The sequence below is a fragment of the Hyalella azteca genome, unplaced genomic scaffold (genome assembly GCF_000764305.2).
Source record: "Hyalella azteca isolate HAZT.00-mixed unplaced genomic scaffold, Hazt_2.0.2 contig4501, whole genome shotgun sequence".
Classification (NCBI taxonomy): domain Eukaryota; kingdom Metazoa; phylum Arthropoda; class Malacostraca; order Amphipoda; family Hyalellidae; genus Hyalella; species Hyalella azteca.
Window position 1 is genome coordinate 273,986 of NW_025934714.1, and position 72,089 is coordinate 346,074.

General features: G+C 38.0%; 2 protein-coding genes across 3 annotated transcripts in view; one reads left to right on the top strand and one right to left on the bottom strand.

The window, feature by feature from the left end:
• Positions 1–15,253: 15,253 nt before the first annotated feature.
• Positions 15,254–43,757, bottom strand: LOC108669368. The gene is made up of 2 exons (XM_018156683.1): positions 43,688–43,757; positions 15,254–15,741 (listed from the first exon to the last, which is right to left on the bottom strand). Exons 1-2 carry the CDS (start codon positions 43,755–43,757, stop codon positions 15,254–15,256), a joined length of 558 nt encoding a protein of 185 aa, XP_018012172.1.
• A 23,156-nt stretch (positions 43,758–66,913) lies between these two features.
• The window catches only part of LOC108669370 (glycoprotein 3-alpha-L-fucosyltransferase A), a 20,108-nt gene continuing 14,932 nt past the window's right edge, over positions 66,914–72,089 (top strand). Inside the window, exon 1 of one of the 2 annotated variants that reach the window (XM_047880038.1) lies at positions 66,914–67,077. The gene's annotated coding sequence lies outside the window, so the exon portion shown is untranslated. The remainder of the gene's footprint in view (positions 67,078–72,089) is intronic. The other variant, XM_047880039.1, reaches the window with a different exon arrangement.

The following is a 72,089-nucleotide window of genomic DNA, read 5'->3' on the forward strand; positions in this document are numbered from 1 at the left end:
CGCTGTGACGATGACGAGAGCAGCAGCAGATGACGAGGCCTCAAGTGAGCAGCAGCAGATGACGAGGCCTCAAGTGAGCAGCAGCAGATGACGAGGCCTCAAGTGAGCAGCAACAGATGACGAGGCCTCAAGTGAGCAGCAGCAGATGACGAGGCCTCAAGTGAGCAGCAACAGATGACGATGCTGGCATCAATTGGCCGTATCAAAACCAAATGAAACTTGAGTACCGTAGGGAGTATACAGAGTATCAGAGCGGCGAGTTGGTTATTATAAAGTTTGATATCTAACGAAATAAGCTTAGTTTTGTAAATTACAAGAACTAGTTCTGGGCAAAAATTAAATGTATTGGACCAGAGTTCTGAAGGTGTAATGAATAAATTGTTTTAGCAAACCCAATTCAAAAAGGTAAACTATGTGAACTTCAATTTGCAGAAATGAATTTACAGGGATAATTTCAGCGAAGAGTGGATGATTCTAGGAAGATAATTTGGTCGCGGAACGCAACTGGAAATAAAAGCGTTGACGACCCATCACGGGAGATGAGGTGGCAGCCGAACGCAGCAGCGCTGTCTTCACTAGCAGCCTGATGGCCTGCGCCCGTACCTGGCTAGTAATGGCGACGGGGTGTAACTAATGTAATCTGGCCCCGCATATATAACGTGAAATCGGTTCCCATGATGAGATCAAGCGTGTGGACGAGGGAACGTAACCTGGTGCAGATGTAATTTCAAATCCGTCTCCAGATTAGATTTGACATGCGGAAGAGACTACGTATTCTGTCGGAGTAGACGTCACGTCAAGACCGTACCCAGATGGAATTAGACGTATGGAAGGTGCTTGTACACACCGGGAAAATTTTAGCTGATAGTCTTAGCGGCTACTGTTATTCGATGACAAATTTATTATCCATTGGAAAGTAGCGGGAAGCGGGTGATTTAAGTCGAATGAGGTTGAGTTCTATGCTAGAATGAGTTTATTAGGGTTTAATCAGCCATAGTGAGTGGATCTTGTGACACTCCGTAATTAAGTTCACGAAACAAATTCGACGATGATCCAAGTTACATCCCAGTCCTACCCAGTCATCCACCACAACCCATGTTGATCGATTAAGTTTTCCACCTCCTCAACTGACTGAAATTTAACCAAGGACGCACTAGTCATATACAGAAGAGAAACATTATAGAAGAGGATGATGTTAACCTCTAATACTATCGGTCAAAACATATTTCGTGTACAAGCATCTTATGCAACCTGGTTTGGCAGATGCAGCTTAAATCAGGCCACAAATTCGATTAAGCGTTAAGAAAATACGCTTGTGCGGCGCAGACGCAGCCTGTATCAGCGCATGCATCACCAGACCGCACTGGATCTTATTTCCCAGCGGCCCACAACCTGGTTGCACCACAACCTGATTGCACCACAGCCTGGTTGCACCACAGCCTGGTTGCACCACAGCCTGATTGCACCACCACCTAGTTGCACCACAGCCTGGTTGCACCATAGCCTACACAACAGCATACACCTTCAACCTAGTGTGCACCATAGCCTGCACCACAGCCCGCATCACAGTCTGCAGTATAGCGTTCACCTTAGCCTATATTACAGCCTGCATCACAGCCTACACCAAAGCATGCACCACAACCTGCATCACAGTCCGCACCACAGCTATCACCTCAGCCTATATTACAGCCTGCATCACAGCCTGCATCACATCTATATTCGCGACAGCTCGAGCTTATCAGTCGTCGAAGTTAGGCCAGAATTCGCACAAAAAATAAGTTGCTCGCTGCCTTCCCTGACATTTTCATATCCGTGCCAACAGAAAATCCAGCCTCGGCCGTTCAGCAGGCCTCGAAAACTTCCAAACAGAGTTTGGACGCCGGCCATCAGTCGCCCAGATTTGCAGCAAGACGCGAATGAAAGCAACAAGGATTTATTTGGATACGCTGAGAGTCGCGTTCAAAAACGCCTAGAATTTATCTTAATTTGGAGAGAAAAAACTTTTAACAAGGCGTGTGAAGCGGTCAAGTGTCCAATAACGAACTGGGAAGAAGAATTATTACCGTCAAGATGAGCGAATAGACGAAGAACAATATACTGAGGCATTGAAATATTGCCGCAGTATATCGTATTTTGTTATTGTTATATAAATATAATATACCTATACCGGTAATATATATAATAATGGACTGATTGCCTTCTGATGCCTTCACGAAAGCGCTGGAATTTCACCTCTCGAAATTTAACCAGTTTCTCTTTCGTTTAAATTTTTTCCGCTTCAGAACGAAGTTTTCGAGACTTGGAGGCGTAGGAAGTCCCTTAAAACTCCAAGCGTCTTGTTGCAAGATTTAGAAAAATAATAATCCTTAACAAGTATAATAAGGAAGCCTTCAGGTCATAAATCCGTAACACCACCGATTTTATAATGTGTACAATTGTACAAGCCAATTTGTGTGAATAAAGATCTAGCACCTGCCGTCAGATTTAATATCGTTGATGATTAGTTAGTGGAAAATTCAGGTGGAAAAAGATAGTATGTGAGACTAAGTGATTCACAGTAAATTACATTCTAAAAAACGTGCTTCTCTCAGTAGGAGATTCATGACGAATGAGCATAAATCATGATTTATTTCAATTGACGAATTTTTATAATTAGTACAAATGTGATGCTGATGCTTTGCACTGTGGGCGGCCCAGCAAGCGGAAATACATAGAAGGGAAACGTTCCAGTTAAGGTTGAAATTTATTGCTCTCTTGGCGAGCAGCCAAGACGTCCAAGCAAACCTGGATGAATTCGTCCTTAGCAGCCGATATGGCAGCATCCGTAGCATGGATACTGCATTAGGCCAGCCGCTCGCCACGCGAAAACATTCTGAAGGCGTTAGCAGATAATTGCGCTAAGTGGTTATAAAAAATTGCGGTGCGGTAATCAAAATTAGAGTAACCCTTAATTAATTTGTGAGGTTTGGAATCAACGCTTTTATTTTTAGTTATGATTAAATTTGTTCTCTAAAAAAAGGCGGGTAGCTGGACGATTTTCTTGAAAAAAATGCAGTAATAGAACCGGAAAATGCAAATTTCAATTAGATTGGAGAACCACCTAACATCAACATTTTAAAGGCAGCAGGCTTTATAACTAAGGAACAGTGGATATTTAGATTCATCAACAAATTTATTCCACATAACAGTGCTTTGAAAATCATATTTCAGGAACACAATAATTTCAAAATCTATTGTGTAATAGCGAAGACAACTTTAATCAAGACACTAGTTCGACGTTCGCAACAATAAAAGCAACAATATGCAAGATGAAACGTCATAAGTGCATAATCACTAAATGAAATTTCTGTTAATAGCTACAAAACTTTGCTAAACCATCTTTATTAAAGAGTGATTAACAAACTACGGCGAAAGCGAAAGATTAAGATATTGAAGTACGAACCTTTAATTAATTGATACTGGATTAATATTTTGGAGTCAGATAGAATTGGCAGTTCGGTTACAAAGACTCATTGATAGTATCAAAAATATTAATAGACCGGTAGCATATATAATAGACCCACGAGAACAAAACGATTACATCAACCCTAATGGAGACTAGAGGGCTGGGCGAAAACTTCGGTAACATCCGAGAAGAAAGTTTTGGGACTAAGATCGAGCATCCACCGCTCGTTAATATCACTTAAAATCTTGAGGTCAAATGTGCCTTCTGTTTCCTCTTTTTTCAGAGTGAGCCAAATTATAGGTTACATATATTGGGGCTTTCATTAAACCTTCTGGTGTCGTTCTCCACCGCGATGATGAAGCTAGCTCATTATTACATTTTCATCATTCTTGTTTTACGTCATTCAAGTTTGTAATCAGCGGCTCGATCGATGACATAAATGACATTTTAATGTAAATCTGCCACAACAATTCGAAGTCAATTGTTATCTGTTCATCATTTAAGGAGATGGTAACTGTTACTTTTAAGGAAAGAAAGACCAAACAATATGATCCTAACTATTTCAATGCATCTCTAATAAATCCTATTATAAAGGCATACGTGGTTTCAATCAACTCTTTTTGAACATTATGTGCATGGGTTTATCGGACCAATGGTGGTCTGCGTGACGCTTTAGTTACATCCATATGCTTAAAGAAAATCTACAGTAAAACCTATGAATAACGTCGCTGATTCGAAAAAAAAATTATAGACATGTTTGAGTTTGATTAAAATAATTTCAAAATTATGCACAGGCTAAATAGAAAATAATATAATTATAATCTTTGCAAATCAAAAGTTTCGGACGTTGAGGATCTAAAGTTTTCACACGATTTGGAAGTAAAATTAGAAGGAAAATGAAATTCTAAAAGCAATAGGTATACAATTATACCTCATAATTTCTATCCTATCATCACATGCAGTCATTTTTGTCATAATTTCAGTTCTTTAATACAGGATATTTTTACGACGTCGATCTAAAATAGTAGTGAAGGAAAAAATACCGTCCAATCCATCAGCAGACTAAGTCGCCCCATATCCAATCCGTCCTTTCATTTTTTCTAGGGAGCCCGTTTCTTTCTCTCACTTCAGAGTTCAGACTTTTTTCGAGTTTCAACCAAAAAAAGAGACAAACGCCGACACGGAATGGACGTCTTAATTCAATTCAAAGAATTTATTTGGAATTTTCTAATTTCAACTTTTATTCACAGAGGACCAAGATATTTTTTATGTATGAAAACTATTGATCTTTCTCAATAAAAGAGTCCATCAGACAAACTTTCTCAGTGCGAAACTTGGCATTGAAATTATAGCAATAAAAACTTTAATGGGGCTCGTCGATTAATTAAAAAACCTCACATTTTTTTTATAAGCCGGTTCTACGAAATATATTCATTTTCTAGACACAAATTGTCGGAAACAGACCCAATAATTTTTTGAGATACATAAACAACAATCTTTATTCAGTCCTCAAAAGAATTCATGCTGTTATGTCTGTTATAATCACACCAAGATAACATTTTTACCTCTCAACTTGATTGACAACCACAGCGACTGAAGAATCTACTATAAATTGCCTTCGAAAATAGAAAAACTCTTACATATTCAATAATAAGAATTTTTATCACGTTATTACTCCTAAATATCAACCAGTCAAATATAAAACTAGGATTAATATCTACTCACCACAATAAGAAGAATCTTTATCACGTTAATTATTACTCCTAAATATCAATTAGTCAAATATGAAACTAAGATTAATATCTACCTGATTATTTGAAGGTACTCACCAATATCAGTGGACCAGGCGGCAGTGCCTGGGCCACGTAAAGGTCTTGAGTGTCGGGACGTCTCTCTGAACTTTTTGAGAGCTCGTCGGTCGCGTCTTCTGTTGATCACGGGAGAATTGGAAGGCGAGCTCACGCCCGTTACTTCGGCCTCTTCTTCGATGACTCGACGCACATCTGGATGCACGGCGGCGCCTGAACCATCGAGCGAAAGTGTGCCCAAATCCACAGCAATGGCCTCCTCATCGAGAGGTTTTTCCAACGATTCTGAAATTCCGTAGTCGAGCACGCTCTTGTACTGGAGGATGTTTCCATATCGGGAGTCTTGGTCGTGTATGGAAGGTATAGTCGAAGTGTTGTTAGTCGAGTTCAAGCTTGACGAGCCAACAAACGGCAGAAAGTTCGATGCTCCCGGAAAGTCTTTGATCGACAGCGAAGGAAAGAAAGAGCCTGACTTCGACATGCTTGCGGATCTTAATAAACGAGTGGTAGTCTAAGTTCACTAAGTTTCTTGTCAGACTACATAAGTGGAATCACTTTCGAATTTTTAGAATAAAATATTTAGTCGTCAGAGTTCCAATGCACAATTTTAAGAATTTTAATGCAGAATATTTTCGACTGCTACTGACCTCACATTAAAAGGTTATAGGCTAGTTTCAAGACGTCGCTGGAAAACATTACATTACTACCACAAGAAAGGGACGCTACGTTCAGTGGATCATTTACTATCTCCATTTAAAAATCCGTACACAAAAGAATAACGAATGAGGCAACAAAAACACCCTATTCATTTCTGAATCAGAATCCTACGAGCAGCTACGGAATCTGTAATAAAACCTTCAAATGATTATAAAGATTTAAAATCAAAATATCTCAATATTTATTGGGAATTAAAAATTATTTTGCAATCTAACTCCTAATCTAACTGTTGTTAACCAGAATTGAGACTGTCACGGCCAGAATTCTAAGTTTACGTGAATATGGTAACAGGGGACTGGAAATGTCTCATTGAAAATGACCAACTGAAGCTCGCTTCAGTGGAGAATAACACTCGATCAAAGTCACTCGCCAAATAATCCAACATGTAATCTACACGTCAACACCACACGTCGCTGCACTCTGAGGGGCATCATTGATCATTTAAACTCGCAACAGAACGCACTTGCTCATCAAAAGATTTCAACTGGAAGACCACTTTCACTCACAAACTACCTTAACTACCTAATAATATGCTGTTATGTTTAAACTGATAAGCGGGTGTCTGTTTCAAATTACGGCGTCACAAATGATTCAAACAGATACGATATGAATTTGAATCAAATTTTGAGCATTAGTCAATATTGTGCTCTATGCAGCAAAAAAAGTTAAAATAATAAAAGAATAAATTTGTTAAGAGCCATTCGCTACATGCAAAGTGTCGGCATAAATGAACACGCCAAGGTTCCGAAAATACGATAGTCGAACAATTGAGGGCGATGAAATGAAGTCCACTTTAAAAAAACTACCAAGTTGTTCAGCTAAGGAAATATTTCAAAGTAATTTGCAGACAGTAATCCACAACGAATTTAATATCATACGAAGAATCCTATAGACCGATCATCGGACATACTGCGGCTGCCGAGAAAACGGCAAAAGATTCCAATAGAGTTCAGCCGGATATCCCGAAGGAAAACGGAGCCTTTCGGTCAATTTTCTAGCCGATGCCATGCCAATCACGATCAAAGGTTCAACAAAACACAGGCTTCAAATATTGACCGGAAATAAAGGAAGAGAAAATTCTTTCCGAGGATCAAAATGAAGAAATGAAAATGAATACTCGTTTCGAGAGTATGACTGGCGGATTCCAGTCTTGATTTGCTATGCACATCAGTTAAAAAACAAATGTTACGTTATGCAAAAAAAAAAAAATATCAATTACTGAACTTGGACTGCAATGTAATTATTAAAATTTTATTGTAATATATGAAACGTAAGAAAAGTCCCAAAACAAAAAAAAAATTATTTAAATTGGAATGGATCAGCTTCTGTCGTCAATTCATGATTGGAATTTCGTTACTCATTTGAACCACAATTTGCGATGGATCACGAGAAGGAAAAATCATTCTATCCTGAACTTATTTATCCATTCTATCAGAAGAAAATCACGGAAAACTAATGTGTTCCAGCTCGCAAATGAACAATTTGTCGTAGACAATCCACCCTAGATGTTGTCGGGTGATAGTGAATTGTAACGCATGAGACAGCAGCCTTGCAGGTGCACCTGAAAACAAGCAGGCCAAGTGTGTAGTGGCCGCAATAATGTTTTTTAAATCACCCACTTGAGACCCGATGTGGTCGAAATGACCTCCCGTAAGGTCATCGAGACTCTAGGAACCATGCAGCCTGGGTCGTAAAAAACGTACAATAAAATTTCCCGATACACAGCGCAAGTGGAAGAACGCCCAGAATTTCTGTCGGTATTACCGTCTTGGGTTCTAGAACTTCCAGCTCGAATTGGTTCGTTGAGGTCTCGAGAGGAGAGTCTGGAGCAAATAAAACCTCCATTTTGGTTTTCAGTTCGGTTTTCGTGCAGGATTTATTTTTCAATATTCGTGCTCTGCGGCAATTTTTTTCAATAATACGACGTCAGCAGGTTTCGCTTCAGATATCCAACTTAGAAAATAACACCGTAAAACATGCGCATAATTTCACGAGGTAATCGAGCTAAGGATATGATCGTGCAACATCGAACAAGTTACTATAGAAGTTTATTTATTTTTCTGTATACGCCAACTATGGACTTCAACGGGAATTCAAGATCTCAAATAAAGTCAAATTCTATGCTTCAATCTGAATACAATGGCTCATTAAAGCATTATAAAACGATTGCCTTGACAAAGAACTCGAGAACTACTGCATGACATGTTTTGTGGTCCGGCTCGATCGGGTGTGCTCAGTCTCTGTACTAGCACAGCATGAAAGGTCCTGTCCACTGCAGTTACATAATGCGAGTTGACTGCTTCATACATTGTAACAATACATTTATTAGTTTTTATATATTGATTCTGTTAATATCTTTTTTAGAATTAAATAACTCTCAATTGTGTTTAAAATTTGCGTCAGTTAATCATTTTTCAGCCAACTTTGCATTTGTCGTTCACGTAAAGCTTGAATTGTTCAAGTTCTCTATTAAATAGGCTAAATTACAATTCATCACGTATCCTTTCCGGTAAAAATTGGAAGCGTTTTCTCAAAACATGTATTCTGATACCAACGTCAAGTCTCTTGACAAGCTTAGATAAACCGCACGCACAATTATCATCAACAAATATTACTTCGCAAATCCAATTTTGTCACTTCTCTAAGCCAATTTATGTAGCTTCTCATGATACTGAGGATGTATTAAATAAAACGAATATATTCTAACGCTCCAATTGATCACGTATAAAGCACAATATTCAGCACCTACTGAACTTATCCAGGTAAAAAATTAATAACTTAAATGATTTTCACGTCGTATACAACATATCGCCTGCCACACACAGTCGCAGTTTTGACTCAATGACCCAGGGTAGCTCATTCGGCTTCCAGACGCCACTTTCTGCCATGATGCAGGGGGCGGGACTTCTTCCTTCTTACTCTAAAATTGATCTAAATTCATTCAGTGACCGAAATTAATTTCGATGTAAAAACTTACGTTAAATTTAAAATAAGACGTAAATATTCCCAGTATTAGGGTACAGGTAAGCTAAAACTAGCTGCAAATCATCCTTCTACACCAGCATAATTGTTAGAATGATATTCATTTTAGATGCAGAAAGAAATTTGATACCAAGTTCAACATCAGTAAGCTACAACTTAGGCCACAGGCAAGATTTTACCATTTCCAAGCTGATCTCGAGTCCCAAGGTTCACTTATAAAAAAAATTCATGCAAATCAGATGCAACCTGAAAGATGTATTTGGTAATAACTAGGACTATTATTCGTCTGTCAGGGACCACGCTGCGCTAGCCTCGTAAAGTCCAGACCCAATGAGCCGAACGCCATCCTGTAGCCCTGGAATCGTACTCACAAAGTTCACGTCCTAGGGGAAATATTTGGCTCATAATTCGTTTTTAGTTAAATCTTGAACAACTGTGTTCGACAGTGAATAACTTTTATCAGGTTTTGATATTGAAAAAATTTTATCAGATGAAACATATTTCCAAATCTGATTTCGAAATTGGTGAACAAAAATCTGGGTTGCAGATGGGTCCAAGTTGCAAAAAAGTTGCAGATGGGTCCAATCCATCTACAGTAGTTGATATGGATAGGCAAAAGAAATAAAATATTCTTTTCGCCCAAAGTTGTGAGCTTCAGTTAATGGAAAATAAATAAAATTTATTCCGAACATGAACCGACCAATGTTAATGTAAACTTCAGAGTTACTGATTTAAATGAAACTAATTAATTCTCAAAATGAATACCTCAATCTTGATCCCTCATCCTCGAATGTTCTTACTCCATTTCCATCTCGCACTTCTGACAAGTGGTTGGTATATGCAGGGGAGAACTCGAACGCATGTAGCCGCTGTTGACGAAGTATTAAATGTTAGTACATTTCAAAATACTGATGAGAGCATAGAGTTACCCCGGCCAGCGCAGCAGCTAGGAAGCCTAAGGCCCTTCTCGTCCATCAGGGTATTAGAGATACCCTGGTCTCTGCTCCACTGATATCTTAAATTAATGACGCAGCTGCCACGCCTCCAACTGCCCGTTCATCTCACGCCCGAGCTTTCTTGCCTTGGTTTTCAATTAGAATTTTATAATTCTTGAAGCCTATATATAATTAAGCTTGCATATTTTTATTTAAAATTTATGTCGACGAGTAGAATGAGATTCTTTCCCAGACAATCAATCTGAGGTTCAAACTGGACTAATAAGATCCAGCATATAAAAACTATACGGACCTTCACTCTTCGGCTAATAAGGAATGATTTCATTTTTCGTTGCGAGATCACGAAAGAACTCGGAAGACCGAGCTCCCCTCTTCGCAATCCAAAAATGTCCATTAACTATCCATTTCACCATAAACGCAATATCCGAAGTGACTGAATAGCGATCGGATATTTTCGCAGGATGGAATGAGAAGATCTCATTCTCGTCAATCCCAGGCTTGAAGTGATCCATCGAACCCGTGAAAAATATTTCTTTCGAAGCAGAGCAAAATTTCTGCTCGCTCTTGGTTCAGGGAAGCGACGGGAGCGTGATTGACGACGGAGACCGAAGCCTGCGTGGGCTTAAATGCTCTCAAATGACCGGCATATCCATCCTGAATCTTCTTCAAGATGGCCATAATTCTTCCACTAATTTACGAAGGATGTTACGTCAAATTTATGAGCGTCATAGAAAATTATATTCAGTCTCAAGATGTAGAAAATCTCGCAACAGAATAATCGTCAATCATCCCACAACTTTACCCGCCATGAAAATGCGACTTCAAACAATTAAGGAACTTGTATCTACTTCAGTCCAGCGTGGCATAAAAGAACATTATTGGTACAAAGCCCAACGAAACAGATGCGACGCGAGTGATACACAATATTGTTTGCTATTCGCAACAGCGCCCAACCCCAGAAATCTCACTACGAAATATGATTTTTCATTACCACATTTGAAATATTCGGGAAATTATAGGTAAGATGGTAGTAATAGTATACAAACAAAGCAGCATCAGTCAACAGGAAACTATTAATGTTAGCCAAACTTTAAGATAAAAAAAACTTCGTTTTAACTGAATATCCGCGGGATTATTATTAACCTACCACCTTCATTTTTTCACAGAGTCTTCACTGCATGCAGAACAACATCAACACAGAGAGCAGCAAACTGTAATTACAACAAGGAAATGAAGAGCAACGGCAGCGTGCGTGCGATCTGCGAGAGACGCGAGGCGGCGCTCACAGCCGATGCAGTGGAACAGAGCCCACATTAAAAAGAGTTGTTCGCACTGCACCAGTGATTTTAATTCGGTAAAGCGTGCCTCGCTCCAATAGATGCAAAAATTAGCTGGAAAGCAGTAGGCCAACAAGCCTCTAGATCCACTCAACGAAATTAGCTTCGGATTGCAAAGCCTGCTTGACCCAATGCTTGCCAGAATTAATATTTAGTCAAACGTGCAATTTAAATCAGACAAAGCGTTCGTATAAAAATATCGGGCAAAGGCGATTATTTGCATCTAAACAATTACATCATGGTTTGTCAAACTCAGCTTGATGAGACCCATCTGACTTATTCAAAATCATCTACCTGATGTCAGATGACTTCCAATTCGATTTGTTTTCACATAGGAACAGAAAACATGTTTCTGTGCAGGTGAACATGAGATGTAGGCGTACATTAAATAGTTTTTTGCACGCAGGCATAATCAATTGTTCAGTAGTGATGAGGGGTTGGTGTAAAGTATGACACTGACTATAATACACAAAAATACAAACAAAGAGAAATAAAAAAATTAATTTAACATAATCTGAAACCATTTTGATCAACAAAAAGTCACAAATCAATATAATTGTACGTTATCTGTGGATAAAATTTATAGAAATGATTCTGGAGAAATCAAAGATAAATCTGAAAAAGTCAAGACGTAAAATATTACACGTACAAGCATAATAAATCAGCCTTAAATATAAAGGAGGAACAAACTAAATAATGATATTCACTGTTGATCAGTCATTAATTCCTCTGAATTCATACAAAAAAAAACTTGGTACATTCAAACTTGTATAGACCAAGTCATTGATCCACCGCATTTATAAAATATCGTCCAATTGGCAGTAATTTAACAACAGTATCCTTGAACTGAAATAAGGTTTCTTCAACAACGGTTACTCTAATTCACTCTTCGCCGATATCCTGAGCCACTACATCGTAAAGATCAGCCACCAAATGACAGGAGACCCAACAACTGATGCAATAAATCCCTAACTCGTAAATTACGTTCAGTGACAAAATCAATATTCCACTGCATACAAAACTAATTAACGAATCCTCAAGAATCAGAAACAACGTCAAATTTACGAACGCCATCCACCGGATACGATTGATTATCTGCTACAAAAGCCCCACGATTGTTCCTAAGTAATGCACCAGGCTTTAACAGACATCAAAAAATGGAAGCGATTCTAATTCAGCGAAAAAATTCACACTTTAAAAACCAATCAACTGCATCTCAACGCACTCTATAAGTTCACAACTAGAACGACTAACTGTACACTGGATCACATCATTCAACACTTTAATTAGTCTACTTCCCGTAGCCATCCTGGAAGCACCTTGTCTACTCAGCTGCTCGTTTCTTACAACTAAAGATGCTCAGTGATGAGCGAAACACGTCGCCGGATTTCGCAAACCTATCATTTCGAGAAATTTTAGAACTTGTTGACTCTACTATTGTATCTATTATTATGCAGCTAGAGAAACTAAACTCTAAAAAAAGTTCTATATAAAAATGTTATTCTTTTCAACCAATCTTGTCAAAATCATGGGTTCTGTCTTAAATATCCCCAACATGTATATATGCATATATCTGCGAATATTGAAAACAAAAATCTCGAAAACTTTATTAATGCAATCTAGATATTAGCATGCAAGGTAATTTAGGGAATTGCCAATTGCAAAGAATCGTAATATTTCATGAAAACGTCCAAACGATAGAATTGCAAGGTAAATAATTTGAACATTGAGAATTAAATCAATTATTGCAGTGAAATCATAGTTAAAACAAGGCTTTTAATTTTCTGGTTCACGTGTTATAGTTACAGCAATGTGAATGACATCCAGCGCTATACAGGAGCCAATTACAGCCACTCAATCAACATGCGGTGGCTTTCTGGCGCGCCAATCAGCTCGCAAGCCACACGATAACTCCATTGGCCTGCGATCACAGAAATACTGCTTTGAATTTCGGCTTATAATACCCGTGTTGAGCAAATGCAATTACGCCAACCTTGCATTCATTATTTAAGTTCCTAATTGCCTGACGCGTCGCTCAAAGTCACTCTACGCGCGGTGTGTGCTTAGTGCTAAATAACTTATATTATGTTACGTGCAATAATTATGGAACATGGCACATACACAAAATATGGCCAAACATAAAATAAACATAAAGACGTGCTTTGTCGTATTTTCGAAAGTCTTGAGGCTCGCACATATACTTGATGTAAGCAATAAAAACTACCCGTGAAAATAAGAGTATCAGTAGAATCTTAATCGTTCAACTTCGTGAGATCTCATCGACAGAGTAAATCGAGTCTAATTTATTTAAAATTTTAAACTATAACTCAGAAAACTACTAAAAATCAGCCATATGGTTGCAGCTTCATAAAATATATTAAACTTGCATTATTTATTATTTATGCTGACCAAATAATCTTTAGCAAAGAAATTCTCTTCAAAACTGAAATTTGTCCCGATCCTTATTCTCACATGCCAAGCTCTCTCATTCCATAGGCCCACTGTCCTTTTAAACGGTCCCACACGGCCTCAAGTTCATAAAAATTTAGACTCGGGCCATGCAGGGCCGATGTTCTTCCGGCACAGTGTCGTCCAACAAACTCGAAGCATCAATTGATGAGCAAACTTCTCACGGAGTTCGGACTCGAACTTACCAAAGCTTTCAAGGACTGAGGGGGCGGCGAGGGTTCCTGTGATCAAGCTTTGGATTTGGCGAGCCGTACCCGCTAGAGCAAGAGCATCTGTAATTCAACCCACCAGCAGGTTGGTCTTCTAGTCAGGTCACGAGCATCAAAGATTTGGCTAATAATGCAATTTAAGGTTTCCTTAACAAGCGACTGGATTGCTCGCTAGAAAAAAAGCGGCATTGCTCTTAAGGCAAAAATATTCTTCTGGTATAACTTTCGTGCAAAAGTATCGCAAAAACATATATATTAAAATCACGTTATTTGTTTCTATTGATTTTTTAAATGTAAGTATTCTTTACTGGAGAAATGGGCTTCCATACACTCGAGAGAATTTCTCAAGGGAATAGAAGCGACTTGCTGGGGCCAGATACTCCATCGTAGTGAAGGCGGCTAAATTGATTTAGCCCCAACGCTGGACACGTCCTAAAACGACTCCACGCGTGACACAAGCTGTACCTGATGTCCAGTATGGTATTCCAGCTACCCCTCATCTCAACACCTCGTCGTCGATAGGAATTCTCAATCTACCTCAAGGCCTCGATATTGTCAAGGTAGGCGTTTGTTAGTTGCCTTCAGAACACGTCGTTGCGCAGCCAACAAAATAAGCTGAACATCCCAGGGAATATAGTATTAACGTGCATGACACACAATTTTAGTTTGCGTTTTTTGTACGTTTTGCAGTTAAACTCTTGCAAGGGAATTTATGGCTCGTACAATCGTAGCAATTAGCAAGCAAGTTAACCGAAAAGATTGGAAGATTGTTACATTGACCGGGTCTAAATACAGGCAACTAATTCGCCATTCATTATTTATGAATATAATGGAATCAAAAACTTAAAAATGTTTATAGTAACGAAGAGTACGTCTAATAGGAGGAGTATTAATTCTGCAAATTTAAATCAGGTTTTTAAAAACGTAATGCACTGCTAGCGAAGCCAGACTCGCTCATCGCATTTTACCTAGGAATATATCGGTACTACATCGGTTATAGAAAATATTGGTAAAAGTAGCAAAAATTTGACTTACGAGGCAGGCGTGCTTGCAGCAATTCTGTGTTGTATGCATTGTGCATTAAGGACAGCTGATCACTACAGCAACTTGACAAAACCATGATTATTAATAAGGATAGTGCAGCTTAGTTCTAGACGGTTCCCGGAAGGAAAAAGTGACTCCATTACAGAGAGGCAAGCTGAGCGGCTTAGCAGAAGCACTTTCTCGGATATACCGTTAATACTCTCCAGCGGGCAATATCGCATAGGGCCGGCACTGGCTGGGCCTTTGAAGGACAGCGGCCACAGGCTGGGTTTCTGCAGGACAGCGGTCACAGGCTGGGTCTCTGCAGGACAGCGGTCACAGGCTGGATCTCAGCAGGACAGCGGTCACAGGCTGGGCCTCTGCAGGACAGCGGACACAGGCTGGGTCTTTGAAGGGCAGCGGCCACAGGCTGGGTCTCTGCAGAACAGCGGTCACAGGCTGGGTCTCTGCAGGACAGCGGCCACAGGCTGGGTCTCTGCAGGACAGCGGTCACAGGCTGGGTCTCTGCAGGACAGCGGACACAGGCTGGGTCTTTGAAGGGCAGCGGCCACAGGCTGGGTCTCTGCAGAACAGCGGTCACAGGCTGGATCTCAGCAGGACAGCGGTCACAGGCTGGGTCTCTGCAGGGCAGCGGCCACAGGCTGGGTCTCTGCAGGACAGCGGTCACAGGCTGGGTCTCTGCAGGACAGCGGCCACAGGCTGGGTCATTGAAGGAACTGCAGGACAGCGGACACAGGCTGGGTCTTTGAAGGGCAGCGGCCACAGGCTGGGTCTCTGCAGAACAGCGGTCACAGGCTGGGTCTCTGCAGAACAGCGGTCACAGGCTGGGTCTCTGCAGGGCAGCAGTCACTGCATAGATTTTCGCTTTCCAATATTCAAAGCGTCATAAGTGTTGAGTAAATGTCACGACCTGTTGGTCTGAGGACCAATTTTACGATATGTCGAAGCCACAAGACGATGAGACGCCATCTTAAATCCATGAGCAAATGGCACGAGATCGTACATCGAAGAGCCGATTTTACGTGGTCGTAAAAGCCAGAAACACAGTAAACGTGGTGACCGACATGAAGCCCAACGGGGGAAGCTAACAAGGTCATCATTAATAGGGTTTAAGCAAATTTGCATTAGTTTGTCATCTGACATTATTTCGCCTAGGCGCAAAGTACGTAAAATAGGGCAAGTGAACAGTCAAAAATCAACCATTGTTGAACAAAATTTTTCTCCATAAAAAGCAGAGCAACACGGCAAGACCTGTTGAAGGAAAAAAAAGAAGGAAAAATGAGAAAAGGGAGCAGCTAAATCAAATGATGGCTGCTTATAAGCAGGCAGGTAGTCAGCAGCCGACCGCCCTGCAACAGGTCTACACCGCCGGTCTAATGAAGCCCCAAGGCGCCGCCGCTGCTCTGTTTCATTAAGTGTTCCATCGAAACGACCCCTAATAAGACCAGCCCCAGCTAATCGCATCCTGCAATCAATACCTGACCCTGGCACAATTTGCACCTAACAGTGTCACCGAAGTGAACTCAAGCAAGACTATCGGAGGAACTCAAGAGAGCTAAACGGATTGCGGAGATTTGGGATGAGAATTGATATGAAGACGATCAACATGGTAGCAGCAGCAAGGAAGTCGTACAGTTTGTACGGGAGTGTTACCAAACTTACCTTGAAAATTATGTATATGAACCAAATAGAATAATGGAATCAGTTATTTCTTATTTTCTTAATATTACACGGTTACTTTTACCCCCTTGTATAAGATGGCAAGAACAGAAAAAAATTAAGAAGGAACGGCAGTGCATACGGTAGTCCCAATATTTACGGTCCCTGGTCATCGTGAGAGAGGAGTTTTCTGCGACATGAGATTTCTCCAACGTACGGTCCAACGTACGGTTGTGCCCAAATAGAACAAATTTAAACTGCCCTTAATAAATGCCCTCACATGCCTTAATTTGCGCCAACAACAGCCTCAAAAATAATAAATGAACGCCAAAATTCAGCCTGTATTGGACGAAAACTTTTACAATTGAAAATATAATCATTTATTCCAAGCTCTTAACACCGTGATCCATTCCATGCAAAAAAATTAGCTCCTGTACCAAAATATGAATATTTTTTCTAAGGGAATTTTGATAGGAAGCTTCCGTGAGCAACAATTAAGCGGCGCATCACTCCGTAAGACATTGGTCGCATTTTTATTCCATAAATAATGAAGAAAAGTTGCTTGTGCAGCGTCAACTCTCGTGAAATTTCAAGAGCTGAACGGAACGTCAGACGAACCTCACCGCTTACCAACGAGTTGAGCTTCAACTGCATGGTTCTGAACCAGTTTTAAATGCTTCATTCTGTCATGACTATAATACTATGTTGTGATTTTAAAAATAGTTCCTGCAGCTTTAAGAAACCGACCCTGTAGTCAATGTTTTTACAGTTGATTAGTTTAGAAAAAAAATGAAGTTACGGTTGTTCGCACTGAGTTTCATTGATGTTTTTCGCCAAGTTCTGCTGCGTTGACACCAACGGTCATGCAGCCTCAGACGGGAATAGAAGCTTGCAGATTTGCCGATTTTTAATGGCATTATTAAACTGGTCGGTGCTCCTACACTCAATTCAACAGCTGTTCTCAGCTCGTTGAATAACAGCTGCTCGAAAAAGCTCGTTCTCAGTTTTTGGCTTATATTTTATGGAGAAATATGACAAAATTACGCAAATTTTTACAGCCTATTGATACCTAAATTCCATATGAACAGAGAAGTGATGTATTTTAACAATAGCAAAATAAACTCTAATATAAATATTAGTGATTAAACTATTTATAGCTAATTGAAAATCACTCAAAAATGTTTAAAAAACGTTAATGAACACAAAACAGTCGCAAGCAATTGCCACAAGCGGATCAAGCACATCAATAATTCATCTTCGCGGAATAAAATCTATTTTGCAGATAATAATTTGAAAAATGATTAAGCCATGGAATAATTTGCACCCTACAAAAAGTATTTACGCCCATATGGCTCTTCCAGTATGGTCGGCAACAAAATGAGTATAACATGTATCAGAAAAGCCATAACGGACATATTTAACACCGTTAACTACGTCGTTTAAACATTAGAAATATGTCGTTCAAAGATTAGAAACATGTCGTTTAAACACTAGAAACATGTCTTTTAAACATTAGAAATATGTCTTTTAAACATTAGAAATATGTCTTTTAAACACTAGAAATATGTCGTTTAAACACTAGAAATATGTCTTTTAAACCCTAGAAATATGTCGTTTAAACACTAGAAATATGTCGTTTAAACATTAGAAATATGTCGTTTAAACCTTGGAAATAATATGTCGTTTAAACACTAGAAATATGTCTTTTAAACATAAAAACATTAACTAGAAGAAGAAGCTCCTCACAGCAGCAGGACGAGTGAGGGCGAGGAGGGTATAAGAGTAGCAGCCCTCGCGGCGACGCTGTGGACGCTCTTTACGGCCGGCGCCTGCGAGGGGTGACGTCGCGCCGGGGCGGAGAGAGACTACAGGAAATTAAAGCTTTCAGGGCGCCAGAGGATTGAACAGGAAACTAATGTAATGGGAAGCAATTAAATATATATTAAATCTATGAAAAAAGTGAAAGTTTTAAATTCCAACAGCATTTAACACGAGAGATATATTTAAAGAAGTGCGTATAGTTTCTGGCGTATAGCATCACGTGATGTAAGCGCTCTGTGAAAACCAGTCATTTGAAGAAAAAAAAAACATTCAATTTCTTGAACGCTGTCTTATTGACGCTATCGGTACATAAGACTACTATAATCCTTCTGCTACACAAAAGTCCCGAAAATAGCCTTGATATACAAATAAAGTGCCATTTCTGCGACAAAAAGAAATTGCCAGAAACATTTGAAAGCTTGACCAGTGAAACTGTTTCTAGACCAGTGAAACTCGCGAAAGTCTTCTTGACCAGTGAAACTCGCGAGATGGGCAATATTGTGAACGATATGTACCTAGACAACAAGCGCATTCAATTATTTTGATGTACCCTCGTAGTGACACTAGCTTCGTCGCAGACTTCAATTGCACGTTTATTCATCCACCGCCGTAAACAAAGTAAACTTTCGTTAGCTTTCACTTCACTCGGCATAAGCTAGAACTGCGTACCAGAATTTCGCTAAACATCATTTATTTTTCGTGGTCAAGATTTATCTTTGCGACAGAAAATGTGAAAGGCAATTTTGCTTCACCACTTCATGAATCCATATTCCACGCATAACATATATTAGCAAACTCCATGCATAACACATATATTAGCAAACTCCATGGATAACACATATATTAGCAAACTCCATGCATAACACATATATTAGCAAACTCCATGGATAACACATATATTAGCAAACTCCATGGATAACACATAAATTATTAGCAAACTCAATCTTCATCCTACAAAGTTTAAAATTCAGCTACCCAGAGGCGACCTCGCGTTACTAAAAATCGAACACCGAGACCTTTCGGCCGCTCACTGCACGTTACGACGACCAGGATTGGCGTTAGACACTTGGAAGTTTCATAAAATATCCGACACTCGTGGGAGCAGATGAGCGGTGAATCTTTTACTGAGCACTAAAGCTGCAACTTTGCGAGTTTACGAGAGAGACGCACGGCACGTGAAGGACGAAGGCAAATTTAAGCGAAGCTACCAACCAAATTCATGTGTTCGAAGAGGGTGAATTTCACCAAAATATATGTTCATTTCGCAACAAGGACTTCTCCCAAATCCCTATCTTCATATAAGCAGTTTTTTATGGAAAGTAAAGAGTCCGAAAACTTTTACCGGCTATACGCTGTGTTCGGCATGAAATAATTAGAGTGCAAACCCACACCAACAAACGAAATAATCCGAGCATTTTTTAGCAACTGATTCGAATATGTACTTATAATTAAACTACTAATTAGTCAAGAAAGCGAATTAATATCAATAGCAATTTTGAAAACAAATTACGAATGGACTCAAATAAAAGGCCCTAATTAGATAATGTTTAGAAATTGACTCGAAATGCTTGGAATTATATATGATTATTGGAAGCTGTTCAGAAACCGATTCATTCCAGGTGGGAATGAATGCAGCTTTTATGTCAGATGAATGCAAGGTAATACAAACCAGTCGTCAAATCATGTACATAAATAAAAAATAACTTGAATTATGGTACTTGATTTTAGCAATCATAAGATAACTAATAATGAAATAGGAATTGGGTGGAATCGGAACCAACAGTGGAAAATGGTATCAATAAAAAAGCCTTTGTTCGGTTCTTGCCTAAGTGTCAACGAGTACTCAACGTTTTTCATTAAAAGACTGTACAGAATGAGACATCAAGTTTTAAAAAATAGATCGGGGGCCATTGACATATTCCATTCCGGAATTTCACTTTACAAATGAGCTTCACAGAAGTATATCAGAAAGATGACAAAAATAGTTTCAATAATTCCTATTATTTATTGTAACTATGAATGGAAAAGCTCACAATTATGAGTATCTATAATATATTATAATATATAATTATATGATCCAAGATTTTTTTAAAAGCACACTCAAGATAACTCGAGTACACTACTCTATATATATATTTAATCGGGTAATCCTCGTACATATTTTTTATAACATTGGGATCGATCATATATTATAAAGAATATTTAGCAGCAACAAATAAATATTTACGACAGTCAATCCTAAATTAAACCATTTTCCCGGCCTTAACATTCTTCCAGCCAAATCCAGAAAAATAACTAAACAAAAATATAATAAATAGCTACATTTCGAAATGATCGTTAAAATTATAAAGAAGTGTCTCCAAATTTGGTTCATTCAAATGTATTTTAATCAGAATTTTTCCGTCTTCAGAAAAATTCCGATTAAAATCGGAATCTTCGGAATCGAAAACCTCCAACTACACAAAAAGATTAAAACAATTACATGGACTTTTTAATGTACGTGTCCAAGTCAAGAATGAGAACCGAGGGCGTGTATAACACATTACGACCCGAATCAAGTTTCTCCTCAACCTCGAGCCGGAACAAATAGTCTGGAGGAAGTGCCATGAGAAATTCAGCTTAGGACAACGGCCAATTCTGTCTAGGTAGTTTCTGGGAATACATTTTATTTTTTTTTTTTGTTCTTCATTCAATGTTTTTGGGAGAAATATCAAGGGAAAATGTGAATTCAAACGCAAAAGAAATAAAATCGAGCTTTGGGTTTTCTGATATCCTGAAAACTCAAGAATTTGAATTACATCACACACTTGAGTTTTACATTCGAATTCATCACATTCGATACGGAATATATAGTCTGTAAACAGTTTAGAAAAATCGCAAAAAGTAAGTCTACTTCTCGGATTTCACTGATGTAATTTAGTTTCCTTCTGATACTAGAAATGCATCTGAAAATTCAGTTAAATTAACGAAAAAAAATCCTAACTTATTCCTATTTCCATTCCCTTCCAAAACGGCAAATAAAAACCTAATAGTTAAAAAATAATACTCGAGCGGTGCCAAAGCTGAAGCAAGTCAGAATAAATATATAAATACTAGAAATTAAGATCGTCGTATACAATTTTACTAGGTAAAGAATAAAATTGCTACTACTTGGAAATTCGATTCCTTCAATCGCTCCCACTCGCGAATTGCACTGCAATTCAGTTATGTCTGTAACCATTGTTCGGAAGCAGAATCAACATAAACGGTGTAGGCAACGCAGTCACTCGCACGCAATACTCTGTATAGCAACATAATTCTGAGACCTCTTCGAATTGAAATACTCGAAGGCATCAAATAATTCAAGAAAACGTGATTTTTACAGCGCGTGAATGAGTTTATGACACATTGTTTCTGGGGCGTTACGAAACCTTTGAAATGATGAGCCAGCAGAATACATTGAAAATCATAAACTATTGTGCACTTATTGTCTTGTAAACATCAGGAAACTAAAGGCTAATATTTATTCGGTCCAGCTATTAATACTCGTTGAATTCATGCTCAAATTATTTCAAATTACGTGGAGTAAAAGAAATTTCTGCCAAATTAATGGTCGCACTAAAAATACATCATAAATATTGCGCCCAATTTTCAAATAATCAATAGTCAATATTCCACATTAGAGTAGAAGCATTAGGACGATTGCGCTGGATGGCTGCAATTAATAAGTTATGGAAATTTTATCGACAAACCGATGCTTCGATGCCTCATTATTAAATTAGCCTCTAACTGAAAGACTTCCCAGCTGCAGCGCCAACGCTTGTCATCGGCACAAATGCACTGGAGTTTGCGAGAATTTTTGCATTCGATTTTAGCAATTGATTGCATTGGACGGACGCGCATTATCGGCAAATTGCGTTTGTATCATTGTATTATTATTGATATATGAAGAGAAACTGAATCATAAAAAACTGAACACGTGTTAAAAAACAACACGCATTATCGGCAAATGGCGTTTGTATCATTGTATTATTATTGTTATATGAAGAGAAACTGGATCATAAAAAACTGAACAGGTGTTCATAAATAATTTGGTCGACGTTTCCTCTCTAAATTTATAACAAAAATTCATTTTATCGTGAATTATATCATCTTACATGCCAAAAAATCTTTCATGAAAAACCATCGAAAAAAAATTTTTTGAAAGTATAATGCGTTCAGGAGCAAAAATTGTTGAATAAAATAGTAATAATTGTTCGATAACAAGAATTTACTGGAAAACTTTTTCAGCCATGGAATACAAATCTCAAACGAAGAGCAATGTTCCTTTTCTGGTTTGATAAAAATTGTAACATTTTGACCACGGGACATCGTGTGCTACACCACAAAGGAGTAAAAGTAACCGCCAGCCGACAGAAGCTTGCGGTCAATATTCGTTGGAAATTTTGTGGCTTGAAAAAGAATTCAAGCTCACAAAGGGGCTGGAACTTTCATGTCTGACGGTATGAAGCGGGAAAATGAAGGCAGGCTGTTTTTTCAGAGCGTGAGTCTCATGAGAGGAAAGTCGAGGTCTACTCTTCATTTTTAAACTTCTGACTGAACGGAAAATTTCATAAAATATGTAAAAAGTTAAGTATTTATGCGGTTATAGTTCTTGATTTTACTTTCCGTATTTATAGTGCATCGAGTTAAATCACAATTGTAAATAAAAAGCGTAGATCGAGGTAAATGACTACCGTACACCGACAACTTCACAGAAACTCAAATCCTGTCATGTTAAACATTTCACTATCACAATTCCGAATAATAGTAAAATAGTTCAATCTTGTTCCATGACCTACCGCGTGACGTAACGAGACTGTCCATAACTCTTTCGTAAATCCTAAATTACCGTCATTTAAAACAAAGCCTGCATCAAACTTACTGGCGTCCATACTTTTTATAAAATCTCTCAGACAAATCTTACTATTGAACAAATCAATAAACGTACGCTGTTTTTAGTTAAAAAAAACGAGAACAAGTTTTCTGTTATACAGTTAATTACAGAGTTTCCTCAATTGAGGTAGGAAGCCAAGAAGAAAAGAAAAATGAACTGTCCTTCTCCAAGAGTCACGGATTAGGATCGTGTGGCCTTTGATGAACTTCATAAAGAAAGTTTCCGCAAACCTTGACCGTCACACAAGCTCCATAAGGACCAGAGAGTGGGCCTGGCACAGCATGGACCAGAGACTGGGCCTGGCACAGCATGGACCAGAGACTTGGTCTGGCACAGCAAGGACCAGAGACTGAGCCTGGCACAGCATGGACCAGAGACTGGGCCTGGCACAGCATGGACCAGAGACTGGGCCTGGCACAACATGGACCAGAGACTGGGCCTGGCACAGCATGGACCAGAGACTTGGTCTGGCACAGCATGGACCAAAGACTGGGCCTGGCACAGCATGGACCAGAGACTTGGTCTGGCACAGCATGGACCAGAGACTTGGTCTGGCACAGCATGGACCAGAGACTTGGTCTGGCACAGCATGGACCACTGTGAGGGCTGAAAAATAACTTATCAATAATTCGTGAACTTTGCCTGTATCGTCTTTCGACGAGTAAAATAATATATACGTGAACAAAAACGGGAAGAATTCTAGAATTTCTTCCACTCTAGGCCTAATTCCACGCCAACAAATTTGCCAGTTTCATAAATGTCTTCCGAGTTACTGACTCACAGGATCAATCGTACAGAGTAGGCAAGCTCTCGAGAACACTACGTCTCATGCGTCCCTGTGAGCACACTGAAAGTGCAGAACTATTCCAAGTTCCTCAGGTCGGATATCATGCTGTGTAGTGCTTAAACGGATTTAATTACGAAACGATTATCTTAATTTTAGTAATCCGTATCTTGGATTGCGAATGTTCTTTGATTGGTGTCTTTTCTTTATTCTTGGAGGGGCAGAGTAGCTCGCTGAAATAAAAATAAAAATTGCGCGCACTGTGCTTGCAAAAAAAAGCCTGCACCAGATATCAATTACCATCGGTTCCGGCTATAGTCAGTACAAGTTTAATTAGGTCATTCAACTGAACGATGCATAAAATGAAATTAACTGAAAATAATCTAAACGTAAAAAACTAACCCTCGTAAACTTTAGCATCAATAAGGCAGCGTTTGAAATTAGTTAATATAAACCATACAAAATGAGGATAGAGGGCACTGTATCAGGAATGTGGAATAAGTTCAAATAAAAACGGGAAAGCTGGAGATGCCCCATAGGCATCGGCGGCGACCATCGCAAGCGTCTCATCGATCGCACGTCTGGCGGCAACAGAGACACTATATTACGCAGACTATTTCTCACTTCTGCGTAACATTTTTTCCTTTGAAAGTGTAACTACTTATTCCCATAATTTTTCCTGAATATTTTCGTTAGGATTGTTCAGTGAGATTAGAAGTTTTGTCATGGGCAAAAAGACGCTAACAGAGGAACAAATATTATATTAAAACTCTCGTTATTGCTTTTCGCTATTTTCACACTAGAACCATAAACAACGCAGCGTTTCAAGCCAAAAAAGAAGTGCTTGCGGTTCAGCTTGTCGATATATTCCACGCATTTAGTCAGGAAGCAAAAAGCTCCGCGACGTGTTTTACTCATGGAATGTACTAAATGAACGATAGAAAGTCATGGGATGGAGTGTAGTTAACAGATACAGTTGTTAAAATAACTTTAGTAATTCAAGGATACAATAAAAACTTATCATTTTTACATTAAACTTGGGGCGCAGCAAAATTTATGTACATCAGTCTGCGGATATTACTCTTGAGATTTAAGTACCTCGCACAGCCTGTAATTCTTATGACTTTCTTACAGTTTGTCTTTCTTACGAAAATGGCACCATAAAAATAATGTATAATATTGAACTTTGAATACATTCTAAATTATAACATTGTACGATAAATCCATGTACTCATCTCAAGCTTTAAAAATGACTTGACTTACATCAGCACCTCACTCCGATGTCATAGCTATCAGCATGATAACATGATAGCATAATTTATGTAAATTACCATATTGAATGAGATGCGCCATAATGTAGCTCATTAAGATTAAATTTTTAGGTCAATAATGAATCATCTTAATTTAAGTGAAGAAAATCTAAAGATTACGAAAATCTCTGAACCAAGGCTTCACTCAACAGATGCAAATCTGCACAAGCCGAGGTCAAGGAGGCAGGTGAAGTAATCAATGGACTACGTGATCCAGCTGAGTAATCGATGGTGCAGTGTTGGTGCAGTGACACGGCAGTAACAATTACCCTCCATCTGCCTGACTAGGATCTCAGTACGAACTTGAGGCTAGCATGTCCTTAATCCGCACTAAGGAGAATGAGCTTGGATCTAACTTCGACTTGAGCAGATATGAACGTAAAGTTCAAGACTAAGTTCACTACAAAAGAATTATATTCATTGAATTTTTGTTTGATGTATATGTAACAGGCATAATTTCCGTTGAATTAATTACGTTCCAAATACGAGAAATCGAAGCCATTTAAAGTTATGCATTTACCATTGGGGGTTATTTAATCATTTTCGCTATTATTAAAAAGCGCGGCAATAGCTTTACTTCATATAAGATGGTAACGCTTCATGACAAATTAAATTTTCGTCTATGAGTCGGTAAGAATAGGTACTAAAAATTAATAATGATCGATCAAGCTTCGGCCACCAAATGTGTTTCCATCATCATAAGTTTGAAGTTAGTGTTAAAACTCAAAATTAAACCGGAAATTCTAGTTCAAAATCAAGGTCTCCATCGATTATTCCCACAAAAATAAAAGAAGAGGTGAACAATTAACTAATTTGCCAACTGCTTCAAATTTCAAAGAGCGATCTGAAGCCGCAACTGCGCACGTTGTGGTCCAGAGAGACCGCCAGCCGCTGCTCACGAACAGCAAATGTTTGCGGGGCTCGCGTTTGTTTGCCGCAGTAAACGGAACACAAAATTACGTCAGGAAAATTCTAGCCAGTACCTCCACGTGGATACAAAGGCATAAAATATTTAATGCGAAAATAACTAAGAAAAATTTCGAGATGTTTTCAGAGTATAATGTTATGGTTCTAAGATCACACTGAAAATTAAAATTAAAATTTTACTGAATCGAGACACGAGGAAGAGCACATCGTGATATAACTCCTGACTAGGGGTAAAATATCTGATATATTAGTACATAAATACGAATCTACTATTGTACATATCATACGAATGTACACATTTTACGTACTTATCAGTACGTGACTCTAAATAATTTTGCCAAAAAATCCGTAAAATGTTTACTGCCCAAACTAGCACCAGCTCCACGATAAACAATAGCTTCTTCACAGATAATAATATACCCGCCTATCGCCGTCATAAAACGAATTATGCCAATTAGTGCGTTTCATTTTTAAGATCAGTAAAAAGAAAGGTGGAGTAGATGAAGGTAATTTGAGATTAAGCAAGCAAGGAATGATGGTCGTGCAAAAAATAGTGCCGTGAAAAATTAAGAAGTAGGATACATATCGACTTCTTGTAATACCAAAAATGCATGTCGCTGATACAAAATGACTATCAGAGCGCATCCATGAAGTTCGTAAAAGAGCTAGGCCATGGCAGCCGATTTTTCGTGTGTCGTGGGCAATCCTATTTTCTCATTTTCCTTTATCACGTTTTACTGATCTTCTACTGAGCCTCATGCCTATTAAAAGAGGCCTACGGTACCAAGATTGTAGCAGCCGAAGCTGCATTTCTGTGGTGATCTCGCAATAATATTGGAGTGCTGTTCGAAGTATCAACGAAATGGCGGCAACGTGTCTGAAGTGATACGGAAATTCTAGATTTCCATTAATAATTTGCGTGGAAATTTATTCACTCGCCATTTTTACGTGATTACCAAAACGCTACAACTTCCGTGTATAATAACATGAATTTTGCTGAAATTATTTTCACGGTAACTATAGTAGGGTAGTCCGTCCATTCATTGAGACCACTGAGCTTGACAGCTAAATCGTGTTTGCATTTGGCAGTTGACGTTAAATGAAATAGGAAGTCCTCAGATGTATGTCAGGGCACGTGAGTAAAAAAAAGGACGTGATTAATTCTTTACTCATTTTGATGCTGCTTATGGATTCCATCTGACACTTTAGGGTCCTTAAGTGTAACATCTTGTTGACATTTATTACAAGGAAAACAGCGTTATAGAAAAAAACCGACGTCATGAGGGCGCTTCATTTCACGCAGTTACCTGGGATCAGCCAGGAGTCCTAACGAGCTTCACTTCGGTCGAGACCACATCGTGGCTTGCATGCAGCTCACGATGTCAAAGCTCCCCGACAGATTGAAAAATCAGCACTACCAGGCATTACAAGAGGCGATATCGAGGGTCCCCACCTGGTTTCCATGACCCGGCCATAGATACCGACCTCGCTAAGCATTCTCAACCTCACTTGATATTCTTTCAAGAATATACGCCTTACTCGACGTTCTCAACCTTGCTGGGGTTTTTGGCCTGGATTTCAGCGTCACTAGGAGTAATGACATGGACATCAGACTCACCTAGCCCTATCAACCTAACTAGGCGTTAACTATGATGGAGATCAGCCACGCACTTCGTTGTTTGCAGTCACACTATGCTCTAATGCATATACATGAATAATTTCAGTCATAATAAGCGATCTAATTATTAGTTCCCAAGCATGAATATCACATAAATGTAGCATTCCTTGACACGAATATTACTGAATCTAACATTCACTGTCATAGGTATCAAATTATGGTGAAGTGTTTCCTGTCAAATGTTTCCACCGCCGTTCTGAACATGAATATCCGTCAAATTATAGGAATCCTTTTCGTGGATACCCGCCATGTAACACAATTTCAAAAAGCAACAATGGGTCTGTAAAATTAAAATTCTCTTCTTCAAATTTTTCTCTGTGAGACGCAACTTGCAAAAATAAGCGTCAAAAATGAAAATGGCAACTGCTATTCAGAATTCAGTTTCAGATACAACAATGACTAACACAATCAAGGGCGTCAGAAATCGAAATTACCCAGGTAAATACAGTATTAAAGATAAAACAATGACTACTGACAGTATTACAAGCCAGTCAAAAATCTGTATTAGATTCGATAATGACTAAAACAATAACCTGATTAATGATGATGACTAATGCCTGACTTATGACTAATGATAATGACTAGAACAATAAATAATGACTAAAACAATAATAATTCAGAAATCATTGTTAGATATGGTAATCAGGACACTGTAGCCAGCCAGCCTAATATCCATAGACCCTTGCTGCATATGCAACGGCCATACAGGGCTCGGCAGTTATGTGCACACGCTTTGAAGTTTGGCGTCGCGCCGCGCACGGACGTATCGAGAAATCGGGACCAGCTGATTCGCCGCATGGGGATTCGGGCGACGAGAAAAGCCTTACGCTCAAAGAAATTATTCAAATCGTATGCGAAATTTGGGCAATAGATCTAGAGGAAGAGCATTGACGGATCTCGCAATGGAATTGTCTGGGGAAAAAACCTGGGCAAATTTGTAGCTGGAGATGTGGAAGAAAATAGCTTCCAAGTCTTGGAATAAACAGAAGAAATAAAAAACCGTAACATTTGTTATAAATAAAAAGTTTGAACATAAAAGATTGACCCGAATTGTACTTGGTCATGGGTGGATGATCTGTGTGAGGAAGTCGAAAACTTCGTTAATGAAAATTTAATAAATCATCTACACGGTAAGGACTTGATATAAAAATGTCACCATACGGATAGATAAAGTATACCACACAGAAAATTAAATCGGTTATCCTTATTACTGCAATGTTTTTCGTGAATGGCCAAGTTCAATATAAAATATCAATAACAGGAGCTTAACGAATAGAAAGTGTTGCATGAAATTCTAAGCCAAAAACCAAAAGCTTTTCAAAAAATAAAAGGCTTCGAAAATAACAAGCAGGCTTCAACATGATCAAAAATACTTGATTATCGAGGCTGTCATTAGACTATCAAATGTAAATTTGATCAAGTGACCTAAGACCATTTGTAAACAAAATAATTTCTTGGAGCACCTAGGAACATAAGTTTTCATAAATACTTCTCAAGATAATAGAATGTCGTAATAATAATAAAAAATATTTTAAAAATTTCTGTAACATGGAAGAATGTTCACAGTTCTACCCTAACATATTTGGCGTCCCGACATTCAAGCACGTTTTCGTCAATTTCAAAAGGCTGCAGTTCAGGGGACTCTCTCCAGCTACCACGCGCCCTTCATCTCGAATTTCCCATCATTGTTCCTCGCGCTCGCACATGAACGCTAGTTACTTTCAGCTGACATTAGTTAGAAGCAAATTTACAACGCCACGCTCATTTGAATCATAACAAATCGTCGGCCAAGAAATGAAAAAACAAAGAGCGTGGTCACCTTTGGCAAAAATTGTAATGCAAGTCCACGTCGGGACCGCAAACTCATTCAAGAATCTAGCGAGTACAAGCGAGCGAGGGGCGAACGAAACGACAAAAAACACAAAGTTTGGGACGCTCGCTTTATATATTCTCGGGGAAACTCACTGAAAACTTCCAACCCTTTGATAACAATAAAATTTCACAGAATATTTTTTCGCTTTTGTCTAACGTTTGCATTGGTTCGATTGAGGAGAGAATCCTGTTGAGCAGTGACGTAACGATAACCTCACTCGATGACGGCCAAAGCCACACTGGAGTTCCTGCGCAACATAAGCAACATTCCTTGGACCACACTGGAGTGCCTGCGCAACATAAACAACATAAGCAACATTCCATGGGCCACACTGGAGTGCCTGCGCAACATAAGCAAAATTCCAGTTCCAGCAACAATGCAAGTCCGGTGAACGTAAAAATTATCAAATGGTAATTCAACATCAAAACCATTAAGCAGGAATTAACAAATTATCTGATGAAACGAATCATAAGTGCGCCTTTTTAAATACATGAATTTTAGCTAATGCATTTTGAGGCTCGGATAGAGAACGGACATGATTATTTACGAACCACCACGTCGGCAGAGCAAGAATTATACCACGTAACAATTTACACGATTGTTCCTGGAATTTTTGGCATCTATAACATCGCACCGGAATTAGTGACAAAAGAAAAAAGGCTGTAGCAGTATTAGCGGTGTAATATTAATAACCGTCGGCAAACATAACAGCGGAATCATCAACTATAACAATATTAGAGCTGTGACAATCACAACAGCAGTTTCAAGACCATCAACAGACAGAAGCAGTAGCAACAACACTTGTAACCCTTGCAGCAGCGGTAACACTAGCAGCATCAACAATATAGGCGTATCACAATAACCATCAGCAGAAACAATAGTCCGTATATTATTCATGTACAAGGCTCGGTCTCCAACAGCTGCTTTAGGTAGGAAGCAGCAGCAACTTCCTAAAGGCAGCTCTTTGTCTCAGCCTCTCGTAACGCGAGCTGGTGCTCCGCATTGTTCTTGTTCAGGGAACGGCAAAAATTTTTCCGATTTGGTTACCGCTGTATTCAAAGTCGATGCTCTTTCACGAGGAGAACAGCAGTAATTGAGTGTTATGAGTTAATCCAGCAGAGATGCCGCGACCAATTTATCTCTTATCAAGATAGTTACAAAAATTAATCATATCGTAACGCTTTAATTAACTACAAACATCGCATTCAAAGCTGCGTTTTTGAATCGTCAAGCGCGAGGGAGCTGAAAGTTCCATGCTAAGCGATCCCAGGACGCAAGTCCTGCGACCTCTACCATCCAGCACCTGGACAAGTGCCGTGGTGCGGCCGACGCTCAGGACTTACCATACAGAAATAAAATATTTATTGCAATGGATATTATAAAAAGAAGATGTTGATAATGAGATAGCATTGAAAATATTTTTTCATTTGAGGATTAAGTTAAATTATCGTAACACAGAATTATTTATTCGTTTTGTTCTCTCTTTCATTCTTTTAATCATTTTGTGTTTCATAGTAATTTACGGATTTTTTTGACAGAGTGATAACAAAACGGAGTAAAAACATATTTAAAAATTATAGTGAAAAACAAACTAAGGGGATGAGTATAAAATTATTCATTGTTGCAGAATTAACGAGTAGCTAATAATGATTCCTGTAAGACAGTATCGCGAATAATATGAAAACGCATTGATAAATCAAAACCAAACCACGAGATACAAAAGTTTTTTATTAATGCTTAAGCAATATTTTCACATTACATGCACTTATTCTTTGAGTGTAAAAGAAGCGAATTGCAACGACGACACTTATTTGCATTGTGCATCTTTCAATTCCAAGTATTAGACAAGATATCAGCTTAATAAGCGAAGTCACAGAGACAGGTTAGTGACGGGGCACTGAGGGTCGACTAATCCCACGAATTTTGCGATGCCTCACAATTAGACAACATGAAAAAGAGCAATCGCGTTCTCAACTTTTTCTCACCAAACGTCCCAGCCTAAACTCTAAAGCATAATCACGTTTTGTTCTCGTTGAACGTTCCAGCACAAAATCATAAATTTGTTTATTTGTTTTAATTGGACGTCCTAGCACAAACGCGACATCCCGTTGATTTATTTTCAACAAACGTCCTAGCACAAACAAGAACTCCTGTTGTTTCTTCCTCATCGAACATCCTATCACTAACACACCATTCAGTCGATTTCATTTCACAAAATATTGCAGCGCCAAAGCACCATCCAGATTTCTTCTCGTCGAACGTCTTAGCCAAAGAGCATCATCCTGTTGATTTCTCCTTATCGAAAGTCCAACATAAACGCGCCACCCTGTTGATTTGCTCTAAACGAATGCCCCAACACAAACGCGCCTTCACATTTCGTCGGTTCCCAACATGGCCGGTCTGTAAATTGCCCCATCCATCGTGGCCTGGGACTGCCACGTCCGAAACAAATACCGTACCAAGGATATCAAGGATACCCATTAAGGATACCAAGGATACCAAGGATATCAAGGATACCAAGGATATCAAGGATATCAAGGATATCAAGGATACCAAGGATACCAAGGATATCAAGGATACAAAGGATATCAAGGATATCAACGATACCAAGAATACCAAGAATACCAAGAATACCAAGGATCTCAAGGATATCAAGGATACCAAGGATACAAAGGATATCAAGGATACCAAGGATATCAAGGATATCAAGGATACCAAGGATACCAAGGATACAAAGGATATCAAGGATATCAAGGATACCAAGGATACCAAGGATACCAAGGATACCAAGGATACCAAGGATACCAAGGATACCAAAGATACCAAGGATACCAAGGATACCAAGGATACCAAGGATACCAAGGATATCAAGGATACCAAGGATACCAAGGATATCAAGAATACCAAGGATACCAAGGATACCAAGGATACCAAGGATCCCAAGGATATCAAGGATCCCAAGGATACAAACACCAGCCCATACGAGGCGGCAGTAGCTGGGCCATCACTGCGCCAGGGAGCGGCATGGTGGCCCGGGCATTTCTTGCCCGCAGTCTTTGCCCGTGGAATTTTCTGCCTAATTTCTGTTTGCTGAGCACAACTCGCTGAAAATAGAAGAAAAAAATAAAATCTAAATCTGATCATAAAATCTGCATCAAGCAAGGAGAAACTGTGATGTAGGTAAATAGCGATGTTCAGAGCATATGTGATGCAGGCTGATGTACATCGTATTCAAAGCTGCTACATGTAGGTTGATACGCATAATAATGTTCAGAGCTGCTGACATGTAGGTTGATACGCATAATAATGCGCAGAGCTGCTGTCATGTAGGCTGATAAACATGATAATGCGCAGAGCTGCTGTCATGTAGGTTGATACGCATAATAATGCGCAGAGCTGCTGTCATGTAGGCTTATACGCATAATAATGCACAGAGCTGCTGTCATGTAGGTTGATACGCATAATAATGCACAGAGCTACTGTAATGAAGTAGAGAGCGCGCGAATATTTTCGGCGTAAGTTGTTTACGCGACTTCATAAAAAGTCTGCGTAAAAAGTCGTCAACGAGAACCAATAAAAACACGAAGCATCTTGGCGCACTCGGGCTAACTTTTTTCATTACCTGTAGATACAATTAAAATGTGTAAAAAAAAGTCAACAGAAATTTTTTAGCAGAACATAATAGCAGAGAATTTGCTAAAAAAAATATACCGTACTGGGCCATCACTGCGCCAGGGAGCGGCATGGTGGCCCGGGCATTTCTTGCCCGCAGTCTTTGCCCGTGGAATTTTCTGCCTAATTTCTGTTTGCTGAGCACAACTCGCTGAAAATAGAAGAAAAAAATAAAATCTAAATCTGATCATAAAATCTGCATCAAGCAAGGAGAAACTGTGATGTAGGTAAATAGCGATGTTCAGAGCATATGTGATGCAGGCTGATGTACATCGTATTCAAAGCTGCTACATGTAGGTTGATACGCATAATAATGTTCAGAGCTGCTGACATGTAGGTTGATACGCATAATAATGCGCAGAGCTGCTGTCATGTAGGCTGATAAACATGATAATGCGCAGAGCTGCTGTCATGTAGGTTGATACGCATAATAATGCGCAGAGCTGCTGTCATGTAGGCTTATACGCATAATAATGCACAGAGCTGCTGTCATGTAGGTTGATACGCATAATAATGCACAGAGCTACTGTAATGAAGTAGAGAGCGCGCGAATATTTTCGGCGTAAGTTGTTTACGCGACTTCATAAAAAGTCTGCGTAAAACGTCGTCAACGAGAACCAATAAAAACACGAAGCATCTTGGCGCACTCGGGCTAACTTTTTTCATTACCTGTAGATACAATTAAAATGTGTAAAAAAAAGTCAACAGAAATTTTTTAGCAGAACATAATAGCAGAGAATTTGCTAAAAAAAATATACCGTGAAAAATAGTATCTTGTAAAAAAAATAGTATCTTGTGAAAAAGTGAAAAAATAATAAAATATAGCATAGATGGCGATTATCTTTGGTAGATATTTGATAGGCAAGTAAAGTCAAGACGCTGGGTTTTCGTTCACAATAGGAAAAAAAAAATAACTCAGTACTCACTGCAGTGAGTGACAGAGAGCGTATTTTCTCGTCGACGAAAACGTGAAGTCACGGACGGACAGACGGACATGGCGAGCACAATAGTGCATTTTTTCCATAAATGAGAAAATGCGCTATAAATTTCCTTTCTCGTTTTCTATACAAAAACGATGCCGAAGGAAATTTTTCCGTCGTTGTCTGATGCATTAACGACATCGATTTAAAAACCTCAAATCATCAAGTTGTGCATATTTAAATTTTACAATAAAATTATGTGAAAATCCTTTCAGACCTATTCAAATAAAGAAGGATTCGGACTGCAAAAACATACATTCTTTTCTCGATGCATTAAAGATTTCACCCCAAAACACAATATTTAAATTTTTAAACTATCGGCTTGAATCACATATACGCTAAAAAGACTTCAATAACAATGCACGTTTGTGATTGACAAGATAAGCAACAATATTCAATGCGCAAATAAAAGGATATAAAATATAGTATCCGTACAATAAAGTATCAACACGATATTGATTTGCTTTGTTCCAAAATTGATGAAGAATTTAAAAGCAGAACAACACCAAGAAAATTCCCATATTTCCATTGACAATGGCCATGTTTCGTAGGATATAGCCACTTTGTCAGTTCGACATTTCAGAATTAAAATATATTTTATTCGTATGACTTCGATTTTGAACTGACAACAAACCAGTGCAATGTAAACAGTGCATAAACAATCTTTGACCGATTGAGTGATTTTAGCAATGTTAAGCACTTATCACGCTGCGCTTGATTCGCATTTATTCACAACTATTAACAATTTTTCTCGACTCTTTTTGGGAAAGTTTTCAAGTAACCGTATACATAGCTTTTGTCCGAACCGTAGTTTTCCAAAATCTCTGCCGTAATTCGCTTTTTTGAACGCTGTTCTCACGTTTCCTTGTAAAATTCGCAGACATTTGCGAATATTTTCAACGTTTCCATGCATCACTTGACTCACAAACTGTCAAACCAAAATTTTATAACAGGGATACAGATAACATGCTCCTAATGTTCAAACATATCTACATCTAATAGCAGTATTTTTTTCGTTGTCTTAATATGAAACAAAAGCCAAATCAAAATGGAGCTAGAAGACAAAAAATAACCTCATTACTCGTTTGCAATAAAAATAGTTGCTGCATTCAGGGCTGCTGTCAGACTAGTGTTTTCCTCGAATAGATTTTTCCTGTTTTCAGCACCACTGTCTTTAGCATTTATTTATTTCATTTTGTTAGCACGAACTTGCATTTAAGATGGTCGCACAAAATCTCAGCATTTGAAAAGTTAATTGAGTTTTGTTTTCGGCTCATTCATCGTACAATTTGTATGAGACTCAAATTCTTGGAGCCAGGGGGCTGGTTCGGCAAGCCAGAAGTAATAAAGAGGAGAGAAGTCAAATAGCTGAAGTAGCGCCCTTTAGGGTAGAACTGAACTCGCGCGATAATGCGGCGCCAAGCCTTTTGTTTCCTACAGCGAATAATAGCATTACGAAGTTAAATGGCGAAGCGGTAAGGATATGTTATACAATTAGTAATATAAGTTTACGTTTCTAAATGAAATGAATGCAGCTAGAATAATATTACACAGCTCCGAGTAGAGAATGTCACAACTGTGCACTATCACACACTTAGGAAGGGCAAAATTATTGGCAAAAACTTAGTGTAAGAGTTCAGTACTAAGCGACTTTTTCAGACCGAAGTAAAGGCAGTACAGAAGAATAGCAACATATTGAAAAAAGATTAGAGATACTGAAAAGATTTGTCGAGAGCGCTTTTAAACGAATTACTTGTGCATACATATTAATAAATTGAGGGCTAGAAGTTAAATCAAACGACGGTTTGTGAATGATTTAAAATTGTACACGCTTTTATAGTATACTATTGAGCAAGCTTAATATGAAAGAAGATAGGGCACTCAAACCTTAGCTACTTACTCCAGATAAAAGTTTAAGAAAATATTGCTAAAATTCAAACTGCGATGGTGCACGGCATAGGAGATTGGCGAAAACCTGGCTCCCACAAGAGCAGGTGCGATCTCAGCAGTAAAAAAGGAACGAACTTTACATACTCTAAAACCCGATGCTTACCAAAATTTCACAACATTATGCATTATAAACTTGCTCTAGATTGAATTTAATCTAGCCCAGATAACGTTATTCCAGTTGAACACTGATTTATAAATAAAAAAAATTGAAGAACGGTGGGAAATATTCCGCAGTTTCAACATGAATATTGATGGAGCATCTATTTAACGAAGCATTCTGTAACACAGCATGCTCTCGAATTTGCTGTGCAATCTGGATTTGGACATTTGAGAGAATTATGGATGGGTTTCCATTGAAACTTAGGCTGACTCTAACTGAAAAATTTATGTCAATAATCTAAGCACAAATTCAAAGCGATAATCTGAAATTTTCCCGGAAGTCGGTAGTATATGTGGATGGTTATTTTTTACTCAATACTGAGGTTCTTCAATTAATTAAATACCTTCTGTAAGTTAACCTGAATATTGTTAGTCACTATTTATAGAATTAGTCCTTCCTTCACGATTTAATATATTCTTCCAGATCTCTCTCTCTCTCTCTGAGAGAACATGTAGTTCTCTCTGGCTCATGAGCACAGTTGAGATCGAGCAGTGCGTAGCAGCGGCGTAAGTCGGCTTGACTTCAAGGAACTTCAACATCATATGATTGTAATAGCGGAGCCAGAGTTAATGTTCTGGAAATCTTCAAGCGCATCTCAATTGTGCACGTCCACGAAGAAAGAGAATGGAGTCTGAAAATTGTGAATTCAAATTTTTTCCTTCAACTTTCTCGGCACTCTCGACTTGAGGTCCTATATAGGCAGCTCAGTTCATTTTTCAACGAAGAATTAGGTGGGCAACGCTTATAATTTACATCTGCTTGAAATTGTTAATAGATAGGTTTATTCGCGTTATTTTGCGTTTCAATTATCAAATTAGGCGATCGCCCTTGTAAATTTCGTCGTACAAATTGGTAATTCCCCAATTTTTGAACGTTTGATAGAGTAGGTCACCGAAACATTTTTAGTAAAAGTATCGTCGATTTTATTTATTTTTAGGTTCTTAAAGAAAAGATTTTTAATCACACTAATCAATAAACTGACGAACAAACAGAAAATGCAAAACTGTGAGAAATTTGGCTCACACAATCGGATCAAATAAAACAGAAATAGTTCAATTGGATTTTAATATTCAATCCAAAGATTTCTCAAGATGAACGAAGTAACTTTTCCACATCCCGATGTGATGAAGATGAAGGTGGCAATTATCACAGTAAATGTGGACGTACGTTGATCTTAATGATTGATTTAGGCAATAGAATAGAAATGTCCTCCTCGGCATTGCTTCAGGAGGATCCAGCACAGAATACTGCAAGATATAAATGAATATTTAAAGCAATTGTTCTATCCACCTCGCTATCGCTAAATCAAAATCAGAATCGGAGTAAGTGACAACTATATACATGAATGACAAGTCTACAGTCCTCAAACCTAAGATTTAGATGCGTCTCAGTGATAATTACTAGCTTTTAGGAAGGTGGCAAATTTGAGCTTAGAGAAATCAGTGGAAGGTAGGTACTCTAGACGAGAAATATAGTAAGTACAGTAGGAGATTTGACTTTTGAAAGGAAGAAAAAGCTTATATAGTAGCGGACTACACATACGGATGCCAGCTCCGCATGAACTTTAGAAGCCACGCTATAAAATTTAATTGATAAATTGAATAGTTGATAAAGTTGATTGATAATTTAAATTGTAAAGTTGATAAGATAATAATTTTGATCGATAAGTTGGTAGGATCGGATTAATTTGATTGTCTAGAGACCGTAGTAAACAAGCTTAATAACAGAACGTAAATAAAAATAAAGAATAAACAGCAACATTCATACAAACGAAAAGATAGATAAATAGAGCACAGGAAGAAATTTAGAACTTATTGTGGATTGATTGGTTGAAGCTGCACTGATGCTGAGGTTGACGTGGTACTAGTCGCAAGACAAAGCAACACGGAGCGAATACAGTTAGTCCGATAGCTAGTATGGTTATGAACTTACTCCCCCTGGCTCTACCTACAAACTTTACCTCTATTACTTAGAGAATAAAAATTACCCTAAATGAGACCCAACAAGTGAAACAACAACAGCGAACCAGAACAAATTAACAATGGACAAAAAATGATCAACGGTGGGAAATTTTTCCCACAAAACTGCATTAATGATATACGGGCCATAGAAGCTGATTCTAAAGCACAATTAAAGAGGCAATTAAAACCTCTTGTATCACGAGTTTCCTTATAAAGCAATTTCACCAGGAACCATCTGTTCCGATAAGCCAATAACGAAAAATTTATGACTTACATATATAGCTTGCAGAAACGACTGGAAATTGAGAAAAGCTACGTAACTTGCAACCATAACATTGGTATCACTTAGTTCGCTGAATTTTCGTGGCGTCCTGAGGTGTGTGCAGTAGATAAGCAATATCAACTTCCAGACTTTCCAAGTGATCAAACTAAGACCAAATTGACAGGTGAAGAACCTTTACTGCATTCTTAACTGCACGGATCAATCTTATTCGAAATGCTATGAATAGACCGGAACAGGATATAACAGCGGGAACATTTTTCAGTTGGGTGACACTAAGAAGCTGCATAACCTATCATTTCATGGATTTATATAAATAGAAATTTATAACTTGGAAAAAATTATTTAAAAAAACATTTTTGAGCGTCAGGGAAGAATAAAATTTAAAAACTTCATGATTTTCCATCATATCAATTAGAAACTCAAATTGTACTCACCACAAGAGAAAATTATTGCCGGATCAATAAGTTTCTCCGCGTCACATTAAAAAATCTTGCTACGATCATCTTGACAACTATTTAATTCAGGGCTATTTTTCTAGATTTTCAAAGCTCGAGTTCATTTTTCATGCATATTTAATTTATGTACCTATACATTTTAATCGTACTAATCCATGCCAAACACTTAAATTTCAGGGCTAAACGATTGACAGTGAACGTTTTGGAGTACGAGTAAAATTAATTTTTAAATCTCTAAATCTCTGGCAATCAATTTAAATCTCTGGTAAATCAAACTATAACGTAAAACAACTTCATATGATTCACGTTCAAAGCCATAAATATTCGACTTACGCATAATTTTTATATGAACATAAAAGATTTACATTAATTAATAAGCCCACTAGGATCTCGATTGTTCGTTATGCAAGAACTTTGGTCGCGAAAATACAGACCATCATGATAGAAAAACAAGTTAGAAAATCAATATTGTTAACTTAAAAATAAATTAATCCACGGAACTTGCATCAAACATTGTAGTAGATCATTTAGCACAGCATAGCATCTTCGGATTTGAAGAAATGAGCCTGTTTAGGCCTGTAGCAGATTCTTGTACTTTTCCTGACTTGTTCACAGGGCTAAAAACTGGCCTTTTGACAAGATCGTTTCAACTGAAGTTTGTTTACCTCATCATTGTACTTTTACCAGTTTCGTAGGGTGTTAGGCATTTCAAGACTGAACATATACTTTTGCAAAGCATTGTCTAGCTTATTCTTGAACGTGTTGATACTCTGATCGTCAACAATATCATCAAAAAGTCGATTCGCCAGATGTCGGTGACTGGAAGCGAGAAGAATGACTTTGATTGGTTTGATAGCACGTAGGCGTCTGATTGGATGATAGCACGTAAATTGAAACAATAAATTTTACGAGACGATCCTTCTTCTTTAATCAAGAGTTAATTAGAAAATTTTCAAATTTTCTGTTTTACAAAACTCGGTAATCTGTTTTATAAATTATTGTGCTAGAAAGCGAACATATGAAAGTTATATATACAGTATAATAGATAAAACTTGATACCCGCTAAAAAAATAAGGAATTCGTTAATTCACACTGTGAGTTATCACAAAGTTATGCCTTAAAAGTTTTCAAAGAAAATATAGGCTGCGCCGGTAGAAAATTTTTCGCACCTGCGAGGGTACACGGTGAAAAATTACAAATGAACAGACTTATTACGAGTTTTACAGTTTTTGAATAGTGTCAATCTTTTAACAATTTGATAATGAAAGCTCTCTGGAGTATTTATAACATAATAAAATCCATAAAATTAATTGAGACGTAAATTCGGCACTCATTGACGTTGGTGGCGGTAGGTAGCGCCGTAGCTGGGCCGCCTGCGAAGGCGACAATATGAATAACTGAAGTAACCTAGTGATTATTAACGAAATAAATAGATTACAAGGTTGGTTGATTGCAAATCAATTAGAAAGTTATTGAGACCCAAATTAATAGGGAATTAATTTAATTCATTAATCGCGGGAAGCATGAGGGATCTTTTTGGATCGCAAAGTTCAATCTACACTTTAAGCCTATGCGTAACGAGAAAAAAATTCATTAAGAAAGTCAATCCTCAAAGCATTTCAACAAAACATAGGTATTCATGATCAAGATTGCACAGAATAATCTCTAACAAATATCAATGACGGAATATGAGATGAAATAACTATAAAATTTAACGTAACTGCCTCACATCCCTACGCCAACCAGATCATGTGATAAACATGTAGCGTCTTTGATGATGTTCTCTCCCTAAGATTGTGAATACGAAGTCCAAGGGGATGTACTGTATTGCAACAAAACGATCAGAATTTCGTATGATATATTCAAGAAAATTTTCAAAAACTTGCCGAAACGATAACACCTAAAAACGAAATTCGACGGCAGAATATTGCTAAAACCATTTCGATAACTGCCCTGAGTATTTTCAATAAAGTTTAGCCGTGACATATCCATCTTTATTTTTGGTCCAAGTGAACGAGCGACATAAATGAAAAGAAATATATGACTATCTATTTATAACTAAATCATCTGAAGCTTCAACTAAAATTGCATTCCTGCACTCCCACGATCGTTGAAGTTTCTCCAACATCAAAAACGCCTAACAACAACAAACGCAGGTCGCTTACATACTCATTATTCAACACCATAAGTTTATTATAATTTCCTACAACGAAGGCATAGTAAGTGTGCAACAACGACCTCAAAAGCTGCTCAACATTTCAGAGTTATTTGCGAGGGCAGGCTACAAAGAGAGGCGCATTGGGGGTGAAGTCAAACAGTTTAGACATGTGGTCGCCACGTAGAGCAGCCAATTGATCATGGCAGTCACACACAGCTGGTGCAAACGTAAACAAACGTCAAACACAGCAGTAAGCAACGTAACCGCACTGCAATCAACACCTGATAACTTGTGTTCAACACTCGTTAGTTAACATAAGTATTTTCAGTCCTTAAATTAATTGTGTTTTTATAAAAAATAAAACAATCGTATTTTATTTCAACTTGAAACTTGGGCATCATCACTCTCTGCTAGTAGTATTAGAATAACCTGAAATTTCTAAAAAAAATACTTTTATTTTTAATGATGACAGGCCTAATTCAAATTCACTCCCAGTAACGACAGGCATGAATAGCATCTTATTTCTAACAATATTTTTACTCCAAGATAGCAAAATTTAATTTCCCCACGAGGAAAATATTAGTTTTTAAATATTAAAGTTTTTTTTTCAGTTCATTCAGTCACAAGTCGGAAATTAATTAATATTCCTTAGAATATTAATTTTCTCCTCCTCCCAGACAGACAAAACAATTTTTAATGTGTACTAATTTTTTTCAACAAATCCTCCAAATTGTGAACCAATTTTTTTACAAGTCTTCCATTGTGTACCAATGAAAATAATAAAACTATTAAAATATTATATTAAGACTACCCACGAGACGGTCTGTCCTGCGCTCCACGGGACAGACCGTCTACGCGGTCTGTCCCTGCAATATTGTATTAGCATACTACTACTGCGTAGTATTATTGCGAAACTTCAGCCACCAACCCATGAAGTTCGATCCGGCACTATAGAGGAAGGAGGCAACCTAGGTGAAGGTTGGCATTCGCTGCGAGCGAAGTTTCCCGTAGGAACAATCAACGGCAGGAAACGCGTCCCTGCGGTCTCGAAACACGTGAAAACCAATACGCTAATTACAAACTGCTAAGAAAATTGAACAATTTTTGTGTAAATAACTTAATAAGGAAATAAATATTCGGTAGGAATATTAAAGTTTCCCGTAGAAACAATAAGCTGCAGGAAACGCATCCATGCTGTCTCGAAGCACGGGAAAACCAATGCCGTAATCACAAACTGTTAGATAATTGGACAATTTTATGGGAAAGATTTAATAAGAAAAAAAATATTCGGTAGGAATATAAAAACAAGATAAATAGGCTTGAGCAGATACAATTTTATTATAATGTATTTACCTTTATAATAAACGACATTGAACAAATAAAATACTAATAAGAAAAGCTGTCTTCCTTCAAAGATAAAGAAGGACCACAATTTCTTCGTAATGAATCTACTTGTAGTAGACCGCATCTTACAGAACACGCAGAAACGTTCAGAAGAAGCTCATGGACGCGAATTATTTCATTCGCAAAAGTTAAAAAGTTAGCGGTTGTAGTTCATTCATTTGAATGAAAGTACCAAAAGTTCTCGCAAAACTTTGTTAGAGAGGATGAAGCAAACTCGTGGTAGGCATGAGCCTTAAGTTGAGGTAACTCAAGCGACGTCCGTCTTAAAATTCACCCTCGCTAAGAGCTGCCGGGCTAAACTTCTCACGCCAATTAACTTGAGCGCTCGAGACGCGAGAGAAGCCAGACAAAATCTTACAGAAAACAACGAATGAGGCTTAGAACCAGAGAAGAGAGATGAAATTCTACACGTTCCAGCGCTGTATTATAAGTATTTACATGTGCAAGGAAAGAGACAACAAAACTTAATACTCGCAAGTTTTTTCAATTTGAGTTTTATAGCGCAAAATTTTTCAATAAACCATTTATAATAGCATTAAATGTTGCAATAATATTTAATCAACAATAAAGCTAAAAATGAATTATCAAATTAAATTAATACACTGAAGACACGAGTAACGGGATTGAGAATCTTTTTAAATAAGAACAATAAAATTGAAATACTCACCGGGTTGCGAGGAGTGCCGCCTGATGTACTGCGCGTGGATAACAATAAAATTGAAATACTCACCGGGCTGAGAGGAGTGCCGCCTGATGTACTGCGCGTGGATGGGCTTCCTGAGGTGATGTTTGGATGGCATCGCGGCTCGAGAAATTCACAAAAAATATCACTCAAATATTCAAAAACCAAACGTAATTTCAGTTGCTCATCTTTCTTTTTAAAACTCTATCATGTTCTCCCAAGAACTAGATGCAGTTTCTGCAGTTAATTTCATGACGTGGGGATGTCATGAAGTCACAGAGTGGCCCACGTCTCGACCGTCAAATGTGTCACAGATTTCACTAACACAAAACAGGATTTCTGTAGATTAATTCTTTTTCGTGGTTTACGCTCATTAGTCTAGCACACAAGATTTCCAACTATAAAAATGATAATGTCGCACAAAATATTGTCAGTTCTATGAGCTGCAAAATGCGTGAGTTGTTGGGTATAACTAGCCTAATTTGATCGTCTAGAACCAAACGACCAGTTCATAATTAATTTATAAATAAAAAGCATTTATGAACACCTGTGGTAATGAAAAAAAGTTTTCAAGATTAATTCGACGGTTTTAACAATCATTTACATAAGCGCAATTCTTATTCTCAAACAATAAAACCACCAACACACAGAATTCGAAAATTATATATTAACAAAAAATTTGTTTATCTGTTCCTTTACTTGCAACCCAACACAGAAATTTCATTATTTGATCAGGTTTTAACGATCTCTGAAAAATGCAGTTTCATTAGAATACAGTTAATGGTTATCAAAAACAGGCATCTAACTCCACTCTCCCGGCCTCTACCCTCCACTCTCCCATACTCTACCCTCCACGAACCCTCAACTCTCCCAGCCTTACACCCTCCACCTTCCCAGCCTCAGCCCTCCAAGTACCCTCCACTCTCCCAGCCTCACACCCTCCACTTTCCCAGCCTAAACCCTTCACGTACCCTCCACTCTCCCAGCCTCACACCCTCCACGTACCCTCAACTCTCCCAGCCTCACACTCTCCTCTTTCCCAGCCTCACACTCTCCTCTTTCCCAGCCTCACACTCTCCTCTTTCCCAGCCTCACACTCTCCTCTTTCCCAGCCTCAACCCTCCACGTACCCTCCACTCTCCCACCCTCACACCCTCCACATACCCTCCACTCTCCCAGCCTCACACCCTCCACTCTCCCAGCCTCAACACTCCACGTACCCTCAACTCTCCCAGCCTTTACCCTCCACTCCCTCATCCTCTACCCTCCACTCTGCCGGCCTCCAGCTCAACCCTCTCAGCCCACTCCAAAACCCTCTACTACTATAAAAATTGCGTCAGACGCTATTCAAATGAGCAACCTGATATAAAAATATGATTCATTGATTGCAAATATTTATTGGCAAATGAGAAACGCTAGACAATCTTCAGCACAAAGGTAAAAAAGTCAAACCTATTGAGCGAATAAAACTTCACAAACAATAATAAACGCAAGCAAGGAGGCCGTTGGGGAAATTAAGTAATTTAGCTCGAAAGCGACTGTAAGAAAAAATTTAGAAAATTAACTCACCGGAAAACGGCACAGCAAATTCCCGGCGTAGCTGCGGGAAAATTTCAATAAAATTTAAGCACCAAAAATCATTCAAATCGAGTTGAAATTAATTTCCGTTGAGGCGATAGGGGGCATGATTATTACCCGCAAGGAAATGGTCTCAGGAAGTTATTTTGAGGCATTTGATCATAATTATTAACAGACAAATGTAAAAATCGTCAAAAGATTGAAATTCTATGAATCTCGAAACAGTAGTCGTGGTATCACTTATCAAGCAAAAAAATGTTTCCAAAAGTTGAACCATAAAAAGGATAGGAGCTGCTCCGGTTAATAAATCTTGAAACGGGCGAAAAGGGTGGCCTATAATACAGATCTGGACACAAAAACTTTGTACAGCGAGAGTTTGTTTTGATGTATGCCACTTTACGAGTCATGTGACGGAGATAGGTCACAAAACAAGGCATTGAATGTCATCAAAATTCACGCCCAGTGAAGGCCATCAACTCGCATAGTTTGATACTTGCATAAAATTTATTGGGCACGACAAAGGCGCCATCTCGCAGTCATGGAGCGGCAGCAATGAGCAATAAAGGCATCAGTGCGGCGGAGGAAGAGTCTGCGTGTCATTGATAAGGGCGTCAACAGAAGCAAGTTTGACCATCAGAACAACGTTACTGCTGTTTGCAGGCTTACTGCATAACAGCGAAGACAAAGCAACGTTACAGTTTACAAAGTCATTGAAAATTAGCAAAGCAATCACTGCACCGCCCCTGATATGAGCGCGTGCGCAATATGAAATGTCCTTAAGAACCTACATACTCGACACTGTCAGGTCACAGATACCGAAAACGACGGTTTCACTATTATATCTTTGCGAATTAAGGTACTATGCATTTAATGACAATTAAAGCAGCTCAGCAGGGGCAAAGTATTGTGTATAAATTGATAATAGTCTTATTCAAGATTACACGTGGAAGCATCAGTTCACAGCAACCATGTTTAAATGTTTTCTTATACGCAAAGTTATTAGAAAACTGGCTTCACTTTGATCCTACCTGAACTGCATCCTAATCTTTTCGATTTGCGTGTGGTAATGACAAAAATAGCCGCCAACAATGAAAAAGTTATTCAACCTCTCAACATTCAAATGAACATCTATAAGCCACTGGCGACGGAATATGCCAACGATAAAAAATACGATAACAGCAGTTTCCATCAACAAGTGTGCAATGATATAACTAATCTCCATTCCAGGTGGTCATTACCAGACGAAGACATATTTATGAGTTCCAATATCATCTAGAACTACTGATGAACTGCATTACACAAGCACTACTTGTTTCAATCAAAACAGAAAATTCGCGGACACAAAATCAAATAAAATAATCAACAGAAAATTCGCGGACACAAAAATAAAATATTGTAGGGCTCACGCACCCATACGTCACCAGCAAAAATTGGATCTTGGAACTTTATTCCCATTCAGAGTCGATATTTTCAGAAGAATTTGCAGTACAGTCATATACAGTGGGGGGAAATGAATATTCGTACACTTGAAAAATCGTATTTTAATGTATGTAAGTACACAAACTAAACAGGAAAAGTGATTTAAATTATGTATAAAGACGCATAGTATTCAAAACTACTATCAAAAGAAATTAAATCTCAATGCAACAAAAAACAATGCAACAAGTTCACCTTTCGGGTGAAAAAAGTATTCGTACAAAACAATAAATCCGCATTATTTTAATTTAATACTTGGTTGAATACCCTTTATTCAGCTCAACAGATACCAGTCTATTTCTATACGTCTCGACCAATGATTTGCAGATGCTGACTGGTATTTTATACCATTCTTCTTGGCACACCACCTTAAGATTCTCAATGTTTGTACATTGGTCGAGACGTATAGAAATAGACTGGTATCTGTTGAGCTGAATAAAGGGTATTCAACCAAGTATTAAATTAAAATAATGTGGAATTATTGTTTTGTACGAATACTTTTTTCACCCCGAAAAGTGAACATGTTGCATTGTTTTTTGTTGCATTGAGATTTAATTTCTATTGATGCTATTTTTGAATACAATGCGCCTCTATACATAAATCACTTCTCCTGTTCAGTTTGAGTACTTACATACATTAAAATACGATTTTTCAAGTGTACGAATATTTATTTCCCCCACTGTACCTCTACTAAAAATAACTCGATCAGCGAAATCCGCTCATCACGTCAAATATTTACATCATAATGTAAGATGTATGTGTCGAAAATTCCTAACCTTACTTTTACAAAGCCAAAAATATTTGCATTTTTAACGTGGCAGTAAACTTCGCCCCCTCCAATGAAATCTTCAGTTCTTAGAAAGTCAGATTGATAATCAAACATTTTTCAAAATATTTAATTCGCGCAACGACCGTTGTAAAATCCACACCCCATTCAAAATTATTAATTCGTTGGAGGTCGCATAGAATTCGATGCACTGGCGTTAAAAAGTGTTCAAACAGCGAACATTTGCAGGGCAGCGGAAACGACCTACGCAGCCACCGCCGTTACAGGCGAACCGAGCAGCACCGCGACGAATACCGATGACTGAAGGAAAAATTGAAAAGCCATCAATCCGGATTGGGACGAGAATTCTAGTTGCATGCAATGAGCCAAGAGGCCTTAAACTGGGATTTATTGTACCAGAAAACTCGGTACTGATACTTGGCAGGTATATATGCCTCAAATGTAGTTACAATGTTATTGATCTCGTATTATTTGTAAGACCTCGTATATATTCCTTGAAATTCGTCATAAAAAAGCATCAACTTTTCAGTTTTCCTGCACTTACGATTGAAGTGAGTGCGTCGTAGAAGAAAATCCTAGAAATTCAGCTGAATAAAATCAATCGTTTACAAATATGTAAAAAGCAGAAAACTTCTGATAAAACATGATCCCATATTTTTTCAGAAAAATCAATCAATTCCTAGAAATCACGGTCGTTTTTGTCAAATTTAGTGGAGATCACGAATAAAGGAAGCCGAAATCAAGATAGATTATCCAAAGTCGCGATTAACCAACACGAGGCTGGAAGAAAAATCACGGACCTTCTCTCGAATTCAAAATAGAAAAATCATACGAATAGTTTTGTTCGAGTTAAATGCAAAATAAGTTTTTGTCTGAGGCATGCAGAACAACAGGAAGACAAAGCGACAGCGTGGTATGATTTGGAATTTAAATTAATTTCTAAAAAATACAGTATCCTCCTCGGAAAGCATTGCGATTCTTGCACGAACCGAAGCTTCCAAATTCGGACACTCGAGGCCAAAAAAAAGCCGATGGCGGACAGCGGTGGGGCAGGCTAGTAAAAACAGCCTCCGAATTATGGAGTTAAGTCCATAATTCGGACTCCAGGACTGCGGTAACAAATGGCCACCAATAACAATGGCCACCAGGGACAGCAGGCGAGGTTGATTATCATGAGACGCACGGGTAGCGGGACGGACGTGACAAATTTAGGAGCTTTTAAATCAGAAACTTATTGCAGGCTTTGTCATGTTTAGAAAGACGTCGTTCCAAAATGATTATGAAGATGACCATGAAAATATATCTGAGGAAAGAAGAATTTATCTTAAAGGAACGAGCGGTCACAAAATAACGATGAGTTTGGAAATAGGTGCATGCATTCGTTGCTTCTGTAGATGTTGCAGAAACAATGATTGCAAGATTGTGAAAGTCGCGATATATTCAGCAGCTGCAACAGACGCTGCATAGGCATGGGATGCTTGCAGGATCAAGACCAGCGAACGCCTCGCATGCCTTACATGAATTCGTAATTGTCAGAGCTGCATAGCACCAGCGTTTATTGGTGTTCGGGAAGCCGCGGCTATTGGCCTCTCCAAGCCATGCACCTACGTCACACAGATCCGAAGACTGGGTCACTCTAGGTCGCTAGCATGATCTACTCTAGGCGTGATCTACTCTAGGCATGATCTACTCTAGGCATGATCTACTTCAGGCATGATCTACTTCAGGCATGATCTGCTCTAGGCATGATCTGCTCTATGCATGATCTACTCTAGGCATAATCTACTCTAGGCATAATCTACTCTAGGCATAATCTACTCTAGGCATAATCTACTCTAGGCATAATCTACTCTAGGCATAATCTACTCTAGGCATAATCTACTCTAGGCATAATCTACTCTAGGCATAATCTACTCTAGGCATAATCTACTCTAGGCATAATCTACTCTAGGCATAATCTACTCTAGGCATAATCTACTCTAGGCATAATCTACTCTAGGCATAATCTACTCTAGGCATAATCTACTCTAGGCATAATCTACTCTAGGCATAATCTACTCTAGGCATAATCTACTCTAGGCATAATCTACTCTAGGCATAATCTACTCTAGGCATAATCTACTCTAGGCATAATCTACTCTAGGCATAATCTACTCTAGGCATAATCTACTCTAGGCATAATCTACTCTAGGCATAATCTACTCTAGGCATAATCTACTCTAGGCATAATCTACTCTAGGCATAATCTACTCTAGGCATAATCTACTCTAGGCATAATCTACTCTAGGCATAATCTACTCTAGGCATAATCTACTCTAGGCATAATCTACTCTAGGCATAATCTACTCTAGGCATAATCTACTCTAGGCATAATCTACTCTAGGCATAATCTACTCTAGGCATAATCTACTCTAGGCATAATCTACTCTAGGCATAATCTACTCTAGGCATAATCTACTCTAGGCATAATCTACTCTAGGCATAATCTACTCTAGGCATAATCTACTCTAGGCATAATNGTCGGTCTAGTGAAGAATCTTAGCATGTCGCCGGTCTAGTGAAGAATCTTAGCATGTCGCCGGTCTAGTGAAGAATCTTAGCATGTCGCCGGTCTAGTGAAGAATCTTAGCATGTCGCCGGCCTAGCGAAGAATCTCAGCATACCGCAGGTTCAGTGAAGAAGCTTATCATGTCGCCGGTCTAGTGAAGAATCTCAGCATGCCACCGGTCTAGTGAAGGACCTTAGCATGCGACCGCTATAATAAAAAATCTCAGCATGCCACCCCTAAAATGAAAAATTTTAGCATGCCACCGCGATAATGAAAAATCTTAGCATGCCACCTATAATGAAAAATATTAGCATGCCACCTATAATGAAAAATCTCAGCATGCCACCGCTATAGTGAATAATCTTAGCCGGCCACATATGGGTAATGATCTAGCATGCCGCATGTGTGGCGGAGAAGTACAAATACAATAGGCGAAAAACAAATTGCCAAAATATAGTTGAATTGCCTTAGTAGCTTATCTAGGCTGTTCTTGATCGCGTCCATGCTCGGAACGTCAGCATGAAAATGTGGCCCAGGCAATTAAATTATAACAATTATCTTACTGCTGCACATGCATTTTTGAGGCATCCCTCACTGCATCATAAACTTTTGCTTCGTCAGCACACAGCCATTTGGCATCATTGTTGTTACAATGCAATAGCATATACACGGTTACCTCCACTCTCCCCTTGGGGTGGAGGGCGGCTGCCCTCCCTCCACAAAGCGCGTCATATCGACCAAGCATCGCCCCAGCCCCCGTAATGGGGCCGCGATTTATTCCTTCTTACCGACCCCCAAGATTTACTGTTCCCCTTAGCCTCTCCATTACTCCAGAGGTTGTCTCGCCAATTATTGGACCTTTCTTGTCCTCAAAAACAAGACATCGATATTTAAAATGGACATTTTCAAAGGAAATATAAACCCAAATTAGGGAGTCACATGTCATCATGCACTTGTATGAGTCCATGACAACATATTGCTTTTGCGAATGCAATCGTGTTGTACTTTTGTTATTGGAATAAGCGTCTTGGCTGCGTATTTAGGCCTATGTCGAAATTTAAAAAAGTGTTGATGGCTAAATCAATCAAAAACAGGGATCTGTGGGATTTTCTGTGCATAAGCAACGAGTAATTCTGTATGAGTAAATAAACATGGGAGAATATAGACCAAGTTAATTATCAACCTACCCCGTACGCCTAATTAAGCAACTTCTTCCAGTAATCCAGTATCATAGATCATCAACAAAATACCGGATATAGACCTGGTGCACGAACACCTGTAAGGACCCTTGCCAATTGGGTAGTTAGCAGGGTTGGCAATGATTAAATCAAACTGATTAAATCACTTGATTTTTTAATAAACAAAATCATGATTTTTTCATTTTTTCGATTTTTTTTATATAATTAAATATATTAAGTGGCAGTCTTCAATTTATTTTGAGGTATTGTTATTCATGGTTTAGTATAAATGTACTATGACAAATTGGAATATAAACCTGTTGCCTTTATTCATAGTATGTATTACGTTCCAGTGAATTGTAGTGCTCAATATTTAGCTCGTTACCTTGCTCCATACAAACTTTACAAAGCTAATGAATAGACTTATCAATAATTGTTTACCCTAAAGTCCCTAAGTGGTAAATACCACCTTAGCCATTCTTGCAGACAATAACTGCCCTTTTTAGCCATCCATATACATACTGTTATTGTTAGTAGGGTAGGCTAATTGCAACATAAAAAATAAAATTTCAAAATGACAAAAAAGCTGAACAAAGCAAGAAATCAAGTAAATAAATAAAATCATGAAAAAATCTCTCTTCTAATTATTCGTGTAAGTTTCATTAATCCTTTTAATTCTCTTAAGTCTTTATCTCAATGTGCTGGTGCAACTCCTTTTCGAATGTGAAATAACTCTACAAACACATTTAGGATATAAATCCTTTCATGCGCCTTGCCACAAGTTAATGGTCAAAATCTAACTATCGGGCTCGATCCGCCACTAATTATTACCCGTTAACAATAAGGAAAATCATCACTTCCAAAGGATACAATAATTTGAAAACTCGTAGCTGATACGGAAAGATCATAGCTATTCGGAACATTAGTATAGGCTATTGGTCGGATCAGGTTTGATTGAGATAGAGTGGACACTCAGTGGAGTGAGGAGATTGAGTATACATGACAGTGGAGTGAGGAGCATGGGCGTACATGGCAGTGCAGTGAAGAGTTTGCTCATGTTACGGTGATGAAGGGACAACGGCTAATTAGAGGTATTGGTTAATGTTAACAAGAGTACTTTTTCTCCACGTGAAACATGCATCAGCTCCCACAATTTAAAAAAGGTTGACACCGAAAGAGTTTAGTTTTAGTTTAGAAACAGTTGAAGTAGATTGTGATGTATATACATGAAGAAATACATTCATGCTGCAATGCTTTTCAGTCAGTCTCTCAGCCAGAATAAGAAAATGAGCATGAGGCTCTCTATTCCCACTTCTGGAAGAAAAAGCCAGTGATGCAAAAGCTTCTTTATACGGGAGCTTGAAGTTCATACAACTGCAATGTAGCCTGACTTTTCCTCTCTGAAATTGGTTTCCGTCCAATCACACCCAGAAGTCTCTTGAAATCCTCGAAGACCGAACTCAAAACTTACTGGTAAACTTTTGACTCGCTGCTAAGTCCGAGTGAACTCTAAACATTTGTAAACGCTGCATCTCGCGGTCGGTCTAGCAGAATCTCACATTAGTAACCGGCACTAGTTCGGGCTACTTGCAAATTAAAAATTTGTTCCAGGGACTTGACTAGGCTTGACGTGTGCGATGCTTGATTGAGGTGACGCACGTCAAGCTGATTAACCGATCAACAACTGATCGATTAACCTCCAGACTAGTACCAGGAACACTCCGAGTTCAGGTCAAGTTTTACATCAATCACGATGTGAAAGAACCAAGAAGCACTTCGAAGTTTATCTCCACAGGCCATAGGTACAATTGTATAAATACACAAACTGACAAGATAGATCTCAGAACCCTCATGATTTCTGTACGTCATACTTGAAGACATTGTCGAGCGTAAACGACTTACGTAACAGAAATCAGCGTCACCGAGTTCGCCATCAAACTGTATGCCATTGTAGCGGTAGAAATACGCTCCATACCACAAAGTTACTGGGTCTCTGCCCGCGGGCCCTAAAGTACGAGGATTAATCAAAGTGGATAGGCGAATTTTCATCCAAAGGCCACAAAGTATATTTAAATTTCATGGAGGACCCGCTGACACGATATAGAACTATAAACTAAATGCATAGATGTTCAAGAGTCCAGACATTACCATATAGACATTAAATACAGATACTTATAGACATTACAAATCGTGGTACTATCAGGCAAAAGTAGGCTGCTTACTCGCTATCCGCTGGCTCCCGAGAAAACTACATGCGCATACTCATTCACTTCAGTCTCTGTTAGAGAGGTGCGGCGGCTGAAGAACGCTAATAGCGTTTGAAGCGCGGCCAAGGTTGGCCCGCTACACCATGGCCGACTATAGGCCTAGTCGGTCCCTGAAGCCACGACAAGGATCGAAGCATCTATACTCCTGAGGGCCCAATGAGAAAGTGTGCGGAAATCTGATCACCCTTCTGAATAATAAACTATAGAAATTTCTTCGACATAACACGCTCCCAACATCTTAGTATCCTAACTTGTCTAGCTTCAAACTTGAATACAATTTTGTGTTGCTTGCTCCAGCTTTTGGACTAGTATAATTATGGCGTCAAGAGGAAGACGAACCAGATATATTTCCCAATTACAGCATTATTCCCTGAAAAATGAAATGGTCACCATTTATCACTGTGAATGAAAACGCACCGACTTAGAAATGACTCTTTGGACAAATTAAACGAGTAGTTTGTTGTGCGTGTGTGTGTTCGTTTACGGCTTTTCAAGCCAAACCAATCAATCACCAATTGAATTTTTACCTGATGTAAATTAAAAAATCGTATGCACGCACGAAACTTTGCATTCGTTATAATTATAATCACAAATTCGACAATAAACGCAGGTCCAGAATTTCTAACCCCAGACTTGCATACCGAGCAAATCCATCTGCGTCGAAGGTCCTAATTCTGATATTGTATAGCAAGTGAATCCTAAATATATCTCAGCTGCATCTATGTTGGCTTAAAAATTCATCAGTTCGAGTAAACACATTTCAACATTTATGTTCATACACATCTTGAAGCACAGGGACTTCAATCTCAAGTAAAGAACTAAAACGACTCAACTTTAGGCATGTTGTAAAACCATTCATGCGATAGTTAAGCACTGTCATCAATTCTGGACGGTCCGATCTACATTTCTGTCCCAGAAAAAAAAACATACAGAACGAGAAATGCCTTTGGACTGCAAGCAAATTAAATAAATAACCTCGAATCTTGGATCGATATTTTTGTTGATCACGAACCAATTAAACGTTGGCAGATGAATTTTAATAGCAGCAACTTATGCATTTCTCCATGCATCGTTCGAACTGAACGAGAACTTCAGCAGCTCACCGATCCCATTTCAATTTGGCGCCGGAAAATTTAGACCGAAATTAATTCTTCTGACGACGGCTCATTGGTCACGATCGGCCGCTGGAACTACGGTCGGAGGTCCGTAAATCGTTCGGAAAACATAAGCGATAGCTTCAGTTCACACTGAACGACGTTATTACTCTAGCTATAGGTAAACATGGCAAGCCTCAGGAAAGAAGTAATGAGTAGATATTGTAATGAATACGATGAATAATCCATGTAAACACATAGATTGATCATGATTGATCATGATTTATAATGATTTATCATGATTTTTCATGTGAACTTTGGAAATCACCTTAAAACTCCTCTAATTACCAAAGAAAGCCACTGTTTCGTTGCTGTGCTTCTCTACTGGAATCATAACAGAGATTTTTCAACGGTGAATTATTCATTATTTAATAGAATAAATTACTACCTAAAATTCCTTCATAGCCAAATAGACGATGAAAATGATGCTAAATGAGCAGTACTTTAACAAAGTTGCCTTATTGCTACGTAAATAATTAAGTTCACGGTGCAATTTAAAAAAATGTATTTATGCTGCATTAACTATATAGACACGCATTCAGCCAAAGCAATAGACTTAAACTTAGATTTCTATCCATTTAAATAACTTTAGTAAGGCGCCAAGAACTGTGGAGTTCGCAGTTCCAGCTGGTAGTTGCAAGAAACAAGCGAGAGCAAAATTGACGTCGGGGGAAGAAGACAAGGGTACAAAACGAATGACAATCAGTAGCAGAGAAGAGGAGGGCTCACCAGGCCGCTATACTGACGGCAATCTACGAGGAGCTCTCGAGGAGATTAAAGCGGGCAATCGGCGCAACATGCCCGAGCGAGCCAGACTTAAGGCCCGGACTCCGGGCTCAGACGACGATCAAATGAGTGTGGGCTCCCAAATTAGCAGGTTTTTGCCATCAAGTGAGGTTGGGGGAAATGAACAATATATGTAAGGATGATNGCAGGGGCACGTTGGGGATGCAGGGGCACGTTGGGGATGCAGGGGCATGTTGGGGATGCAGGGGCACTTTGGGGATGCAGGGGCACTTTGGGGATGCAGGGGCACGTTGGGGATGCAGGGGCACGTTGTGATGCAGGAGCACAGTGGGGATGCAGGGGCACGTTGGGGATGCAGGGGCACGTTGATGATTCAGAGGCACGGTGGAGATTATGGAGCACGATAATGCTGCACGGGCACGATAAATTCGATGGCACAAAACGATTTTGGCAAATACAAGGAATACAGACGGTAACTATTGACAAGCAGGTTGTGCACCAATCGAAGCCACGGTCAGGATGCGTTAATAACTGACGGATTCATAGAAAATTTTCAGATGCAAATGTAAGTCAAGTTTTCGAAGCTATGTCAAGATGCAGGGTACATAGAGACTGAAAATTCTAATATTGGCTAAAGAATTTAAAGATGCGCGAAAGGATTCAGGAACAATCAGATGTATTTTCAAGAACTCGGTATCGGAGGTGCGTTTGAAGTTCCCCGGCTGAGTGAGGTTCTAGATTCTAGAAGAACGTCGATGATCAATGAATAAATGAAAGATCCACGAACGCAAAGCGAACTCGGATGTGATAAATTGGATTCAAGGGCTTGTGTAAAGGAGTCAAGTCGAAGCCGTGAATAAAATATGCAGGGAATATACGAGAAAATACTTTTGCAGAATTTAATTGATCATAATTGTTAATACATCTTATTTTCCGTGCCACACAGACGACAGCCGAATACACTAAATTAGGCTGGAAAATGAAGGCTAAAGAAGCTGAAGATGATAAATAGCCCATGCTAAGGGTTTTTCGGTATTAGGTAACGGTAAACTTTAAAATGTATACCTATACTTGTATGCGCCGTGCACGCATGGTCACTTCCAGACTTTAAAGCAATGCAACGGCGTTCACTATGACCTACATTTACACTTGGACTCTGATTTGGGTTTAAAATGGCTTGACGGAAAACTTGACTTGACACCGATATATATACCAGGAGAGCCAATTACCTCACAGTCTGACGTGCAGGCACTGAAACTGGGGTCTAGGTGGAAATCAGTGTGGTACCCACACCCAGCAGGATGGAGGTTTTCCATGGATAAATCTGAGCGCAAGAGGTTCTCGGCTTACTAACGTCCACCTCCGACGTAGATGTGGCAGTGAACCACGCCTCTGCATCGTCATTCGCGGACAACAGGATACTAATGACCAAAACGGACAGGTCACAGGAGGGACTGCGAGAGGTTGCAAGAAGACCTCTCGGCAATATATGACTGGGCCCAAGTGAACAACATGCAGTTAAACGGGACCAAGTTTTAGGTTCTGAGATACAGAGATAGCGGAAGAGCTGGTATGGAGCACCGTTACCTAGCGCCTGACAACTCGAAAATCGAAGAGAAGCGACTCGTTCGCGACCACGGAGTGTTGATGGATACTCAGGTCAATTTCGGTCATCACATAACGGCAATAACCGCAAGAGGTAGGCGACAGAAGGGGTGGATCTGGCGGACGTTTAGAACAAGAGAAGCGGAACCAATGATCACACTCTTCAGAGCCCTTGAGACATATCACGACGAGGACTGAGACATCACAGCGAGAGAAGGGGGAGACTGTGCAAGATACCCTCACTACGTAACAGATCTGCAGTCAGATTTCAATCCCTGCGAGAAGGATCACTTTCCGTGGCAGGGCAGAGGCTGTTTAACGTCCTACCAATGCAGCTAAGAGAGGGGGAGTTCACCCTGGAGACCTTCAAGAGACGACTGGACGTTTTCCTGGGCACAATCCCAGATCGATCTCCCCTGCAACACTACCAGCGGCGAGAAGCAAGCAAGCCCAAAGCAAGCAAGCCCAAATATAAGCAAGCCCAAATGAGGGCGGATGCGCGATAATCAGAGGCGGCGATTCATCGTGACCTGGGACTGCAAAGTCCTAAACAAATACCAAGAATACCAAGGATTTTAAATTTATAACATGATTGAATTTCAACTTCATACTATCTGCAAGTTTATATGCTCATTTGTTAATTCAGTTTCGATGCCACTGCTGGGAGTGGCAACATTGAAGTCGCTGCTGCTACTGGACTTTGAAACTAATAAGAAACTACTGCTGTTGCTGCTTCGAAACTACTGAAAACGCATGATAGACGGTTTTTACGTTACCCGTCGGAAAATTAAATTGCCTAAATACCTTCGGTCAAAAAATGTCACACCACGAACTTATCAATATTCTCATAATTAGTGTAGTACCGGTACGTATAAATAAAGTTGCTATAGGAAGTAAAATGAACCAAAAAAAGCAGGCATCATTACGGCACCTAACCTTATAACAATTTCATTCCATATAGTAATACCGCCGTAACCGAAAACTGGACTTCAATCGCAACTGTGAAACGATCGATTCAGTGACATGTCATTTATGTCTTGTATATACATATTAACGGCGAAAGCATACAGGTAATTTTGCTTCAAAATTGCATGAGCAGTACTCAGTAAACTTTCAAGATGCCCTGAGAGTTAGTGCACCAAACTGTACGAAATTTCAGGAGCCTCTAATGTAGCTAATTGTATAGGCAAAGCCTGGGTCAGTAATTAACTCACATTGCAGTCGATTTAAATTTGATGTGGAAGTAAATATCAGCACGCTTCTTAATTTTCATTGAGCGCGAGGAGTATATCCGAAATTTACTTTCTTCGGAGTTTTAATTTAAACTGTTAATCCTGGCACTTCAGGCGAGTTATTCACTAATTTATTTTCTGAGTTACTTCCCATATTAACTTCATAACTTCAAGCCTACAAATTGCGCTGTGGTGAAAATGGTCATAATTTGCACAAATTTGAACGGTGAATTGCAATGAGTGCGATTATTTACGTCTGTATCGGAAGCCGATACACCTATACAGACATTGATTTCAGAAGTGCGCGATTTGTCATTTTTACGTGAAAATTGTCCAGTAAATGGAAAATTTAAAAAAAGGCACATAGCGGCGCAAGAGGATTTAAACGCCGGTTGTTAATTAGGTTAAGATCAGTTTAAAATGACTCAGTTGGGAGCGGATAACTATGGCGGACTAATTCAGGTAACTTTGCACCGTAATTGGCCGAAATAAGTGTCGCCAAAAATGAATATTTAAACACCGCAGTTTTCAGTCGTTTAGAAAGACAAAATACTCAATTAATGATAACATACTGGCAGCATTCTCGATTCAAACGCATCAGTAATCAAACCGCGTGATATTTAACACCTTGCTGGACAATGTGATCGGATGATCAACAATTATCGATTGCGAGGATGCGAATAATAGATTCATTCGTGGGTGTAACACGCAAGGAGGACCCTTGCCGAAATATTCTGTCAATTGTGTTCCTTGATGAGCACCACAAAGAACATGCAAATTGCATGTTCTTGGGAACTTGCGGTCATAAATGAATTACGCTTTACATCCGCTAGGAATTAAGGGCCAAAACTGGCATGTTCATTGTACGTTTCAATTCAATGCAAAGTTTAGCGAACAGTATTGCATTAAAGTTTTTTTTGCGTATCGGAGGCCGTCCATACCATATGGATATGGCGTAATCGAGTGAAAATATTTCCCCCCAGTTGCCCAGCATTACTTGTTTGGGTCCCAGTAGAGAATGGAGCCACTATTGTATTTTGTATTGTAATGAATACCCAGTCAGTTTTATTATTATTTTTTACTGGATAATAATCCGTTTCGAATTGGACGGATTCGAATTGAACTAAAAACAGATTATTCAGATCGATTTAACACAGGAATGATAGGCCTAAGCAAAAAATAAATTTCAACGTTATCCAGTACAGTGTATAATGTATTCATTATTTGCCAAAAATATCACCATACTCTCCATCTCTTGAGAGAAGTTCTGTTCAATTTTTCAAATCAGCATACCTAGATAGGCTAGATCTAGGTATACGTACGTCGTACATTCTACCGTACAGGTCCAAAACTTACTTGCGAATGAATCTTTTTGATGCAATGAGTTTCCGGTACCAGTTCACTTATATACCTACCTTTATAATTCACCACTTACCTACGCACGTCCATATATGTCATGAGATGAAAGAGTAGGTACTTAAAATATTAAATATACGAGAACCACAATCAGTTCAATTTCGAGTACCTATCCATTACCATACCGGCGAAACGCTAATGCCCGGTAATGGAGCTTACTTTCTTTTATAACGGCTTTTCTTTTAAAAAACACTCTCGAAGGAAGCAAGCACAGGTTATTATGCTTAGTTAACTTCCCAACTCTAAATTACAAATCTGACTAAGCATTTTAGGCTTTGATGAACAGGAAATCTGGGCAAGGCTTAGTTCTTCCACGTCGAAGCACACGGCACAACCCCGGACCCACGCAGTGTCCACATCCACACACAACTCTGGTGTAGGAGCAACTGAGTGAAGTCAGTGAACTGACGATTCGAGACTTCGAGTGAGCCTGTGAAGCGACCTCATTGGCGGTATAATTTGACGCGCATTAATTATTTAAAAATTCTTCAATATTTAAAGATTGCAGCTGTGCCACTGTTTACATTACATGTTTAAACGATTACAACATAGATTCCTTCGCTGGTTAGCATTTCAATGGTTCCTCTCACAGGTACCTTTATTTCTCTAAAACTATCAAAACTTGACTACAAAATTCACTTCAGCGGACATGACACTTCATTTTATGCGACGCTGAACTGAAACGAACTATAACGTAAATTTAATGTGTTATAATTTAAGTAATATTAAAACTGAACTATGAGATTTGACTATGACTATGTCGTTCGACATCATATATTCCTATGCGTCAGGCCAAACATATGACGCCAAAAAACATAACGTTAGTATCTTCAGTCATTTGAGTCCAAAAATTTCACGATGTATATACATTAAGTATTCTACAAGACGTTTGATACTCAACATCCCTCTAATATCATATTAAACATTTTATGTCATACGTGATTTTAGTATGACAAAAAATATTTGCCATAAGGCTTTTGTGCTTACATTTAGTATCATGTCAAATATGTGAATAAATTTGAGACGAGCCGAGTACCTACCCTTGTAAATTGAGCTATCTTTGCCAAGGCAGTCATTGAAGTGTGGTTTGTGTTCGCTTTATTAAAAAATATACTTTTAAAAATTACTTTTTAAAGACAACACTTCTAAAGAATTCAGTGTCTCCAATGTTACAGATGTACATTGAATTTCTCATTTTATTTTTAAATGTTAAAAAAATTAATATCTCAATTTTTTTAATATGTAATTTTTTTACAAATTAATTATACTGTCAATTGATTCATGAATTATTGTCTCCGACTTCACACAAGTGTGCAAAATTTCAGGTCAATTGGACAGGTAAAAGTGTGTCAAATATCAGTTATAAGATTTGTAGCTGCCAAAATTATTTTTTCAATTTTTTTAACATATTTTAAAAAATATATATTTTTAAAATCATTTATTCTGTCATTTGATTCATGCATTGTCTCCAACTTTACGCAAGTGTGCAAAATTTCAGATCGATAGGATAAGTAGAAATGTGTTAAATTTCGATTATAAGATTTGTAGCAGACAGACAGACAGACAAACAAAATATAAGTTTAATAATATACGTTTAAAAAATACTTTTTAAAGACAACACTTCCAAAGAATCCAGTATCTCCAATCTTACAGATGTACAATGAATTTCTCATCTAATTTTCGAAAATTATTAAAATTTACTTTTCAATTTTTTCAATATATATAAATTTTTTTAATATATAATTTTTTTTTCAAAATTATCTATTCTGTTAATTGATTCGTGCATTGCCTCTGATTTCACACAAGTGTGCAAAATTTCAGATCAATTGGAATGGTAAAAGTGTGTCAAATATCAGTTATAAGATTTGTAGCTGACAAAATTATTTTTTCACTTTTTTTTAATATTGAAAAATTTTTTTTAATTTTTAAAATCATTTATTTTGAAATTTGATTCATGCATTGTCTCCAACTTTACACAAGTGTGCAAAATTTCAGATCGATAGGATAAGTAGAAGTGTATTAAATGGTAAATTTCGATTACAAGATTTGTAGCAGACAGACAGACAAACAGACAAACAAGAAGTGAAGTTAAATAGAAGTTTTGTAAAAACTACTTTTTAAAGACAACACTTCCAAAGAATCCAGTATCTCCAATCTTACAGATGTACAATGAATTTTTTCATCTAATTTTCGACAATTAAAAAATTACCTTTTCAATTTTTTAAATATATATAAATTTCTTTTATTATATAATTGTTTTTTTTTTCAAAATTATTTATTCTGTTAATTGATTCGTGCATTGCCTCTGATTTCACACCAGTGTGCCAAATTTCAGATCAATTAGACAGGTAAAAGTGTGTCAAATATCAGTTATAAGATTTGTAGCTGACAAAATTATTTTTTTCAATTTTCTTAATATTGAAAAAAAAAATTGTTAATTTCAAAAATCATTTATTTTGACATTTGATTCATGCATTGTCTCCAACTTTACACTAGTGGGCAAAATTTCAGATCGATAGGATAAGTAGAAATGTATTAAATTTTGATTACAAGATTTGTAGCAGACAGACAGACAGACAGACCGACAGTCAGACAGACAGACAAACAAGAAGTGAAGTTAAAGAGAAGTATTGTAAAAAGTGACGTTTACTTTATTCAAAACAATAGTGCCGCACAACAGTGTATCGAATTTATACTGTCTACCGGCTCCGTTGAGGGTAATGGATGCACCGCAAGCCAGAACCTGACATGATCGTTGCGACAGTCAAATCTTACTTCAAGGTTCAAGGTTCACTTCGTATCCACAATACGATTAGCTATTAGGTGCCACTTCTAAACCAGCTAGTGGTATCATCTCCGGATGCTATTGGAGAGAATCAATCATTTTTTTCGGATTGGAGAGAAGGCACTTGGCAAACCCAAATTATTTAGCTCAAATTTTCAGAGAAAATAATGCTCTTTTTCAGTATATTGGCTATGTATTTTACAACACTTCTCTTTAACTTCGCTTCTTGTGGTTTATTTGTCTGTCTGCTACAAATCTTGCAATCGATATTCAACACACTTCTACCTCTCCAATCGATCTGAAATTTTTCAAACTTGCGTAAAGTCGGAGACAATGCATGAATCAATTGACAAAATAAATAATAATAAAAATTAAAAAAAAATTTCAATATTAAAAAAATGAACAAATAATATTATCTGCTACAAATTAGTCTTATATTCGATATTTAACAAACTTCTACCTGTCCAATCGATCTGGAAATATACTTTCAGAACTCGCTAAGTGAACGTAAGTACTTAAGCTCTATTTTCTTGTCTACCATTGGTGGATTTTGCTTGAAAGGCCGTCGATGATTGGCTGATGAACTTACGATCTCTTAACTTTTTTTGAAAGTATAGGCCCTGAAATTGCGAACACTTGCGTAAAATGTAATCAATTGACAGAATAAATAATTTTGAAGATTTAATTCTTTATATATTAAAAAAATGAAAATTAATTTTTTGTAATATTCGAAAATAAGATCAAAAATTCATTGTACATGCGTAACATTGGAGACACTACATTCTGTGGAAGTGTTGTATTTAAAAAGTAATGTTTAAACGTATATTTTATTTACAACACTTCTCTTTAACTTCAATTCTTGTTTGTCTGTCTGTCTATCTGCTACAAATCTTTTAATCAATATTTAACACACTTCTACTTATCCTATCGATCTGAAATTTTGCACACTGGCGTAAAGTTTGAAACAATGCATGAATCAAATGACCAAAATAAATAATTTTAAAAATTAAAAAATATTTTTTTTTCAATATTAAAAAAATTGAAAAAATAAATTTGTCAGCTATAAGTCTTATAATTGATATTAGACACACATTTACCTGTCCAATTGATCTGAAATTTTGCACACATGAAAAAAAAGTACCTACATATAAAAAAATTTAAAAGTTAATTTTTTCAATATTCGAAAATCAAGTGAGAAATTCATTGTGCATCTCTAACATTGGAGACACTGGATTCTCTAGAAGTGTTGTCTTTAAAAAGTATTTTTAAACGTATATTATTAAAAATGATTTTAAAATTTTTAACACGCAAAATAGCCAGAAACCACATTATTTTAGCTCAAAATTTTAAATTAAATAATGCTCATTTCGAATCAATTGACTATATATTTTTAATTTTGATATTAATATTTTTAACACGCAAATTAGCTAAAACCCCCATTATTTTATTGCAAAATTTTAGAGAAAATAATGCCAGTTTTAAATATAATTGAAATATATTTTCAAGGTTGATTATAATATTTTTAACGCGCAAAATAGACAAAACCCGTATTTTTTTAGCTCAAAAATTTAGAGAAAATAATGCCGTTTGTAAATAAATTGATTATGTGTACATAGTCAGAGCTGAATTTCCGGAGTTATGAATACTAATTGTCTAATTCTATTTTAGAAACGGCTGAACTGATAACCGTGAAACTATAACAGGCTTCTATCGCTTCAAAGTGAATAAATTTCTATATATGTGAGAACTTTCGAATTGAATTTCAGGAGTTATGAATACTAATTCTATTTTAGAAACGGCTGAACTGATACTCGTGAAATTATAACAGGCCTTCATCGCTTTAAAGTGAAAAATTCTAAATTTGCGAGAACTTTCGAGTTGAATTTTTGGAGTTATGAATTCTATTTAGAAATATGGCTGAACTGATTCTCGGGAAATTATAAAAAAACTTTTTAGAGTTTCAAAGTGTATAAATTTCTAGATTTGCAAAAACTTTCGAGTTGAATTTCAGGAGTTATGAATACTAATTCTATCCTAGAAACAGCTGAACTGGTTCTCGTGAAATTATGTTGTTGTTGTTGTATTTGTTGTTGGTGTTGTTGTTGTTGCTGGTGTTGGTGTCGTTGCTGGTGTTGTTGTTGTTGTAAACGGCTGAACTGATGCTCGTGAAATTATAACAGACTTTTTCCGCCTTAAAGTAAATTAGTTTCTAGGTTTGGAAAAAATTTCGAGTTTAATTGCAAAAGTTTTGAATTTTATTTCTATTTAAGAAACGGCTGAAATTACACTAATGAAATTATAACAGACTTTTTGCTGCTCTGAGGCGAATAAATTTCAAAGTTTCGGAGAAATTTTGAGTTGAATTTGTAAAAAAATATGAATACTAATTAAATTTTAGAAACGGCTGCACTGATGCTCGTGAGATTATAACAGATTTTTATCCGCTTTAAAGTGAATAAATTTCTAGGTTTGGGAGAACTTTGAGTTGAAGTTTAAAAGTTTTTAATATTAATTCTATTTTAGAAACAACTGAGCTGATACTCGTGAAATAATAAAAAAAAATTTGGCCACTTCAGAGTAAATAAATTTCTTGGTTTGGGAGAACTTGCGAGTTGAATTTAAAATTTTATGAATACTAATTCTATTTTAGAAACAGTTGATCTGATACTCGTGAAATTATGTTGTTGTTGTTCCTGGATTTTATTACGATATATTATTGTGGGCTTTCTCAAGACCACATTTGAGTTCTAAGTTTGTTCGCTCACTGATTTTCAACTGCTCATATTTCGTCGATTTTTCAGGACAAACTATAACATTTAAACACAATCTCGTGATACTTGATATAACATTCGTTCCGGCCAACCCGAAAGCATGAGTTGCTGAAGTTTACACTGGTACAATAAGGACAACGTTTCGTATGCTCCAATATGAATAATTTATTTTTTTTATGCTTTTGTTTTTGGATCAACATATGATGTTTTTGGATCAACAAATTTTATTGTTGTTGTGGAATTACGACGAATGTCTTAATATACGTTTAATTTATAATGATTGAAAAAACACCCAAACATTGCCCAATTTAACGTTCATGTTGCATTAGGAGACAGAAATGTGTTTTTATTAATAAATCTGGAACGTTGCCAGCTCCTAAACGGGATGGAAGGGCAGCTAAGGAAGATTGCTTTACAATATAGCTCTCTTGGTAGCAAGAAAAATTTCTAGTTTTCAGGATTTACGAAAACGGTTTGACAGGAATTCGTTTACTTCTCGGAAGGCACAATTAACCTAACCGAACTAGTACGGGTTAGATACAGTAAATAAAAGTTACAGTTATTTTCATGTTTTACCTTCCCTACATGGATGTCTACTTTAATCTACCAATCACAAAAATTATCCACTTATACATATAAAAAATCAGTCTTTTATTTGTATATATATGTGGATTACTTATGAGATTGGCAGATTAGAGTAGACATCCATGTAGGGAAGGTGAAATATAAAAATAACTGCGTAAAAATAACTGTAAGCAAACTGAAACATGAAAAAAATACCTGTAAGTTGTAACTGGTTACAACTTAACAAGTAACAACTAACATGTTGACACTAGTAACAGGCTGAGGATGACAACATTACACCGAAATCTTTCCTACCGTTTTATTCAGTAATTTATATTATGTATGCATCATGCTGGTTTTTAAATAATATTTAATACTAATAAGTAAAATCTAAAGGCTTTATCTATAAATGTAGCGGTAGCGCTGTAGCTGCAAAACCTCGTATCACTACTTAAATATGTAGCAGGCGCTACCGCTATCGCTACATTGCCTTAAATGTAGCGCCGCTACCGCTAATGAAAATGTAGCGCGCTACTGCCCACCTCTGCTAACAGGATTATTTATACCTCAAAACGTTTATAATTATTTGCATTGTGATTAATTTTTCCGTTGCTGACGTTTATTTCTCAAGCCCACATTTGAGTTCCAAGCTTGTTTGCTCACTGATTTTCTACTGCTGATATTTCCTCGGTATTTACGGACATACTATAACATTTATACGCAATCTCGCGTGATACGTTGTATAACATTCATTCCGCGCAACCCGAGAGCATGAGTTTCTGAAGTTTACATGAGTACAGGGACGACGTTTCGTATGCTTCAACATTAATACTTCTTTCTGATACATCAATGATGTTTTTGGATAAAAAATTTTACAAACATTAATATATTTTATTAAAATTAAATGCTGCTGGACAAGTTCAATGCCTGGATAAACTCAATTGAGGAAAATGCGAAAGTTAAACATTCCTGCATGAACGTACGCATAATTATGTTCAAGTCGTAGAGTCGGAGCCCTTAGGCGTAAGTAATCAGTAGTTAAGAAGGAAATACCAGAAGTGTAGGGCTTCTCCATAATTTGACGGACAGGTGCTTGTTAACTCACGCGCCTCGCGGACGAACACCGTCCGGGAATCACTGGCGGCAAGCATCAGTCATGATCGAGATGTCGCGAGTGAAGGTTTACTGCCATTGACTTCTGGTGAGCGAACAGAAGCATCTGCCGAAAGGCCTGATAAACGTTTCGGTATTTGTGCTTTCAGTTATAAATATGTTCGTTAAAGTGAATGTTGAAGTTTGTGCATTGACAGCAAATGACTCCTATAATTAGGTAAGTAGAACCCAAAGAAATTGATGCCGAATTGTAGCTGACAGGAAGCGCCTAACCACCAAGAGTTGAATCTTTTTTATATCATGCCTGGTGAAGTGGTGTCAGTCAGCCTACCCAGTAACACATTACCTTACTTCTTCCATCAACACTTGAATATTCTTTTTATTATGAAGATACATGGTGACATTCGTATGATAGCTTTCGAGTGTTCTTTCTCGTCTCTTTTCGTTCAGTGGAGAGTTAACCCCACAATAATTGTTCAATACTGCAACTGCATCATCCCATTATGATTATGACGGAAGACACGAAACGTGATAGTTTTTGTAGTTGTAGTTGTGAAAAGTTGCGGTTCACCGTAATATAAGATTTAATAAGTTATCAATTCAAACGCATATCGTAAGTTTAATTAATGGTAAATTTAAATCGTCAGCTTAAAATTAAATGGGCGTCAAATAAATGTGGTGCGGTGCGGAATGGATTCAGGTCACGAAACCCGCATAAAATTTCTTGACTCTTCGACTTAATTGTAAAATCAGTTGTTTAAATTTGTTCAGTTTACAATGCTCTCACATTAAAATATTAGCTTATGTAGCATAGAAGATAAGATAGTATTTACGATATGTATTTATACCTACTAATATTCCGTAGGTGAGAACTGCTTGCCAACTAGTGATGCATGCACAAAGCTAACCCATGCTATCCAATACCTATCGTACAGTGGGTTCGAATGCCCGAGAACTTGTCGTTGCCCGAACTTGATCTTAGATTTATGTACAAGTTTGTATTATTTTCAGTAAAATAATGCGCGTTCACTGTACGTACTACGTACTGACCTGGGTTTATTTATTGAAATAAAATTAAAATGAATAGGTACACTGGATGAGTGGATGTTATCGACAAATATGGTTAGGTGAGGCAACAGCTTCTTCGATGTTCGGCGTGATCGTATTCCATCAATTATCTAAATAGGTGTTCCCAATATAAGCCGAGTTGCTGCGAAATTTGGAATGCCTAATTATTTGGTATTACATCATAATTACTGCGTAATTTGGTATGCTCTAGTTTAGTTACGCCGTGATGTTCAAGTAATCTAGTTAGTTACGCCACAATTAACTAGAACTAATTTGCCGCTGACCTTACTACAATAAATCAAATTTTACCATACTCATAACAACAACATGCCTGATTTTTTAATATCTAACTACAAGTATCTAATTTTTTTATATCTAACTACAACGTACCTAATTTTTTCGCATCTAACTACAACATACCTAATTTTTTCATATCTAACCACAACATGCTAATTTTTCCATTCATAACAACAAAATTCATAATTTCGGCACAGCTAATTACAGAATACCAACCAAATTACAGCCTACCCTTCAGTGCCCTTCTGGCGTAGGGGCGCCGTGCCCAGTAGTGCCCTGCTGGCGTAGGGGCGCCGTGCCCAGTAGTGCCCTGCTGGCGTAGGGGCGCCGTGCCCAGTAGTGCCCTGTTGGCGTAGGAACGCCTTGCTTGTTTTTCGCCTCGTGATCTGGGCCGGTGTTTACAGCTGACCCCGATTTATGTTCCGTTATCTTTTTATGAGACCAGCCTGGCCTGCTGATGAACCATTAACTGGCCTGCTAAGCCCCATTGGTGGGCTACTAAGCATCTTTATCCACCGGTTACTTAACTGATGTTTGCCTTCGATTATATAAACTGCTGTGGTCCGTGCAGTTATACTACCACGTGTGATTCCAGCTGATTTTGCTTCGAATATTTCATGCTATTATGGGCAGACCAGCTGATGCTGACCTCCTATTACTAGGCTCGGGGCGACGGTCGCATCTGCTGGTGAGCTGTGGAACTGCCGGGACTCGTACATGTCGCTCTGTCCCTTGTATCTTTATTGGTGTTCTTTGTATATTTATTTGTGCTATTGCCCGTATATTTATTATTATTTTATGTATGGTTATTGTTGCTGTCTGTTAATTCATTACTGGTGTCCGTGTTTTTATTCTCATGTCGTTCGCTATTATTTGTCTCCGTCATTTCGTTGCATGTTCTTTTTTGCTAAAATTTCGTTGGCTCAGTTTTTTGGGCCAATCTTCTTATATTGCCCTTTATCTTCTATAAATTTTATTCTGCTTTCATTGTTTCAGCCCTCTCTCCCGTTTATAATTTAGTTTGTCTATTGATATGTTTCCATTTTGCATACCTACCTATTTTGGCGTTAAAATTATTTCGTGCTATTTATTTAATTTCTAACATTTTTCTCTGGCGATTGCTCTCTTGGATCTTTTATTACATGATGCTGATAAAAATCAGCATCTGCCTCCTTCGCTAGTCTCCATCTCGCTTGTGGTGTTTGACGTGAGCGACCTCTTCTTATTCTCTTCTCTGACCGACGTTGTCTCTCGTACGGAGGTAGGGTGTGATGCCATGTAAACTAGCGCCGGCACTTGTTTCTGGCAATTAAAAATCACTTCTCAGGTTATCTGGTCAATTATTGTCTACAGTACTACGAGTACATGACTTGTGCTTTTAAATAGTCGTTCCCCGTCTGTATATTTCGTTGCGAGGTCACATGTGCGAGCACTAACGTGATTGCTAAAAATAGTCTACCGTTTTTTAACAAAATTTATTATCTTAGTTCGTTATATGCGTTACCGTATTAGCATTCGTCCGTGAGTCTGTAGCCATTTTTATTTGTTCTTTTGGGTGTATGCTACTATCACACATCTTTTTTGATTCAGTTGTAAAATAGTTTTAGTTATCGAAATTCACATCTAAGGTTCCAAATACCCCACTGGTCTTTGCCTTCAGAGTTATAATTTGATGTAACTTTATGCTCGTGTGGATGTTAGGCTGGTGGTGAACAACCAAGTCCTCATGAACGCATGAAGAAGTGAGAGCGCCAACCTCCTTGTTATATTGGGTCAAGTTACCTCCGTATATAGTTTCTTAACAGTCGAGATATACTTTTTTTTGCGCTCTCAATTAACGACATCCTTTTGAAAAATAATATATAAGTTGTATTTTTTGAAGAGATTGGGTCAAAATTGATTTCGACCAATTTCGAAATGAAATTTTAGAAAGTTTAATTGATGAATTGCAAAATACTGCTCCGAGCTGCACATCAGTGATGGAGCAGATGAAAAATAGAAATATTTTGTAAATAAATAGAGAATTGCTTTTTACATAAACTTACGCCGCATTTCCTCTTTAGCGAATTTCGATACGACAGAAGTTTTTGCTAACTGCGTCACGCGTCGCGCGTTTATAGAATCATAACAATCTTTCTCAATCATTAGTTGCTGATTACCTAAGTTGATTATGAAACAGCTGCTATGCCATGAAGTGTTGATGCATTTCATCCATTATACGTAGTATTTATAAAGAGATTTGTTGATAAATATCAGACAATACTTTTGTGTGTCTCTTATGTGAAGTTGAGTAACTGGAGTATATGTGACATTGAAGAAAGCATTAGTGCAGGAATGAGCCTGTATAATCGCCTCATAGAAAACGATTTATGTGGAAAAACTTGAACGATTTTTGTGTAGAAAACGAGTTTTTCAGGTAGGACCATAATGTATACGTGGTCATGGCTCGAATTCATGCGTCATTGAAGATTTGATTCATCGTGGTTTTTAAGCAAGACAATAATGAATGTTCAATTTTTAGAAATAAATTTTTTTCAATTAATTATGAAGTATTTCGATTCGGAAGTAAGAAGTATCGTATATAATTATAATGTCATGCAAATTCAAAGTAAATAAATACATACCTACTATTGCCATCGATAGATATTCTTGTATGAATCCTCTCTAACCCAGTTAATCACTTATATTTGTGGTTCATCTTTAACGAGGGAAATGTTTTGGTCAACTATATAGTTAGACTTGCATCACATGAGTACCGTGCCGGTCCCGCATGATTGAGCGCAAAAAAATCGTTGTCTTGGTAACTTGCCATGTTGGTATGCGGGTTCCTGACAAGAGTCTCATCGATAAATCATGTAAACTTTGATATATTTCGGGAAATTTCTGTTCGTGTTTGTATTTTGTTTGCTCGAGTTTTACACAGCGTCGTGGCGGTGTGTCTGCGTGGCACACAAGACCCGCCGTAGCGTCGTTCCATGGAGATCATAGTGAGCGGGCAGCTTTAATATTTGGCCATGAGTTCAAAGCGCAGCAAAAACAATACTTCTCTATCAAAAATCTCCGCCGAAGCACTTTAAATTTAATAGCTTTTCCAATTGAAAGACAGTTTCGGCGCCTTTGATCATGTAACTTTATTCGTGTTGACATGCTTGCACCAGTCTTGTGCTGCTCTGTTATTAAACCACAATGCTGGCGTGGTCTGGTATATTACACACACCTCCTTGCAGGTGGTCCATCGATCAATTGAATTATATCTTTGTATATTGTTCATGAATTTAGGTATGATAAGAATGTTTACTAGCTCAACGTCGCCCCTTATCATCAGAGTTTCTTTTTTACGACCCATGTTGACGAGGCGTTTACGACCAAGATGTTGTCGGGAGGTTTTTCAGTGCGGGACACATGTCAGCTGCCCGCCCTAAACAATTTAATCATAAAACCTTGAGTCTATTTAGTAATCTAAATCTGGTATATTACCACCCTATCTTCACATTTGTTTTCTGTGAATTTTGTCCACTGTTACATTAGCTTTAGTTAATAGCCTCGGCAGTAAAACAAGATAAAGGGATCCTTCGTTTCAGTGAACAAATAGTGAGCGTTTCAATGCTCATACTTTTTTAACCATGTTTAATGGTGGCTCAAAGTCGATGGCATATCCTGATCTCGCTGGAATTCTCAAGCTTGTTCACATTAATTTTCACGAATAAAATTTTCCATCGTAAAACGTTATGGTACAATGCAGGAAATGCTTGTTCCAGCATTTTGCTTCAAATGAGCGAAAATACGGAATCCGAAGCCATGTTTCCAAGGAAAAGCAACCCCGGTTACATGTACCGCGTCCGTTGTATTCTAAACACGAGGCCT

Excerpts from the sequence above, each read along its gene's own strand:
- LOC108669368 (XM_018156683.1), bottom strand. The coding sequence starts at position 43,757 with ATGCCATCCAAACATCACCTCAGGAAGCCCATCCACGCGCAGTACATC. Across the intron at positions 15,742-43,687 it reads GCGGCACTCCTCTCAGCCCG|AGACCCAGCCTGTGGCCGCT; the intron begins GTGAGTATTTCA and ends GCTGTTCTGCAG.